Raw genomic sequence first — 72,089 nt, forward strand, 5'->3', positions numbered from 1 at the left:
AGGTCATGTTTTCAGGATTTCCTTGTATTGCACAGGTGATAATTTAATCACCTGCACAGAGTGATTCCAGCACCTTGTGGAATGCTAAGGAAATCCTGAAAACATGACCTGTTTGCGGCCCTCGAGGAATGGAGTTTGACACCTCTGCCCTATGGGATTTGCGGCACTTGCCATGATCTGGCAAATGCGGTACCATACCTCCCAACTTTTGAAGAAGGGAAGGAGGTATAAAGTTTGCAGCGCGCATAGTGCGCCGCGGCAAATTTTAGGCCACGCCTCTGACCACACCCATTTCACAACTAGTCACACCCATATCCACATCCCAACCACAGCCATTTAGCACTGCTGATCACACTGTTTTATATACAATAATTATAAACAAAAAAAAATATGGCCACACAGTGCTCCATACTGTATAATGGCCACACATGATGGTCAATACTGTATAACGGCCACCACACATGATGCTCCATACTGTATAATGGCCACACATGATGCTCAATACTGTATAATGGCCACACAGGATGCTCCATAGTGTATAATGGCCACACATGATGCTCCATAATGTATAATGGCCACACAGTGCTCCATACTGTATAATGGCCACACAGTGCTCCATACTGTATAATGGCCACACACAGTGCTCCATACTGTATAACGGCCACACACAGTTCTCCATACTGTATAATGATCCCACATGATGCTCAATACTGTATAATGGCCACACATGATGCTCCATACTGTATAACGGCCACACATGATGCTCCACACTGTATAATGGCCATTGGCCACACATGATGCGCCATACTGTATAATGGCCATGCATGATGCTCAATAATGTATAATGGCCACACACAGTTCTCCATACTGTATAGTGATCCCACATGATGCTCAATACTGTATAATGACCCCCCCTCCTGTATGCATGGCTCATCTCCCTCCCATACCATATGTATGGCTCATATCCCCCCTCTCCTGTATGCATGGCTCATATTCCCCCTCCTGTATGCATGGCTCATATTCCCCCTCCCCGTATGCATGGCTCATATTCCCCCACTGTATCCATGGCTCATATTCCCCCCCTGTATGCATGGCTCATATCCCCCCTGTATGCATGGCTCATATTCCCCCCCTGTATGCTTGGCTCATATTCCCCCTGTATGCATGGCTCATATTCCCCCCCTGTATGCTTGGCTCATATTCCCCCCCCCCCCCGTATGCATGGCTCACATTTCCCTCCCCTGTATGCATGGCTCATATCCCCCCTGTATGCATGGCTCATATCCCCCCCGTATGCATGGCTCATATCCCCCCCCCCTGTATGCATGGCTCATATTCCCCCCCACCTGTATGCATGGCTCATATCCCCCCCGTGTGCATGGCTCATATTCCCCCCTGTATGCTTGGCTCATATTCCCCCCTGTATGCATGGCTCATATTCCCCCCCCCTGTATGCTTGGCTCATATTCCCCCCCTGTATGCATGGCTCACATTTCCCTCCCCTGTATGCATGGCTCATATCCCCCCTGTATGCATGGCTCATATCCCCCCCGTATGCATGGCTCATATTCCCACCCTGTATGCATGGCTCATATTCCCCCCCACCTGTATGCATGGCTCATATCCCCCCCTGTGTGCATGGCTCATATTCCCCCCTGTATGCATGGCTCATATTCCGCCCCCCCCCCCGTATGCATGGCTCATATCCCCCCTGTATGCATGGCTCATATTCCCCCCTGTATGCATGGCTCATATTCCCCCCTGTATGCTTGGCTCATATTCCGCCCCCCCCCCGTATGCATGGCTCATATTTCCCCCTCCTGTATGCATGGCTCATATCCCCCCCCTGTATGACTGGCTCATATCCCCTGTTATGACCCCAATGGCAGAGGGTCTCAAAAGTACATACCAAGTCTGCAAACACAAAAAACCAGCTCATAGGGCAGTGGTAACTGGGCTGACCATATATCTAATCCTAGCACCACAAATAGCAGCAGCCGGGGAACGTGCCTACGTTGGTTCTAGACGTCTCGCGCCAGCCGGAGAACTAACTAACCCTAGAAGGGAAAAGATAGACCTTTCTTGCCTCCAGAGAAAAGACCCCAAAAGTTGGATACAAGCTCCCAACAAATAATAACGGTGAGGTAAGGAGAAAAGACAAACGTAAGAATGAACTAGATATTTAGCAAAGAGAGGCCCACTGACTAATAGCAGAATATAGTAAGATGACTTATATGGTCAGCAAAAACCCTATCAAAATTTCCATGCTGGATATTCAAGAAACCCCGAACCGTCTAACGGCCCGGGGGGAGAACACCAGCCCCCTAGAGCTTCCAGCAAAATCAGGAATCACATTTAGTACAAGCTGGACAAAAAATAAGAGCAAAGCAAATAACCAAAAAACAAGGAAGCAGGACTTAGCTTAATTTTGCAAGATCCAAGACCAGCAGACAGGAGCAAACAGAAAGGAACTGATTACAACGATGCCAGGCACAGGACTGAGAAACCAGGAAGTTTATATAGCAACACCCCTGGACTAACGACCCAGGTGGGTGCCAAACTGAGGAAAGACAATCCCAGAGTCATATCACTAGTGACCACAAGAGGGAGCCAAAAAAGTCTAATTCACAACAATCCCCCCTGTATGCATGGCTCATATTCCCCCCCTGTATGCATGGCTCATATTCCCCCTCCTGTATGCATGGCTCATATTTCCCCCCTGTATGCATGGCTCATATCCCCCCCTCCCCTGTATGCATGGCTCATATCCCTCCCTGTATGCATGGCTCATATTCCCCCTGTATGCATGGCTCATATTCCACCCCTGTATGCATGGCTCATATCCCCCCCCCTGTATGCATGGCTTATCTCTCCACCACCCCGCTCACGCTCCTGCTCCCATCTTGCATGTCGCTCCGGCTTATGTCCTCCTTCATCCCCCCGTCCTTCATACTCACCTGACACACACCACGCGGCCACGCCGACATCCCTCTGGCTCTGTCCGGACTCCCGGCGCAGCACCTTCTTCCTGCGTGAGCGGTCCTGTGATACCGCTCATTAAGGTCATGAATATGCGCATATTCATGACCTTAATGAGCGGTACCACGTGACCGCTCATTCAGGATGAGCTCCAGACGCCGAGACCAGGCATCGCTGGAGCAGGGTGAGTATTGTCTTCAGGGAGGGTGGGTGGGCAGCCGGGGGGGGCGGTCGGTCAGGAGGTGACTTAGGACTTATAAAAAAACAAAACAAAAAAACAACAAACCTTGCTCAGGTGCCACCCCCTGCATTGTCCCCGCCCTAGGCACGTGCCCTCAAGTGCCTAGTGGCAAATACGGCCCTGCTCTCCATCATATAAAAAGACGCCGGCATTATACTGTACAGTAAATAACATGTTGACTTGGGCTCGTTTTTTCTTTGGGACTAGAGGTTTCCGGTTAGGTATTTGTTGTACAATGATATATGTCTTCACACGATGGCTACAGATAACTTCTAGGATCACTGTGACAAAAAAGTTCCCAGACCTGAAAAAAAATAAATTTTATTATTTTTTACACGTTTACAAGTCCAGAACGAAAAATCATAATCATAATCATGATCTACGTTTTCCACCGAGTCGGCCATTGAAATACTAGTGGATTAGCTCCAACAGAGTTTATCACCAATACATCTTTTGCCCCATTGGCAGGAAATTACTGTTATTTAAAAAAAAATAAAAAATACAAAAATAAATATTTCATCTAAATAAAATTGCTCCTGGCAGCCCCCACCCCACCAGGTGCTTTATTAAATGTCCAAAAGATAAGAATCTCATTTTACATCAGTGAGGCCCCCCAAAAATAATTGAGTTACATATCTGTAGCTATGAGGTGGGTCCAAAGGGCAGAGAATCGACAGGAAAGAATGATCATAAATATTTATAAGTCCTTTGTAGGATCAGAAGGTAAATGATATGTGATCCATTTGTTGCCGGGAGAGAAGGAAAGCTCTGTAAATTTAAGAAATAATAAATTAATGGATAAACCACAAGATTCTTAAGCATGATCATAGTCTACTACCTTCATTGGGAATGCCGATAGCAATGAAAGCCAAAAAAGCCTGGGGATCCACATTCATGTAATTTGCTATGCTTTACAGGCCATCAATCAACCCAAGTTAACTTAAGATAACAGAGATATATTATAAAATATGTTACTTAGAAATATAATGTAATGTCCTTGTTGGTACTAGTGGCCATAACAGTGAATGGCGGCATTACATAATTCTTCATCCTCTTGGCTGGGCACGTTAAGTAGTTTCATCTAGAAAGAACAATGCGACTCGTTACCTTAGTTTATTTATTTCTAGTTATTCTATATTTTCACTTTAGAGATTTAGACTTTCATATCCTCAAAGAGCAATTTTTTCATTATTCCAGCAATGTATCACTTACTGAGTTGTGTTTTGTTGTTTCAATAAAATCAGTGTTTTATCAGCAGGAGATTATCACTAAAGGGACTAGGTGTTTGGTGCCTCCTAGTCTAACCCCACCCCTATCACTGATTTGTAGCTTTATGTACAGGGTACACAGAAAGCTACCAATCAGAGGTGTGGGTAGGGTGGGGTTATACAGAGCTTAGCCTTCACAGAACTGGTAGATCTGCCGCAGAGAAAACTGTGATTTTATCAAAATGACAGCATGCAAACCAATAAATGACAAATCGCTGGCATTAGGGTCTCTGCCCCTACATCATGCTACTCTTATATTACATAGCAAAAGCCTGGTAAAAGATTCCGTTTAAGAAATTCACATTTCATAGAGAAATGTCATTCCCACATTGCTCTGACCATCAACGTTTTCTTATCGCTTTATGCCCTCTTTCTCTTTGTGACTGCTATCACTGCCCTCCTTGTACCCTTCGCCCCATAGCAAAGCTGTGCTTGCTTACCCATTCATGTCATGGAGACCCCTTATTTGCAAATTTTGCAGCATAGTCATATATTACATTGACAGCCTAGCCCATGCATTTATGGACATCATGGTCATGGATCCTGTTGTGAATTCTGCTTTTGGGTTCCCTCCGGTGGTAGTAGGTGGTAATGCAGTTGTCCCTGGGTTGCAGTCCTGGTCAGGTGTGTCTGCTGATTGCAGTTCTGACTGGGGTATTTAGGTGTGCAGGATTCATTAGTCCTTGCCAGTTGGCAATTGTTGTTGGGAGGTGTTGGACCTCTCCCTGTTCCTCCTGTCTTTCTGCCAAATCAGCAAAGATAAGTGTCTGGTTTTTTTTTCCTGTGGCACACATGCTGTGTGCTTCACAATTCAGTGCTATTCTTTGTGTTTTCTTGTCCAGCTTAGATTGTGTCAGTATTTTTTCAGTCTTGCTGGATTCTCTGGAGTGGCAGATATACATTCCATGTCTTTAGTTAGATTGCGGAACTTTTTGTATTATCTGTTGTGGATATTTTTGGAAGGGTTTTAATACTGACTGCCTAGTAATCTGTCCTATCCTTTCCTATTTAGCTAGAGTGGCCTCTTTTGCTAAATCCTGTTTTCTACCTGCGTGTGTCTATTCTTCTCCTACTCACAGTCATTATTCGTGGGGGGCTGCCTATCCTTTGGGGGTCTGCTCTGAGGCAAGATAGCATTCCTATTTTCATCTATAGGGGTATTTAGTCCTCCGGCTGTGTCGAGGTGTCTAGGGTTTGTTAGGCACACCCCATGGCTACTTCTAGTTGCGGTGTTAGTTCAGGATTTGCGGTTAGTACAGGTTCCACCGACTCCAGAGAAAGTTTTCATGCGGCTCCAAGGTCACCGGATCATAACAGGATCCCCCGTCATGGGTCCCCCACCCTCCCATGGACATGGTGACCCCCACAGATTACAACTGATCACTTTTAGGTCCTGTAAGCAGGATTTTTTGTAATCAGCCTATTTACAGGCAACTTACTAACAAAAATGGATTGCAAAAAGAGCAACCCATATAAGAACCAATGTGCAAAAGTATTCGTCGATATCAGATATCCCCAAAATAATTCATTAAAGCTATAAAATGCTATACTGTTACATATTAATCCCTTAATGAGATTTGTTACTTTTTTTTTTTTAGACCAGTAGGGGGTGTATTCTCCTACATTAATAGGTTTTATCTTTCTCCAGAATCCCCTGAACAGACAATAATTACATAAAAAGGAAAGATGTGTGGAAATTCCCGAAACAAAAGCAGGAGCTGAGATTTATGGTGTTACTGCAATGTGCATTCCATTTTTACATCACAATACATTTTACATTTTTTTCACGAAAGCGCTGCAGTAAATACGCCGCATTACAATTCTGATAAATGATGGAACTTTTCTCATCCATTCAGGTAAGTAACTCAAAGGAAGAGTCTCTGGCTCCCGGGATGAAAGACAGAAGAGGCCAGGAAGACAATCAGATTCTGCAGGGATTAACAAAAAGAATTTAATGACCCCCCTGATTACGATCGCTACATTTGGAAATGCAGAAAGAAGTCTGTGTTTTTTTTCCCTATAATCTTCTGGCATGCAGAACATGGAGGATCTCAGACGCCTCCTCTTCTTCCCTCTGTCCTCCTGGTTAGGTACTTTCAATTATTTCAACTTAATGGTATAATTAGGGCAAGTGAAGAAAAGGAATATGGAATTTCCCATGTGTAACATACACAATGCCTGCACACGCCCATCATAGTCAGTTTACCATACGTAGTAACAAACAAGAGTGGGTACATCGAGTGCAGAACATTGGGGCTTGGTGTATTTTGTTTTATTTTGGAACACCTAATAAAAGGTTTTCTCACGTAGACAAACCCTGCTGGGTGAATAGAGATGTTAAAGGGGTGCATTATTACTAAGACTTCAAGTGGCACTCAGAATGGATACAAGAAGTGTTGTCACAGGCACAGACAGAAACATTACATTTCTGCATTATTTAGTCCTTAAAAGCGATCTGACCAATGTTGGCTGCGTTATTGCAGCTGTGTATGTTTCACTCTGAAAGCTGAAGCCTTACAGAGAAAACATACATCGAAAAGCTGACTATGTACTGTATATTGTCTGACTAGTCCAAGACAGATCCCTGGAAGTCTCTCCCTGCCCTGCTTCCGATGAGTAATGTGATGAGGGGTGGTAGCCATGGCCGAGGTAGTCGTCTTCCATGCCTCGACACACTACATGAAGATGGAGGTCCTGGGTGGGTGTGTGGGCTTAATCTACTGGGGCGCTACGCCTTTGTAGACAACATGATGCCGGTAACCTCGGATGGCCCATACCATATGTTGAACAGTTCAATGAGGGAGACAACCACTTAAAAATAACCTGTCTTTTACTAAACAGCAACTAGGTGACCTGGGAACGCAGCTTCAGTGACCAGAGGTAACCTCGATGACATCACCGCTGCTTACTGAAGCTGCGCTTGCAGCTGCTCATTTACCAGTGGTTCTCAACCTGGACGGTCACATCTTGGCACCATCCAGGTTGAAAACTAGTAATCCGCAGACATGGATTACGGCATGGGGCAGAACATCGGACAGGTGAGGGATATTGTTGTTTGTTAGTTTTGTTTTATTACATGAGACAAGGGATTCAATGATTCAATGGAATGAGCATTAGGTGAGTAAAACTGTTATTTTTAAATAAAAAAGGAAAAGTGTATGTTCTATTTCAAATAAAAGACTTTATTCTTGCTGTGTGTTTATTTACAATACAGTATAACTTTAGGATTAGTAATGCATAGGTGTTATTAGCAGTAGCAGGCGTAGGCTGATGGGAGCAGTAGTCCCATCAGCCCACGACAGTGACCGAGAGAACCGCGGCTGTCTGACCGGTGGTAATGATTTTACCGCAGATCAGAAGCAGTGTTAGCTGCGCTGTCATGCACATGACATTGCCACAAACACCCGGGGTTTGAGAGGCCGAACCCGAACAGAAAAAAGGACTTCCTGGTGAAGTCCGTGTTCTGTGTCCATGCCCGAACAGTAGGTGTTGGGTACGGACGACAAATTTTACTGTTCGGGTTCACACATCTCTAGTCTCCACCAGTTGCTCGTCTTCAGCAGAAAGAAGATTGGGTCTCTTGCATATCTGTCTATCTGTCTGTCTATCATTATATTGTGTTTTTCAACCAGCAAGCTAAATACGTTTCCCCCGCCACATTTAGTAGGTTTGATTTTTCCTATTCATGGGACAGGGATATTGGTTTCACAAACCACATAATATCTGGCCACAGAGGAAAGCACTTTATTTTTTTCTTCACAGGAATAATATATGTATTTTCTGTACTCCAAATAACCCCTGCTGTGAAGAGTATGGAGAAACCAACATAAATCATTTTTCTAGAATGAGTTAACGATGGTTCTGAACTTAGATCTTGGGATCAGTGTCTCCATGCTACAAACGTTTTACTGCACGCGTTTTGGGTTACACCATATCTGAAAGTTGACCTGCCACACTGAATTAGTATTGTGAATTGAGATTATATATCCTGTTATTTATTTGCTCCAGGCATTACTACTATTTTAGTACCATTATTTTTTATATAGTTCATATCAACTTTTCCCTCTCATTTGCTTTATATTTATCTCTAATAGTAGATTTCCTATTTTTAGTAGGGATATGATACCAGTTGAGCAAGGAAGATCGCGGAAAGACATTTTCTGGCACAGGATGAAATGAATGCATTTGAAAAGAAGTTTCTTGGACTGTGCTGTATTTATTGATACCCCTATTATGGTGTTACATTTTGTGTCTAAATGCTGCAATTATACAGTACTTAATAGCAATACCTTAAATACCTAAGATCGAATGCTGTTGTAGCGCCCCCACTGCCGCAGGGCCGAGGGGTACCCGGTACCGGGCCTCTGAGTCTCTGCTCTGGGGTTGTCACGGTGGCTAAGCCCGGTCCGTGACCCTGCCGAGGGGCGTATAGTAAATAAGTATGACTGATGATGGTGGTGAAGCTGTAGTGGTGCGGTGCAGTAAATAACAAGGACACCAGATTGCAGTCTCTTTACCTCTTTACTGAAGATCTCTGGGTCCTCAGTCCAGAATCTGGATAACCAGGCTGCACAAGTCCGGCCGGTCCAATGGCACCTCCAGAGTTCTCTTAGCAGGTGGAAATCTGTGCCTTCCTTCTAGCGCTATGTGTTGCGGTCCTTCCCTGCTGTGCTTACGGAAAGTCCCCACAACTGTTGTGTCTGTTTCTTAAGTTCCCTCACAACTCGATTAGATGATGTTCTGCTAATCCTCCGTCCCTCCCTGATGTTACGGTTGGGACGGCACCCGTTTGACGGGTAGGCTCGGAGCTCTTCCGGGACCCTAGAGTCGCCCCTCTCCACAAGTTGCCCCCCAAGACTGCATAGGTGATATAAGTGAGACAGCCCGCCTTAGACTGACTGTCCTGCCGCTGTTTAGAGTATCGCTTGAAGCTGGATGTTGTAATACTCCCTCGGCGTTCCGGCCACCGGTAGTGCGCCTCAGTAGGGTGTTGCCTCGGTCTTACAGCACGACCCCTACTGGTATTCTCCTTATTGCCTTGATCTCGTTTCTCACTCAGCACAATCTATCTCGCTTCTGGTCCTTCCTTGGGCACCGCCGCTATCCTGAGCAGGCACGGTCCCGTTACGTTCGTTCAAGTTGCCAAGCCTCTGTCAGGATCCCACCCCTGACAGAGACCCTACTGTATCTTCCCCCACAACACCCTCTGCCACAAGGTGTTGCCTGGTTCCAACCCAGTCAGCTTTCTGACTAACTTCCTGCCTGACCCCCAGTTTACCCACTATGGTGGGGAGTGGCCTAGTGAATAGAACCCTTAGCTCCCCCCGGAGGCCCGGCTGTGAAATGTATTGGTGTCTGTGATACCTGATCGGATGAACTCCTTCAGTGCCATCAGACGCACCATAGCTCCCCATAGTGGCGGAGCCACAGTACTGCAACGACCAGGACTCTGGGGCGCTGCACTCCCCCCTGGTTAAACACAGTACTCCGGGACTGAGAAGAAAACAACAATACAAGTTAGCAAAAAGACATACAGTTTTGTTGAGTGCAATAACAATAAGTATATTTAAACAGAGCTTCCCTTTATGGGAGGTGAGGACACTTGAACATTACAAACATGGTTGAATATCATAGCAACATGCTATAAATAACTTTCTTTTACCCAACCGGGTATTCTACTAAGTGCAAAATTGTTGAACAATAATTTAACATTGCCTCTAAGGACGTACACTCTGAATCCGCTAAAGACCTTCTTATAATCACATTATAAGGCAATTTAACTTTTACATTCTCCTTCTTTAAATCTGCAGGACCGCCTGTCCTAACGGCACCAGACCTACTGCCTCTCCTTTCTTACAGGACCGCTCCTTTCAGCCCGAGCCTTCTGTCTTTTCAACTACTATACACAGTATAGAACATAACATTACTTTCAGTTTAAGAGCACTGAGCCATCTCTATATGGCTCCTAGGAGGACTCAGGGTTCACCTTCTATCCTCGTTGTCTATCAACATTATCAAACATTTTCTATATAACATTAAACCTTCTCATTATCTTCTTACTGACATGTATGCTGGACACTACGTCTACCCCTACGGGCCTACTGCATCCTTCTTCTAGCTCTTACTTTCTTTCAGGGAACATTATCAGCATTTCTTTACAATTAACTAGTTGGATACATATAACTTTCTCATGTAAACATTATCATCTCTTTCTTTCGTCAAAACATTATTGCCACCTGTCTTAAAGCAATATCACCATTTAAGTGCAACAAATGAACATCCCCTTTAAGAGGGGACCAAGTCTCTATGAGGTAGCATATCTTCTCAAGCTACCAGTCCATACTCAGCAAAGGTTCCAGTGTGGTATCTTCACAAAGAGTCCTTTTTGAAGTAAAACCAGTAGGGAGCACCTTTAATAAGGTGCAAACTATTTACAAAAAGTTTGTATCATGCACTGTTCATGATTGCGGCAGTTCTGGAAACTTGTGCAAAACTTAGAAAAACAAACAAAACAATAGGGATCCCGGGTCAACAAAGGGATCCCTTTAAGAGTTAACCCTAGACGGGTTTTAGCAGCAAAATCAGGAAACAAACAGTTAGAAAAACTATGTACATTTTCAGAGTTTTAAGATCTTACTCATTTTTCGGTAGAGAAGGTGGTTCCCCACCCCTGGCTGAGGCAGCACCTATGCTGGTAGTTGGTCTCTCAGGCGCCATCAGATCAGCCGGTGTCTGGATTTGAAGGCTAATCCTGCTTGCAAGTTCAGTAGCCGCTACAAGGCGTACGGTGGTGATAGAAACAAGATCTGGCAAATCGGGATCAGTCATGATCGGGGCAACAGGGGGCGCTCTCTCAGGCTCACACCGTCGAACGTTCCGGGCGCACCATCCTTGTGCATTCCGATGACGGGTGTAGGTCACCTGATCCCCCCTTTGTAATGGGTCACCATCTCGACTGCAGCAGGGGGTTTTCACGTTGTAACTAGTAACAAAGACATCAGTTGGTAGTCCCGGTTCCTGTATGGAGCCCCATCCCCTCTTCGGGTGGTAGGCCAGCACAGTTCCCCGCTTTACCACGTCTTTCCTGCCGTGCGCAGACTTTCTACGTTGTGTATCATGTTGTTCGGCCCCGTCTCGATCCTTCCAGTGGTGGATTAGACATTGCTTATATTGCTCCCAAGTGAGCACGGCAAGGGTGAGGCCATCCTCCCGGGTTCCATCCGGCCCGGTCCAGGGGGTGTCCCACCGGAGGATCACCCCGTCTGGGCCCACATCTATGGGTTCTCCCATCTTGGCTGGTAGCGGAGGCACTAACTTCCCCATCGCGTTAGAGGTGAGGATCACCCGCTCCACCAAGAAGGAACGATTATTGCTGGGGTGAGGAGCGGTCACAGGAGCGGGATCGGTCAGGGGAGCCGGATCGATCGGGGGAGCAGGATCGGCCGGGGGAGTAGGGGTGCCGTCCATACCTGCGCCTGATGTGATTCCACCGATGTCGATCTGTCCCGTTGACAAGGACACTGGAATCGGCTGCAGCCCGGACCGCGGCTCTTCCGGAATCGCCTCTTGATGTGGCTCCGCCCTCCATAGCTCCGTGGTTGGGATAGGTAGGCTCGGCTCCTCCACTAGCGGCTCCAAGGAGTTCAGGTCCTTCACCGGCGGTGGACGCTGTTGTGAATTAGACTTTTTGGCTCCCTCTTGTGGTTACTAGTGATATGACTCTGGGATTGTCTTTCCTCAGTTTGGCACCCACCTGGGTCGTTAGTCCAGGGGTGTTGCTATATAAGCTTCCTGGATCCTTAGTCCAGTGCCTGGCATCGTTGTTATCAGATCCTTTCTGTTTGCTCCTGTCTGCTGGTCCTGGTTCGTGAAAAATTAAGCAAAGTCTTGCTTCTTTGTTTTTTGGTTATTTGCTTGCTCTCATTTTTGTCCAGCTTGTACTAAATGTGATTCATGACCTTGCTGGAAGCTCTAGGGGGCTGGTGTTCTCCCCCCGGGCCGTTAGACGGTTCGGGGGTTCTTGAATATCCAGCGTGGATATTTTGATAGGGTTTTGGCTGACCATATAAGTCATCTTTCTATATTCTGCTATTAGCTAGTGGGCCTCTCTTTGCTAAATACCTAGCTCATTCTTACGTTTGTCTTTTCCTCTTACCTCACCGTTATTATTTGTTGGGGGCTTGTATCCAACTTTTGGGGTCTTTTCTCTGGATGCAAGAAAGGTCTTTCTTTTCCCTTCTAGGGTTAGTTAGTTCTCCAGCTGGCGCGAGACGTCTAGAACCAACGTAGGCACGTTCCCCGGCTGCTGCTATTTGTGGTGCTAGGATTAGATATATGGTCAGCTCAGTTACCACTGCCCTATGAGCTGGTTTTTTGTGTTTGCAGACTTAGTAATTATTTCTGAGACCCTCTGCCATTGGGGTCATAACAGTATGCCAGGCCAACATTGAATGTTTAATGTATTGCAGAAGTGGGATAATAAGAAAGGAAATTCTGAGTTTTGTTTTTTTTTCCTCTCTTCCTCCCCTTTACCTCTGAGTGGCTTGTGCTTGCTGCAGACATGAATGTCCAGACCTTGATTACAAGTGTAGACCAGCTTGCTGCTCGTGTGCAGGGCATACAAGATTTTGTTACCAGTAGTCCAATGTCTGAACCTAAAATACCTATTCCTGAACTGTTTTCTGGAGACCGATTTAAGTTTAGGAATTTCAGGAATAATTGTAAATTGTTTCTATCTCTGAGACCCCGTTCATCTGGAGATTCAGCTCAGCAAGTTAAAATTGTTATCTCTTTTTTACGGGGCGACCCTCAGGATTGGGCTTTCTCGCTAGCGCCAGGAGATCCGGCATTGGCAAATATTGATGCATTTTTTCTGGCGCTCGGATTGCTTTACGAGGAACCCAATCTTGAAATTCAGGCAGAAAAAGCCTTGCTGGCTATTTCTCAGGGCCAGGATGAAGCTGAAGTGTATTGCCAAAAATTTCGGAAATGGTCCGTGCTTACTCAGTGGAATGAGTGTGCTCTGGCCGCAAATTTCAGAAATGGCCTTTCTGAAGCCATTAAGAATGTGATGGTGGGTTTCCCCATTCCTACAAGTCTGAACGATTCCATGGCGCTGGCTATTCAAATTGACCGGCGTGTGCGGGAGCGCAAAACCGCTAATCCTCTGGTGGTGTTGTCTGAGCAAACACCTGATTTAATGCAATGTGATAGAATTCAGAGTAGAAATGAGCGGAAAAATCATAGACGTCAGAATGGGTTGTGTTTTTACTGTGGTGATTCTACACATGTTATATCAGCATGCTCTAAACGCCTAACAAGGGTTGTTAGTCCTGTCGCCATTGGTAATTTGCAACCTAAATTTATTTTGTCTGTGACTTTAATTTGCTCATTGTCTTCTTACCCTGTTATGGCGTTTGTGGATTCAGGCGCCGCCCTGAGTCTTATGGATCTGTCATTTGCCAAGCGTTGTGGTTTTGTTCTTGAACCGTTGGTAAATCCTATTCCTCTTAGAGGTATTGATGCTACGCCATTGGCGGAAAATAAACCGCAGTTTTGGACGCAGGTAACCATGTGCATGACTCCCGAACATCGGGAGGTGATTCGTTTTCTTGTTCTGCATAAAATGCATGATTTGGTCGTTTTGGGTCTGCCATGGCTACAGACCCACAATCCAGTCTTGGATTGGAAGGCAATGTCTGTGTCAAGTTGGGGCTGTCAGGGAATTCATGCTGATTCTCCGCCGGTGTCTATTGCTTCCTCTACTCCTTCGGAAGTTCCTGAGTATTTGTCTGATTATCAGGATGTCTTCAGCGAGTCCAGGTCCAGTGCTCTGCCTCCTCATTTGATTCCAGGTAGTAAATTTCCTAAGGGAAGACTATTTAATCTGTCTGTACCTGAGCATGCCGCAATGCGTTCGTATATCAAGGAGTCTCTGGAGAAGGGGCATATCCGTCCATCCTCTTCCCCTCTTGGTGCGGGATTATTTTTTGTGGCCAAGAAGGACGGATCTTTGAGACCTTGTATTGACTATCGGCTTCTGAATAAAATCACTGTTAAATTTCAGTATCCTTTGCCTCTGTTGTCGGACTTGTTTGCCCGGATTAAAGGTGCCAAGTGGTTCACCAAGATAGATCCTCGTGGTGCGTACAACCTTGTGCGCATTAAGCAAGGAGATGAATGGAAGACTGCATTTAATACGCCCGAAGGTCATTTTGAGTACTTGGTGATGCCTTTTGGGCTCTCTAATGCTCCCTCAGTGTTTCAGTCCTTTATGCATGATATTTTCCGGAAGTATCTGGATAAATGTATGATTGTTTATCTGGATGATATTCTGGTTTTCTCTGAAGATTGGGACTCACATGTGGAGCAGGTCAGGATGGTGTTTCAGGTTTTGCGTGAGAATGCTTTGTTTGTTAAGGGCTCAAAGTGTCTCTTTGGAGTACAGAAGGTTCCCTTTTTGGGGTTTATTTTTTCCCCTTCTGCTGTGGAGATGGACCCAGTCAAGGTCCGAGCTATTCATGATTGGACTCAACCCACGTCAGTTAAGAGTCTTCAGAAGTTCTTGGGTTTTGCTAACTTCTACCATCGTTTTATCGCTAATTTTTCTAGCGTTGTTAAACCTTTGACGGATATGACCAAGAAAGGTTCTGATGTTGCTAACTGGGCTCCTGCAGCCGTGGAGGCGTTCCAAGAGTTGAAGCGCCGGTTTACTTCGGCGCCTGTTTTGTGCCAGCCTGATGTCTCACTTCCCTTTCAGGTCGAAGTGGACGCTTCTGAGATTGGGGCAGGGGCCGTTTTGTCGCAGAGAGGCCCTGGTTGCTCAGTAATGAGACCATGTGCTTTCTTCTCTAGGAAGTTTTCGCCTGCTGAGCGGAATTATGATGTTGGCAATCGGGAGTTGCTGGCCATGAAGTGGGCATTTGAGGAGTGGCGTCATTGGCTCGAGGGTGCTAAGCATCGTGTGGTGGTCTTGACTGATCACAAAAATTTGATGTATCTCGAGTCTGCTAAACGCCTGAATCCTAGACAGGCCCGCTGGTCATTGTTTTTCTCCCGTTTTGACTTTGTGGTCTCGTATTTACCAGGTTCAAAGAATGTGAAGGCTGATGCTCTTTCAAGGAGCTTTGTGCCTGACTCTCCTGGAGTCGCAGAACCAGTTGGTATTCTTAAAGAGGGAGTTATCTTGTCAGCCATTTCTCCTGATTTGCGACGTGTGTTGCAGAGATTTCAGGCTGGTAGACCTGACTCTTGTCCACCTGACAGACTGTTTGTTCCTGATAAGTGGACTAGCAGAGTCATTTCCGAGGTTCATTCCTCGGTGTTGGCAGGGCATCCAGGAATTTTTGGCACCAGAGATCTGGTGGCTAGGTCCTTTTGGTGGCCTTCCTTGTCACGGGATGTGCGGTCATTTGTGCAGTCCTGTGGGACTTGTGCTCGAGCTAAGCCTTGCTGTTCTCGTGCCAGCGGGTTGCTCTTGCCCTTGCCTGTCCCGAAGAGGCCTTGGACACACATTTCCATGGATTTCATTTCAGATTTCCCGGTGTCTCAGGGCATGTCTGTCATCTGGGTGGTATGTGATCGCTTTTCTAAAATGGTCCATTTGGTGCCTTTGCCTAAGCTGCCTTCCTCTTCCGATCTGGTTCCTGTGTTCTTTCAGAATGTGGTTCGTTTACACGGCATTCCTGAGAATATTGTGTCTGACAGAGGATCCCAGTTTGTTTCCAGGTTCTGGCGATCCTTTTGTGCTAGGATGGGCATTGATTTGTCATTTTCGTCTGCCTTTCATCCTCAGACTAATGGACAAACAGAGCGAACTAATCAGACTCTGGAGGCTTATTTGAGGTGTTTTGTTTCGGCAGATCAGGATGATTGGGTGACCTTCTTGCCGTTGGCTGAGTTTGCCCTTAATAATCGGGCTAGTTCTGCTACTTTGGTTTCGCCATTTTTCTGCAACTCTGGTTTCCACCCTCGTTTTTCCTCGGGACATGTGGAGCCTTCTGACTGTCCTGGGGTAGATTCTGTGGTGTATAGGTTGCAGCAGATCTGGAATCATGTGGTGGACAACTTAAAGTTGTCACAGGAGAAGGCTCAGCGTTTTGCCAACCGCCGCCGCGGTGTGGGTCCCCGACTTCGTGTTGGGGATTTGGTATGGCTGTCTTCTCGATTTGTTCCGATGAAGGTCTCCTCTCCTAAATTTAAGCCTTGCTTCATCGGTCCTTACAAGATATTGGAAATCCTTAATCCTGTGTCCTTTCGCTTGGATCTTCCGGTGTCGTTTGCCATTCACAACGTGTTCCATAGGTCTTTGTTGCGGCGGTACGTTGTACCTGTGGTTCCTTCTGTTGAGCCGCCTGCTCCGGTGTTGGTTGAGGGCGAGTTGGAGTACGTGGTGGAGAAGATCTTGGATTCTCGTCTCTCCAGACGGAGGCTTCAGTATCTGGTCAAGTGGAAGGGCTATGGTCAGGAGGATAATTCCTGGGTGGTTGCCTCTGATGTGCATGCGGCCGATTTAGTTCGTGCCTTTCACGCTGCTCATCCTGATCGCCCTGGTGGTCTTGGTGAGGGTTCGGTGACCCCTCCTTAAGGGGGGCGTACTGTTGTGAATTAGACTTTTTGGCTCCCTCTTGTGGTTACTAGTGATATGACTCTGGGATTGTCTTTCCTCAGTTTGGCACCCACCTGGGTCGTTAGTCCAGGGGTGTTGCTATATAAGCTTCCTGGATCCTTAGTCCAGTGCCTGGCATCGTTGTAATCAGATCCTTTCTGTTTGCTCCTGTCTGCTGGTCCTGGTTCGTGCAAAATTAAGCAAAGTCTTGCTTCTTTGTTTTTTGGTTATTTGCTCGCTCTCATTTTTGTCCAGCTTGTACTAAATGTGATTCATGACCTTGCTGGAAGCTCTAGGGGGCTGGTGTTCTCCCCCCGGGCCGTTAGACGGTTCGGGGGTTCTTGAATATCCAGCGTGGATATTTTGATAGGGTTTTGGCTGACCATATAAGTCATCTTTCTATATTCTGCTATTAGCTAGTGGGCCTCTCTTTGCTAAATACCTAGCTCATTCTTACGTTTGTCTTTTCCTCTTACCTCACCGTTATTATTTGTTGGGGGCTTGTATCCAACTTTTGGGGTCTTTTCTCTGGATGCAAGAAAGGTCTTTCTTTTCCCTTCTAGGGTTAGTTAGTTCTCCGGCTGGCGCGAGACGTCTAGAACCAACGTAGGCACGTTCCCCGGCTGCTGCTATTTGTGGTGCTAGGATTAGATATATGGTCAGCTCAGTTACCACTGCCCTATGAGCTGGTTTTTTGTGTTTGCAGACTTAGTAATTATTTCTGAGACCCTCTGCCATTGGGGTCATAACAGTATGCCAGGCCAACATTGAATGTTTAATGTATTGCAGAAGTGGGATAATAAGAAAGGAAATTCTGAGTTTTGTTTTTTTTTTCCTCTCTTCCTCCCCTTTACCTCTGAGTGGCTTGTGCTTGCTGCAGACATGAATGTCCAGACCTTGATTACAAGTGTAGACCAGCTTGCTGCTCGTGTGCAGGGCATACAAGATTTTGTTACCAGTAGTCCAATGTCTGAACCTAAAATACCTATTCCTGAACTGTTTTCTGGAGACCGATTTAAGTTTAGGAATTTCAGGAATAATTGTAAATTGTTTCTATCTCTGAGACCCCGTTCATCTGGAGATTCAGCTCAGCAAGTTAAAATTGTTATCTCTTTTTTACGGGGCGACCCTCAGGATTGGGCTTTCTCGCTAGCGCCAGGAGATCCGGCATTGGCAAATATTGATGCATTTTTTCTGGCGCTCGGATTGCTTTACGAGGAACCCAATCTTGAAATTCAGGCAGAAAAAGCCTTGCTGGCTATTTCTCAGGGCCAGGATGAAGCTGAAGTGTATTGCCAAAAATTTCGGAAATGGTCCGTGCTTACTCAGTGGAATGAGTGTGCTCTGGCCGCAAATTTCAGAAATGGCCTTTCTGAAGCCATTAAGAATGTGATGGTGGGTTTCCCCATTCCTACAAGTCTGAACGATTCCATGGCGCTGGCTATTCAAATTGACCGGCGTGTGCGGGAGCGCAAAACCGCTAATCCTCTGGTGGTGTTGTCTGAGCAAACACCTGATTTAATGCAATGTGATAGAATTCAGACTAGAAATGAGCGGAAAAATCATAGACGTCAGAATGGGTTGTGTTTTTACTGTGGTGATTCTACACATGTTATATCAGCATGCTCTAAACGCCTAACAAGGGTTGTTAGTCCTGTCGCCATTGGTAATTTGCAACCTAAATTTATTTTGTCTGTGACTTTAATTTGCTCATTGTCTTCTTACCCTGTTATGGCGTTTGTGGATTCAGGCGCCGCCCTGAGTCTTATGGATCTGTCATTTGCCAAGCGTTGTGGTTTTGTTCTTGAACCGTTGGTAAATCCTATTCCTCTTAGAGGTATTGATGCTACGCCATTGGCGGAAAATAAACCGCAGTTTTGGACGCAGGTAACCATGTGCATGACTCCCGAACATCGGGAGGTGATTCGTTTTCTTGTTCTGCATAAAATGCATGATTTGGTCGTTTTGGGTCTGCCATGGCTACAGACCCACAATCCAGTCTTGGATTGGAAGGCAATGTCTGTGTCAAGTTGGGGCTGTCAGGGAATTCATGCTGATTCTCCGCCGGTGTCTATTGCTTCCTCTACTCCTTTGGAAGTTCCTGAGTATTTGTCTGATTATCAGGATGTCTTCAGCGAGTCCAGGTCCAGTGCTTTGCCTCCTCATTTGATTCCAGGTAGTAAATTTCCTAAGGGAAGACTATTTAATCTGTCTGTACCTGAGCATGCCGCAATGCGTTCGTATATCAAGGAGTCTCTGGAGAAGGGGCATATCCGTCCATCCTCTTCCCCTCTTGGTGCGGGATTATTTTTTGTGGCCAAGAAGGACGGATCTTTGAGACCTTGTATTGACTATCGGCTTCTGAATAAAATCACTGTTAAATTTCAGTATCCTTTGCCTCTGTTGTCGGACTTGTTTGCCCGGATTAAAGGTGCCAAGTGGTTCACCAAGATAGATCTTCGTGGTGCGTACAACCTTGTGCGCATTAAGCAAGGAGATGAATAGAAGACTGCATTTAATACGCCCGAAGGTCATTTTGAGTACTTGGTGATGCCTTTTGGGCTCTCTAATGCTCCCTCAGTGTTTCAGTCCTTTATGCATGATATTTTCCGGAAGTATCTGGATAAATTTATGATTGTTTATCTGGATGATATTCTGGTTTTCTCTGAAGATTGGGACTCACATGTGGAGCAGGTCAGGATGGTGTTTCAGGTTTTGCGTGAGAATTCTTTGTTTGTTAAGGGCTCAAAGTGTCTCTTTGGAGTACAGAAGGTTCCCTTTTTGGGGTTTATTTTTTCTCCTTCTGCTGTGGAGATGGACCCAGTCAAGGTCCGAGCTATTCATGATTGGACTCAACCCACGTCAGTTAAGAGTCTTCAGAAGTTCTTGGGTTTTGCTAACTTCTACCATCGTTTTATCGCTAATTTTTCTAGCGTTGTTAAACCTTTGACGGATATGACCAAGAAAGGTTCTGATGTTGCTAACTGGGCTCCTGCAGCCGTGGAGGCGTTCCAAGAGTTGAAGCGCCGGGTTACTTCGGCGCCTGTTTTGTGCCAGCCTGATGTCTCACTTCCCTTTCAGGTCGAAGTGGACGCTTCTGAGATTGGGGCAGGGGCCGTTTTGTCGCAGAGAGGCCCTGGTTGCTCAGTAATGAGACCATGTGCTTTCTTCTCTAGGAAGTTTTCGCCTGCTGAGCGGAATTATGATGTTGGCAATCGGGAGTTGCTGGCCATGAAGTGGGCATTTGAGGAGTGGCGTCATTGGCTCGAGGGTGCTAAGCATCGTGTGGTGGTCTTGACTGATCACAAAAATTTGATGTATCTCGAGTCTGCTAAATGCCTGAATCCTAGACAGGCCCGCTGGTCATTGTTTTTCTCCCGTTTTGACTTTGTGGTCTCGTATTTACCAGGTTCAAAGAATGTGAAGGCTGATGCTCTTTCAAGGAGCTTTGTGCCTGACTCTCCTGGAGTCGCAGAACCAGTTGGTATTCTTAAAGAGGGAGTTATCTTGTCAGCCATTTCTCCTGATTTGCGACGTGTGTTGCAGAGATTTCAGGCTGGTAGACCTGACTCTTGTCCACCTGACAGACTGTTTGTTCCTGATAAGTGGACTAGCAGAGTCATTTCCGAGGTTCATTCCTCGGTGTTGGCAGGGCATCCAGGAATTTTTGGCACCAGAGATCTGGTGGCTAGGTCCTTTTGGTGGCCTTCCTTGTCACGGGATGTGCGGTCATTTGTGCAGTCCTGTGGGACTTGTGCTCGAGCTAAGCCTTGCTGTTCTCGTGCCAGCGGGTTGCTCTTGCCCTTGCCTGTCCCGAAGAGGCCTTGGACACACATTTCCATGGATTTCATTTCAGATTTCCCGGTGTCTCAGGGCATGTCTGTCATCTGGGTGGTATGTGATCGCTTTTCTAAAATGGTCCATTTGGTGCCTTTGCCTAAGCTGCCTTCCTCTTCCGATCTGGTTCCTGTGTTCTTTCAGAATGTGGTTCGTTTACACGGCATTCCTGAGAATATTGTGTCTGACAGAGGATCCCAGTTTGTTTCCAGGTTCTGGCGATCCTTTTGTGCTAGGATGGGCATTGATTTGTCGTTTTCGTCTGCCTTTCATCCTCAGACTAATGGACAAACAGAGCGAACTAATCAGACTCTGGAGGCTTATTTGAGGTGTTTTGTTTCGGCAGATCAGGATGATTGGGTGACCTTCTTGCCGTTGGCTGAGTTTGCCCTTAATAATCGGGCTAGTTCTGCTACTTTGGTTTCGCCATTTTTCTGCAACTCTGGTTTCCACCCTCGTTTTTCCTCGGGACATGTGGAGCCTTCTGACTGTCCTGGGGTAGATTCTGTGGTGTATAGGTTGCAGCAGATCTGGAATCATGTGGTGGACAACTTAAAGTTGTCACAGGAGAAGGCTCAGCGTTTTGCCAACCGCCGCCGCGGTGTGGGTCCCCGACTTCGTGTTGGGGATTTGGTATGGCTGTCTTCTCGATTTGTTCCGATGAAGGTCTCCTCTCCTAAATTTAAGCCTCGCTTCATCGGTCCTTACAAGATATTGGAAATCCTTAATCCTGTGTCCTTTCGCTTGGATCTTCCGGTGTCGTTTGCCATTCACAACGTGTTCCATAGGTCTTTGTTGCGGCGGTACGTTGTACCTGTGGTTCCTTCTGTTGAGCCTCCTGCTCCGGTGTTGGTTGAGGGCGAGTTGGAGTACGTGGTGGAGAAGATCTTGGATTCTCGTCTCTCCAGACGGAGGCTTCAGTATCTGGTCAAGTGGAAGGGCTATGGTCAGGAGGATAATTCCTGGGTGGTTGCCTCTGATGTGCATGCGGCCGATTTAGTTCGTGCCTTTCACGCTGCTCATCCTGATCGCCCTGGTGGTCTTGGTGAGGGTTCGGTGACCCCTCCTTAAGGGGGGCGTACTGTTGTGAATTAGACTTTTTGGCTCCCTCTTGTGGTTACTAGTGATATGACTCTGGGATTGTCTTTCCTCAGTTTGGCACCCACCTGGGTCGTTAGTCCAGGGGTGTTGCTATATAAGCTTCCTGGATCCTTAGTCCAGTGCCTGGCATCGTTGTAATCAGATCCTTTCTGTTTGCTCCTGTCTGCTGGTCCTGGTTCGTGCAAAATTAAGCAAAGTCTTGCTTCTTTGTTTTTTGGTTATTTGCTCGCTCTCATTTTTGTCCAGCTTGTACTAAATGTGATTCATGACCTTGCTGGAAGCTCTAGGGGGCTGGTGTTCTCCCCCCGGGCCGTTAGACGGTTCGGGGGTTCTTGAATATCCAGCGTGGATATTTTGATAGGGTTTTGGCTGACCATATAAGTCATCTTTCTATATTCTGCTATTAGCTAGTGGGCCTCTCTTTGCTAAATACCTAGCTCATTCTTACGTTTGTCTTTTCCTCTTACCTCACCGTTATTATTTGTTGGGGGCTTGTATCCAACTTTTGGGGTCTTTTCTCCGGATGCAAGAAAGGTCTTTCTTTTCCCTTCTAGGGTTAGTTAGTTCTCCGGCTGGTGCGAGACGTCTAGAACCAACGTAGGCACGTTCCCCGGCTGCTGCTATTTGTGGTGCTAGGATTAGATATATGGTCAGCTCAGTTACCACTGCCCTATGAGCTGGTTTTTTGTGTTTGCAGACTTAGTAATTATTTCTGAGACCCTCTGCCATTGGGGTCATAACAGGACGCGAGTCCACCTCTGATGGGTGAGGGCAAGCCGAGATCACCTCGCCGTTGCTCGGGCACTTGCTGCTCATCGTCGCTGTCTGGCATTCGGCGGCAATGCATGCACCTGGCTCCGCCATTTCTCCGAGGTCGAGCTCCTCCTTCACCTCATTCCCGCCGTTGCAAGTCAGGGGGCGGTTCTCCTCTGCTGCTGGGTAGGTCGTCCTCTCACAGCAGGAGTCGGAGGGGGCGGTCGCTACTTCTGGCGCCGCTTTGGTAGTCTCCTCCCATGGCACGCCCTTCTTCTTCCTCTGCGCTCCCTGTGACGCTGCAATGGCGGCGACTTTTGGCGGGAACTTTTGGCGGTAAATGGCGCAGCACAGTCTTTGTAACAAAGTACAGTCCAAGTATAATAAATCACAGTTCCAAGGCACACATGACCTGATTCTTCAGGCTTAAGTAGATCCTGTTCGTGACGCCAAGTTGTAGCGCCCCCACTGCCGCAGGGCCGAGGGGTACCCGGTACCGGGCCTCTGAGTCTCTGCTCTGGGGTTGTCACGGTGGCTAGGCCCGGTCCGTGACCCTGCCGAGGGGCGTATAGTAAATAAGTATGACTGATGATGGTGGTGAAGCTGTAGTGGTGCGGTGCAGTAAATAACAAGGACACCAGATTGCAGTCTCTTTACCTCTTTACTGAAGATCTCTGGGTCCTCAGTCCAGAATCTGGATAACCAGGCTGCGCAAGTCCGGCCGGTCCAATGGCACCTCCAGAGTTCTCTTAGCAGGTGGAAATCTGTGCCTTCCTTCTAGCGCTATGTGTTGCGGTCCTTCCCTGCTGTGCTTACGGAAAGTCCCCACAACTGTTGTGTCTGTTTCTTAAGTTCCCTCACAACTCGATTAGATGATGTTCTGCTAATCCTCCGTCCCTCCCTGATGTTATGGTTGGGACGGCACCCGTTTGACGGGTAGGCTCGGAGCTCTTCCGGGACCCTAGAGTCGCCCCTCTCCACAAGTTGCCCCCCAAGACTGCATAGGTGATATAAGTGAGACAGCCCGCCTTAGACTGACTGTCCTGCCGCTGTTTAGAGTATCGCTTGAAGCTGGATGTTGTAATACTCCCTCGGCGTTCCGGCCACCGGTAGTGCGCCTCAGTAGGGTGTTGCCTCGGTCTTACAGCACGACCCCTACTGGTATTCTCCTTATTGCCTTGATCTCGTTTCTCACTCAGCACAATCTATCTCGCTTCTGGTCCTTCCTTGGGCACCGCCGCTATCCTGAGCAGGCACGGTCCCGTTACATTCGTTCAAGTTGCCAAGCCTCTGTCAGGATCCCACCCCTGACAGAGACCCTACTGTATCTTCCCCCACAACACCCTCTGCCACAAGGTGTTGCCTGGTTCCAACCCAGTCAGCTTTCTGACTAACTTCCTGCCTGACCCCCAGTTTACCCACTATGGTGGGGAGTGGCCTAGTGAATAGAACCCTTAGCTCCCCCCGGAGGCCCGGCTGTGAAATGTATTGGTGTCTGTGATACCTGATCGGATGAACTCCTTCAGTGCCATCAGACGCACCATAGCTCCCCATAGTGGCGGAGCCACAGTACTGCAACGACCAGGACTCTGGGGCGCTGCACTGGGACCCCACCATAATGAGATTGGTGGTCTAGAGTGCCCCATTTGAAAGGAGCATCAATCGAGCTCGTGCAGTACTGTTCTATTCCAAATCTATAGGGTTGACTGAGATAGACAATGACAGCACTCCACCATCTCCAGCAGTGCCACGGTACCATAGAGGCTGAAGAAGTGCCAGTGTGCATGATCGTTATTCTATTCAAATGGGGAACGTGTTAACCCCATCCTCATAATCCTTAACCAAGCGGTTTTACCCTAGCTGATTAACCACATGCAATCGTGGGGGAATGAATTCGGAGTCTAGGCTATCAAGGAAAGTGTTGCCATAATAATAATAATAATCTTTATTTATATAGCGCCAACATATTCTTCAGTAGTGACAAACCATGTGCCTGGACACATGACTAGTACAAATTGTATCTGAGACAATATTAGAGGCTAAACATGTTATACTGATTAAGTGCGCATGAACAACTGGATACAAGGTTAGACCAGGGGTGCACAATTTGCATTCCGGGGACCCCATACGGGTCTTCTGTGACAGCGTCAACCATCTGCTCTTGGACATGATAGTATATGGTCCCAAGGGTACCTATAAGAAGTTCATATAGGGTGTGGTGATACGCTACCTGAGTGTGTTGGGGGACACTCGCTTGGCATAGGATTCAAGCACTCAGGCACGGTACCTCACACAAATCTGGTCAAATCTAGTTTATTAAACTTCATAAACCTCATGACATACAGTCTATTTCATTATGTCCATGAACTTATCACGACCACCAGTCTGTTCATGCAGCAGATAAACTTCTCTGCCATATATTACAATCCCCTTGTCCGGGGTTACCTTTCAGGAGTTCCACTCCTCGTGCTGACTTCACGTCAATCCCAGGTCCTCAACACAGACCGTCCAGGTCTACGGTCTCTAGGTGCTTCCAGGATGACTCCACTCCCAGGAGCCTCCAACACTACCATCCAGGACCTACAACACACAGGCCACTCCGTGCCAAAGCCCAACCATGTGCTATTCAGGAATTCCCAAGATATCCAACACAGGCTTCCAGAGCCTTGCCCTTGGACCATTCAGATCCAAACACAGGAACCTCACAGGAACATGTGACCCACACCCTGGTCACATTACATACCTGTAACCACTCCCATGGGTGGGAGTGTGGGTGTGTGTGGCTAGTTTGACCCTCCCATCTCTCATAACTAGCCCTGCCAATCTCCCATTAGAACTACACAATTACTTGCGGGACTACAGGTCCCAGAACACAACATAACTTTAGACTGACAGCGCAGAGTGACCTCCTCTGCGACACACATACCGGCCATTTACAATCCTGACGGACTTTCTCTCATTACCATTATACCTCCAAGTGCATCTTGAAGTGCACACACAGCACCCCCTGGCTGTAACATTGGTCACTGCACCACAAGGGTTAAAGGGTTACCTTTATCTTTGCTTATCTTTTACTATGGGGTTAAGAACTTACAGGCAAATATTTGCTACCTACATGCCTGTTCTGCCCAGTGCCAATCTCTACCGGCACAGAGCGGCAATTCTGCTTCTTCATTTGACCTCATGTCAACAGAGCAGCTCTTTCTATCCGCTCTGCTGTCAAAGGGGTATCACTGCTAACGTCATGCTGATTGACGTCGGCAGTGACAAGGAGTTGGCTGTCTATCAGCATGACATCAGCAGTGACGTCCCTTTGATAGAGCAGAGCGGAAGAGAAGAAGCTGCACTGTCAACTTGACATCACTGGAAGCCACATGAGCGGTCCGTGACTGCTCTGAGCTGGCAGAGATCGGTGCTGGGCAGAAAAGGAAGGTAGTTGGCAATTTCCTGCCTATGAATTCTTAGTCTCACAGGCAAAGATAGGCAACGTCCTGAATATCTACTTTACTAGATGGGACAAGTATAACAGAGACCAATCACCGTCCTCAGGAAACAACTGGGTGTGAGTCCTGTTTCAGCCATGAATGGCTAAGATCAATATAGCCTTTTAAACTAGTAGATGCTCCGAGCTTTCACTAGTCAGCTCTTGGAACTAAACTGAGGGGATTGTTTAGCATTCAGCTGAAAAGGCTATTCGGAGAATCAGCCAATCAGCATTGCTGGGAACCCTTCTAGGAATGTTGATTGGCTCAGTTGATCTACAGGGCCCTCCTGACAAGACTCCTCCCAAATGTAATTTTCAGTTGGATGCCACTGAATACTAGACACGCTAGTTTAAAGCAATTCTTTTAAACATTGATGGTATATGACTATGGTACAGTGTGCTGTGATTATGTGACTGGTGGGGGCAAAATCCCCACTGATCACACAAATATTAGGACTTTAATTCAACAGTGTTTCTTGCAGCCTCTACAAGGGTGGTGTCTCTTAGTGATAACTTGCAGTGAAATGTTTTTATTCCTTCCAGTAGCGATGAGGATAAATAAACTACTTCTATTTGCCCATAAATCAGTGATAGAAAATATTGGTTTAAATGATTTATCTGACATTACTTCTGTTATGAAACAGCAGGTATTGTATTGTCAGCCAAAGAAGATACAAAGAAAACACAGAAAGCGGTAGAACAAGTATAAAAAAAATATTGTGCCACTTCCATTGAACATTGTGTTTACACACTTAAGGCAACGTGTAGTAGGCGTATTGTTCCTTAAGGTTACATTTGTAGGAGTTTGTGCTACTGTACGTTCTGCAATACCCACATAACAAGCATCCTTACTGCCAACTACGACGCGAGGGAGGGGAGCGCGGGCTGAAGGGATAATGAGCCAGTGTCATCTTCCATAATAAACAGAAGTCTTCAGGTTTGTTTTCCAAGTACCTTCACATTGCGCTAATCTTGACAGATAGAAATGAACGGTGGAAATGTATCCATGTAAATCCAATTGTCAGTTATGGAGCTTAGAGCTTATGTTTGCTCTTTTTTTTCTTTCACCTATAAATAATATCCTACAGTTCGTAAGATAAAAATAATTACATTTTTCAGCTAACATTTTTTTTACAACCCCTAAAGAGTTATTGCCTATGGGCCTCCCCTTCTGGTTTGACAGCTGAAATCCCAGAAGATCATCAGTTGAACACTCCTCCTACAGCGGCCACTGCTGGAAAAATGAGGTATTACATGGCATTCCTGTAAGAGACGATGCTGGCAACGAGTCTTCCCGAGATCCATATGCTGTAATGTTACAAATGGACACTTATAACTGTATTGTATAATAATATTTTCACCCAAAATGAAAAAAAAAAACTACACGTACGTTCCTGAGTTTGCAACAAAATATTATTCAACTGTTACTTTTGTTATGTTTTTTTCAGAAGTGTAAAGGTATGTGCACACGTCAGGATTTCTTGCAGAAATTTCCTGAAGAAAACCGGAAATTTTCTGCAAGAAATCCGCATTTTTTTTTGCGTTTTTTTCCCGTTTTTTTTCGCGGTTTTCTTTAGCATTTTGCAAGCGAAATTAGCTTGCAGAATGCTAAAGTTTTCCAAGCGATCTGTAGCATCGCTTGGAAAACTGACTGACAGGTTGGTCACACTTGTCAAACATAGTGTTTGACAAGTGTGACCAACATATTACTATAGATGCTGCCTATGCAGCATCAATAGTAAAAGATAGAATGTTTAAAAATAATAATAAAAAAAAAAAAATTGGTTATACTCACCTGCAGACAGCCGATCTCCTCAACAGCGTCTGTTCCTATAGATGGTGTGTGTGTGCAGGACCTTCGATGACGTCGCGGTCAAGTGAGCGGTCACATGAGCGGTCACGCGACCAATCACAAGACCGCGACGTCATCGCAGGTCCTTCACACACACCATCTATAGGAACGGAAGCGGCAGCATGCACCGCTGAGAGGTGGGAAGACTCCGGGGCCATCGAAGGTGAGTATATCACTATTTTTTATTTTAATTCTTTTTTTTTTACCAATTATATGGTGCCCAGTCCGTGGAGGAGAGTCTCCTCTCCTCCACCCTGGGTACCAACCGCACATAATCTGCTTACTTCCCGCATGGTGGGCATAGCCACATGCGGAAAGTAAGTAGATCAATGCATTCCTAGGTGTGCGGAATCCCCGCAATTCCGCAAATTTAATGAACATGTTGCTTTTTTTTCCGCAATGCGATTTTTTCGCGGAAAAAAATGCAACATTTGCACAAGAAATGCGGAATACACTGTAAATAATCGGAGGTATATGTTTTTTTCGTGTTTTTATCACGTTTTTAAAGCGAAAAAACACGAAAAAAACGCGAAAAATACTGAACGTGTGCACATGGCCTAACTCAAACTTTCTGGGCCCCACTGCAAAAGGTACAGGTCTGCCAACAGACTGTGCACCATTTATCATAACAGTGCATTTAGTAATCTTAGGTATCATGGTCTGTAAGGTGGATCCTCCAAGCCCCAGGTCCTGGAGGGCACTTGTACGCTGGGCATTGATGCAGCAAGCTTGAAGCCACTTGGGCAGAGAGGACTTTGCATACTCAGGAATCTTAGGCTAGGTTCACACCGCGTTAAGGCATTCCATTTAACGGATCCGTTACTAAGCGGCACTAACTCTATGTGACGGATCCGTTAACGCACCCATTGCCATACATTATCGTAACGCATCCTAACGCATGTCGAAATCGGCATGCGCTAGCAATGATGCGTTAGTTCGTGGCGCACCCTCGAACGTGGTCTACCGCGTTTTAAAGGTACGCGAATGGATGCGTGCGCTGTGCATAGACCTCTATTGCTAATACATGCCAACGCAATGGTACCATGCCTTAACGCGATTGTAGAAAAAAAGATTTTGGGCATCAGCGTTAGCGCATCCATTTAACGGATGGCACTAATGCGATGTGAACCTAGCCTTAGGAGCTGTAGGAAGGATGAAGTTGAATCCAGCAGGGATGAAGCAAGTAGCACGCAGTATGCACAGAAGGTGGAGCACACCAGACATAAAGGTCGAGAGACTCAATCCAAAGACACAGGGGTGTTTCTTTACAGAGCCTTAAATAGGTCTAGGGAAATGATGTAATTGATCCACTCCAGGCAATTTGCAAAACAACGATGTGGAGCAAAGGGCAGTGGATTCAGGGGAAGAAAGCGGAGCTCGGAATACCTGAGACAGGAGTGTAACAAGGTTTGGCCTCTACTGCCAACTCACGTATAACTACTCCCTCCAACGTTCCTAGGATTAGCCAACTTTCTTAGGATATTGAATAATATTACTCAATATGCCAAGATTATATCCTTGTTCTGAACAGCTGACTAATTTGGAATACTTGAAGTTTTGTTTAAAAAAAGCCGTGTATCACGCCCAGTTGGAAACAAAATTGGTGGCCATGTTGATTAACTTCAAACATTCAACATTTTCTTGGTTGTTGCTTTACAAATTGCTGCAGAGAATGCATGTAGCAAATAAATATTCAGGCATACTTACGGTATTTGTCCTGCAATGTACATGGTCAAGGTTCCGTTAAAACATTTACGCAACATATTATTAAATATTCCCTTAATGGATAAATGTAATATCCATCTGTTCACAGAAGAAAATCCCTATATATACGTTATATATAGTACTGTGCAAAAGTTTTAGATGGGGTGGAAAAATGCTGCAAATTAAGAATGTTTTTTAAAAAATAGAAATGTTAATAGTATATTTTTATAGATTAACAAAACGCAAAATGAATGAACAAAAGGTAAATCTAAATCAGATATGGTGGCTATCCTTTGCCATCAGACAGCACAAATTCTAGGTATGTTTGAACACAGTTTTTGAAGAACTTGGCAGAGAGGTTGCTCCTAACATCTTGGACAACTAACCACAGATTTTGTGTGGATGTCGGTTGTGCAAATCCTTCTGTCTTCTCGTGTTATCCCAGATAGACTGAATAACATTGAGTTCGGGTCTCTATTGTCTGTGGAGCTGTATAATCGCTTTCAGGACTCCTTGTTCTTTACGTAGAAGATAGATCTTAGGCTAGGTTCACATTGCGTTAATGGGTTAACTCTAACGGACTGCGTTGCATGGCGAAATTGTCGCAATTAACGCCATGCAACAGGTCCGTTAGCGCACCCATTGACGGCAATGTGAAACTGATCTCTAGCGCATCGCTAGCGCATGCCATTTTCGGCACGCGCTAGCGATATGCCGATATTTTCTGATGGACCTCGGACGCTGCTTGCAGCGTCCGAGGTGCGCCCGAGGTCCGTTCCTCACTAGCGCAGATCGGGAATCTGCGCTAGCGGGATCGGCAAACGCGATCCCTATAGATACATTGCATTAGCGCAATCTGCTAGCGCTATGCGCTTAACGGATTGCCCTAACACAATGTGAACCTAGCCTTAATGATATCGGCTTTATGTTTGGGGTCATTGTCCTGTTGCAGAATAAATTTGGAGCCAACTAGACGCCTCCCTGATGGTATTACAAGATGGATAAATATCTAGGCCAAATTTCCAACTCAATTTGCTAAAATTCAGCCTCAAACATACAATGACCCTCCACCATGCTTTACTGCTGCCTGCACATACTTATTATTGTGCTGCTCTCCAGTCTTTCAGACTGCCTTCTGATAGAGTTAAATATTTCACATTTTGACTCCTCAGTCCACAGCACTTACACTCTACTCCTTCTGTGCTCCAGTTCCTATATTTTCTTGCATAGTGGAGTCACTTGGCCTGACCATAATTCGACTATGAATATCATTTTTTGACAAACTTCTTTGAACAAGAGATGGGTGTAGCTGGGTACCACTGGTTGCTGCCGGTTCTAAGGTGATGTCTGCTGGACATCTCCTGTTTTTGAAGGGAAGCATGTCTCCTCTTTCAGCTACTGCACTAAGTTTCCTTGGCCGAGCACTGCATTTACAGTCCTCAACGTTGCTCATTTTTTACGTGTCCACAATGCTGAGAAATACAGACAGATCCATCATGCATCAAGGAGACACCTGATTGGCTCCAAAAATATTCTGCAGAAAGACAATGACACCAAACATCATTGAGTCTTTCTGTAATTACATGAAGACAGAAGAATTTGAGTAAGCCTACAACCTTCTGAGGTTAGTTCTCCAAAATGTTTGGAACAACCTCCTTGCCAAGTTCCTTCAAAAACTGTGGGCAAGTACAAGTAGCTTGGGGAATTGATGATGTTATTGTGCTCACACCAAACATTGATTTAGATTTCTTTTTTTTTCGTTCACTTTATTTTATCAAGGCAGAAGCATTGGAGGAAGGTTTTCCTACAAGCCTTGAGGATTCCAAGACTTGAGGATTCCAAGACTTGTGGAGCAGCCCCTTGCCCGCCTGCCCCCACAGCCACCAGAGTCACCCAGTGCCCAGTCTGCAAGATGTAACGCCCATGGCCATGTTTGCTCGTCCAGGTGTCAGTGGTGAAATTCACCCTGTCAGACATAGATTTTTTCAAGGAATGGGTGATGCTGTCTGCGTCATGCTGGTGAATCACAGCCATAGCTTTCTTAGAGAAGTAATGGCAAGTGGTACTGGGGGACTGCGACTGCAATCAGCTTTCAGAAACCATCTGTATTTACCTGGCAGAAAGGCAGCATTTCCGTGGCCAACAGATTGGAGATGGTGGAGTTGAAGCTTGTAGCTTTGGCATGTATAGGAGGAAACATTCTTTTATGTGACCAAGGGCTGGCTTCTGTACTTTGAGAGGGTGGAGCAGGGTGAACACGACTAACTGCTGGATTGTGAGGGGCAGGCAAAGATGTTATGGTGGATTGAGAAAGATCCGGTGTGCTCGGTGAAATAAAAACAGCAGGCATATCTCCACTTCCGTAACAGCTTATGGACTCTCACTCACCTCGACTGTAAAGTTTAAACAAGTGGAGGTTCTGGGGCCAGAGACCTGTGTGAGAACACTTGCCTCAGCAATGGAGGAAGAAAAAGCAGCATATGTGTTGTGGATTCTGTTTGTGGGCTCCCTCTGGTGGTTACTGCTGGTACTGGGTGACTTTGGTGGGTTGCGGCCTTTGGTTTCCACCTGTCCATCAGAGGCTGGGTGTTTCCTATTTTACCTGGCCTTTCTGTCATTCCCTTGCCGGCTATCAATGTATTCAGATGTGCTCTGTTTGGTTCCTGCCTACCTGCTCCCAGATCTTTCAGGATAAGCTAAGTGCTGATTTTCAGTTGTTTGGTTTTTTTTGTCCAGCTTGCTTATTATGTCTCTATGCTAGCTGGTAGCTCTAGTGGACTGAGGTTCTCCCCATGTGCCATGAGTTGGCACATGGGTTCTTGTAATCTCAGGATGGTTTTTTTGATTAGGGTTTTTTGCTGACCGCTCAGTCCCCTTTTGTATCGTTCTGCTTTCTAGTTTACAGCGGGCCTCAATTTGCTAAAACTATATATATCATCTCTATGTGTGTGCCCCTCTCATTTCACCGTCAATACATGTGAGGGGGCAACTTTATCTTTTGGGGTTCATTCCTCTGGAGGCAAGTGAGGTCTTTATTTTCTCTGCAGTACTAGTTAGCTCTTAGGCTGGTGCGTGGCGTCTAGAACCAACGTAGGCACGCTCCCTGGCTATCTCTAGTTGCGTTTGTCAGGCGTAGGTCAGCGGTCAGCCCAGGTTCCATCACCCTAGAGCTCGTCCGTTATCTATTTGTACTTTGCTTGTCCTGTGCTATCCCTAGCCATTGGGGATTCATGACAGTATAGCCGGCCCACAAAGTGTTAATTGTTTGGGCTGAAGCAGGAGAAAAAGAAGTGTTTAAGGGAAATTTTTTTTTTTTTTTTTTTCCCTTCAGAGTTTTGCTGCCTAGCCCTTAATTGCTGTCTAGCTGCTTCTTACCTCCTCTTAACCCTTGAATGGCTCTGATCTTAGCTGTTTAACATGGATGTCCAGAGATTGGCTTCCAGCCTGAGTAATCTCGCGGCAAAAGTTCAAAACATACAGGATTTTGTTGTTTACACTCCCATGTCTGAACCTAGAATTCCTATTCCAGAGTTCTTTTCTGGAGATAGATCTACCTTCCTGAATTTCAGGAACAATTGTAAATTGTTTCTTTCTTTAAAATCTCGCTCCTCTGGAGACCCTGCTCAACAGGTCAAGATTGTAATATCTTTCCTGCGGGGCGACCCTCAGAATTGGGCATTTGCATTGGCACCAGGGGATCCTGCATTGCTCAGTGTGGATGCGTTTTTTCTGGCATTGGGATTGCTCTATGAGGAACCTAACCTAGAGATTCAGGCTGAAAAGGCTTTATTAGCCCTCTCTCAGGGGCATGATGAAGCGGAAATATATTGTCAAAAATTTCGGAAATGGTCGGTGCTTACTCAGTGGAATGAGTGCGCCCTGGCTGCAAACTTCAGAAATGGTCTTTCTGAGGCCATTAAGGATATTATGGTGGGGTTCCCTACGCCTACAGGTCTGAATGAGTCTATGGCTATGGCCATTCAGATTGATCGGCGTTTACGGGAGCGCAAACCCGTGCACCAGTTGGCGGTGTCTTCTGAACAGGCACCTGAGACTATGCAATGTGATAGAATTCAGTCCAGAAGTGAACGGCAAAAAAAGATGGTTCCCTGAGGCCTTGTATAGATTATCGCCTTCTGAATAAGATTACAGTCAAATACCAGTATCCATTGCCATTATTAACTGATTTGTTTGCTCGCATTAAGGGGGCTAGGTGGTTCACTAAGATAGATCTTCGCGGTGCGTATAATCTGGTGCGGATAAAACAGGGTGATGAGTGGAAAACCGCATTTAATACGCCTGAGGGCCATTTTGAGTATTTGGTAATGCCTTTTGGACTCTCCAATGCTCCGTCAGTCTTTCAGTCCTTTATGCACAATATTTTCCGTGAATATCTGGATAAGTTTATGATTGTGTATTTGGATGATATTTTGGTGTTTTCTGATGACTGGGAGTCTCATGTTCTACAGGTCAGGAAGGTGTTTCAGGTTCTGCGGGCCAATTCTCTGTTTGTGAAGGGTTCAAAGTGTCTCTTCGGAGTCCAGAAGATTTTTTTTTTGGGGTACATTTTTTCTCCTTCTACTATTGAGATGGATCCCGTCAAGGTTCAGGCTATTTGTGACTGGACACAACCTACATCTGTTAAGAGCCTTCAGAAGTTCTTGGGGTTTGCTAATTTTTATCGTCGGTTCATTGCTAATTTTTCCAGTATTGTCAAACCTTTGACTGATTTGACTAAAAAGGGTGCTGATGTTGCTGATTGGTCTCCTGCGGCCGTGGAGGCTTTTCAGGAACTTAAGCGCCGGTTTTCTTCTGCTCCTGTGTTGTGTCAACCAGATGTTTCACTTCCTTTTCAGGTTGAGGTTGATGCTTCCGAGATTGGAACGGGGGCGGTTTTGTCACAGAGAAGTTCTAATGGCTCGGTGATGAAGCCATGTGCATTCTTCTCTAGAAAATTCTCGCCCGCCGAGCGCAATTATGATGTGGGTAATCGGGAGCTTTTGGCCATGAAGTGGGCATTTGAGGAGTGGCGTCATTGGCTTGAGGGTGCTAAACATCGTGTGGTGGTCTTGACTGATCACAAGAATCTCATTTACCTTGAGTCTGCCAGGCGTTTGAATCCTAGACAGGCTCGTTGGTCGTTGTTTTTTTCTCGTTTCAATTTCGTGGTTTCATACCTGCCAGGTTCAAAGAATGTGAAGGCAGATGCTCTTTCCAGGAGTTTTGTGCCTGACTCTCCTGGAGACTCTGGGCCTACTGGTATCCTTAGGGATGGGGTAATATTGTCCGCCGTATCCCCAGACTTGCGACGTGCATTGCAGGAGTTTCAGGTGGATAAACCGGATCGTTGTCCACCAGAAAGACTGTTTGTTCCGGATGATTGGACCAGTAGAGTCATCTCCGAGGTCCATTCTTCTGTGTTGGCTGGTCATCCTGGAATATTTGGTACTAGAGACTTGGTGGCCAGGTCTTTTTGGTGGCCTTCCTTGTCTAGGGATGTGCGTACCTTTGTGCAGTCTTGTGAAGTGTGTGCTCGAGCTAAGCCTTGCTGTTCTCGGGCCAGTGGGTTGTTGTTATCCTTGCCCATCCCGAAGAGGCCTTGGACGCACATTTCCATGGATTTTATTTCTGATCTTCCGGTTTCACAGAAAATGTCCGTTATCTGGGTTGTGTGTGACCGCTTTTCTAAGATGGTTCATTTGGTGCCCTTGCCTAAGTTGCCCTCCTCCTCTGAGTTGGTCCCTTTATTTTTTCAGAACGTGGTCCGTTTGCATGGGATTCCGGAGAATATCGTTTCTGACAGGGGATCCCAGTTTGTGTCTAGATTTTGGCGGACGTTTTGTGCCAAGATGGGCATTGATTTGTCTTTCTCGTCTGCATTCCATCCTCAGACGAATGGCCAGACGGAGCGAACTAATCAGACCTTGGAAACTTATTTGAGGTGTTTTGTTTCTGCTGATCAAGATGACTGGGTTGCTTTTTTGCCACTGGCCGAATTTGCTCTTAATAATCGGGCTAGTTCTGCCACGTTGGTCTCTCCTTTTTTTTGTAATTCGGGGTTTCATCCTCGTTTTTCCTCTGGTCAGGTGGAGTCTTCGGATTGTCCTGGAGTGGACGTGGTGGTGGACAGGCTACATCAGATTTGGAATCAGGTGGTGGACAATTTGAAGTTATCTCAGGAGAAGACTCAGCAGTTTGCTAATCGCCGTCGCCGCGTGGGTCCCCGACTTTTTGTTGGGGATTTGGTGTGGTTGTCTTCTCGTTTTGTCCCTATGAAGGTCTCTTCTCCTAAGTTCAAGCCTCGGTTCATCGGTCCTTATAGGATCTCGGAGATTCTTAACCCTGTATCTTTTCGTTTGGATCTCCCAGCATCGTTTGCATAATGTGTTCCATCGGTCATTGTTGCGGAGGTATGAGGTGCCCGTTGTTCCTTCGGTTGAGCCTCCTGCTCCGGTGCTGGTGGAGGGAGAATTGGAGTATGTTGTTGAGAAGATCTTGGATTCTCGTGTTTCCAGACACAAACTCCAGTATTTGGTTAAGTGGAAGGGTTATGGTCAGGAGGATAATTCCTGGGTGGTCGCCTCCGATGTTCATGCGACTGATTTGGTCCGCGCCTTCCATAGAGCTCACCCTGATCGCCCTGGGGGTTCTCGTGAGGGTTCGGTGACCCCTCCTCAAGGGGGGGGTACTGTTGTGGATTCTGTTTGTGGGCTCCCTCTGGTGGTTACTGCTGGTACTGGGTGACTTTGGTGGGTTGCGGCCTTTGGTTTCCACCTGTCCATCAGAGGCTGGGTGTTTCCTATTATACCTGGCCTTTCTGTCATTCCCTTGCCGGCTATCAATGTATTCAGATGTGCTCTGTTTGGTTCCTGCCTACCTGCTCCCAGATCTTTCAGGATAAGCTAAGTGCTGATTTTCAGTTGTTTGGGTTTTTTTGTCCAGCTTGCTTATTATGTCTCTATGCTAGCTGGTAGCTCTAGTGGACTGAGGTTCTCCCCATGTGCCATGAGTTGGCACATGGGTTCTTGTAATCTCAGGATGGTTTTTTTGATTAGGGTTTTTTGCTGACCGCTCAGTCCCCTTTTGTATCGTTCTGCTTTCTAGTTTACAGCGGGCCTCAATTTGCTAAAACTATATATATCATCTCTATGTGTGTGCCTTCCTCTCATTTCACCATCAATACATGTGAGGGGGCAACTTTATCTTTTGGGGTTCATTCCTCTGGAGGCAAGTGAGGTCTTTATTTTCTCTGCAGTACTAGTTAGCTCTTAGGCTGGTGCGTGGCGTCTAGAACCAACGTAGGCACGCTCCCTGGCTATCTCTAGTTGCGTTTGTCAGGCGTAGGGCAGCGGTCAGCCCAGGTTCCATCACCCTAGAGCTCGTCCGTTATCTATTTGTACTTTGCTTGTCCTGTGCTATCCCTAGCCATTGGGGATTCATGACACATATGCAATTGATGGGATGACCAGTGGTTGGCGATGCGCACTAGTCCACATTTTAGCACAGTAAGATTTCCAGAATAACACATGTTGATCGCGCATGTACCGGTTCATGCATGTAGTAGTCAAATTATTGCAATTTTTTGCCACTACTGAGTCATTTTTTGCAAAGTTGGCAGATAGCAGGAGTTGGGTCATCCTTTGTGGTCTCAAAAAAGGCCCAGGCTGGGCATCCCTTGCTGCTCCTGTGAACTGCTGACCCGCAACTGCTGCTGGTGACAGCCAGAGTTGTTGCTGAGGATGCAGTGCTTGTCACGGTTGCATTACTCCGTGTCTGTTCAGCAGCCGCAATGTAACCTCCTCCTCCACCTCCTCTGCTAAGCTACTCAGCAGCGTGCCTCTGCATTCGCACCAAGTGGGATATACAACCTCATCATCATCCTCTCCATTCTCCCACTCCTTTCCCTGAGAATCACCCTCCTCCTCTTCCTGCCCTGACAGCACAGTCCAGTCCACATGCGCCTCAGGTATCTGAGTCTCATCAGGATCACCTACACCCCCTGGGGGCATAAAATTTGGGGCATATGCTTTCCTCCTCTTTATTCTGTGAAACTTTGGAACAGACCTCTTATGCCCATGAAATAGAATGTGTGACCAGCTCTGCAGACTCGCCTATCTGTGGTTCCCCACAGTCAGTTGCGTGGTTAGAGAGTCGGGACATGGGCAATTGGGGGCCACCTTTGAGGATTGTACTGTGTGTGATGTTAAGGTGGAGGAAGAGGAAGAGCGGCCACTTGATGCAACGCTTGCCATCCACTGGAGCACATGCTCTTTCTGGCCCTCATCTACAAGGCATGTGGCTGACAAAGAAAGGGAGTTGAGTGGCCTGTCCAGTAACAGATGTTGTCAGTAGTCTTTAGATAGGATGAGACGGTGTTTGTTCAGTAGAGCTTTCAGTAATATTACCACCTAACCCATGTACACTTCGAACACCAAGCCTATTCCCCCTTCCACCACAACCTCGATTTTTCCCACTCATGTTGGATGTACCCTTCCCCTCTTTTAACTAGCTTTTTCACAACCCCAGGCCCAGACTTGTCAGTCACATGTCACTAAATTAACAATCAGTATTTATTTGCTGAGATATTGTGTCTGGACCACACTATTAGCAGAAAGGATTCAGAAATGTGGGCTGGTGTCTGGAGCACACTATTAGCAGAAAGGATTTTGTTGTGAATTCTGCTCTTGGGTTCCCTCCGGTGGTTGTTGATAGTAATGCAGTTGTCCCTGGGTTGCAATCCTGGGCAGGTGTCCCTGCTGATTGCAGCTCTGACTGGGATATTTAGGTGTGCAGGATTCATTAGCCATTGCCAGTTGTCCATTGTTCTTGGAGGTTTTGCATCTCTGTCTGGTTCCTCCTGCCCTGCTGCCAAATCAGCTAAGATAAGTGTCTGGTTTTGTTTCTGCAGCACACATGCTGTGTGCTTTACAATTCAGTACTATTCAATGTTTTTTCTTGTCCAGCTTAGACTGTGTTTGGATATTTCAGTCAAGTTGTATTCTCAGGAGATGCAGATATACATTCCATGTCTTTAGTTAGATGGTGGAATTTTTAGGGTTTTGATACTGACCGCTTAGTATTCTGTCCTATCCTTTCCTATTTAGCTAGCGTGCCTCTTTTGCTAAATCCTGATTTCTGCCTGCGTGTGTCTTTCCTCTAATACTCACAGTCAATATTTGTGGGGGGCTGCCTATCCTTTGGGGTTCTGCTCTGAGGCAAGATGGAATTCCCATTTCCATCTATAGGGGTATTTAGTTCTCCGGCTGTGTCGAGGTGTCTAGGATGTGTTAGGTACACCCCACGGCTACTTCTAGTTGCGGTGACAGTTTAGGGTTTGCGGTCAGTACAGGTTCCACCTACTCCTGAGAAAGTCTCATGCGGCTCCAAGGTCACCGGATCATAACAGTACAACTGGCCAACAATGAGTTAAATGCATCTCAGAAGAAGGGAAGAAAGAGACATTTTTTTTTCTGTAGCCTGCTCTGTCTTTTCTTTCCTCTTTTTCTCTGGGCGGCTGAGGAGCCTTGTGTTGGCATGGATGTTCAGGGATTAGCTTCTCGTGTAGACCAGCTTGCTGCTAGGGTACAGGGTATTTCTGATTATATTGTTCAGACTCCAGTTTTAGAGCCTAAGATTCCTACTCCTGATTTGTTTTTTGGGGACAGGTCCAAATTTTTGAGTTTTAAAAACAACTGTAAACTGTTTTTTGCTCTGAGACCTCGATCCTCTGGTGATTCCATTCAGCAGGTTAAAATTGTCATCTCCCTGCTGCGTGGCGATCCTCAGGATTGGGCATTTTCCCTGGAATCTGGGAATCCGGCCTTGCTTAATGTAGACGCCTTTTTTCAGGCCTTAGGATTATTATATGATAAACCAAATTCTGTGGATCAAGCGGAGAAGACCTTGTTGGTCCTGTCTCAGGGTCAAGAAGCGGCAGAATTGTATTGTCAGAAATTTAGAAAATGGTCTGTGTTGACTAAATGGAATGATGATGCTTTGGCGGCAATTTTCAGAAAGGGTCTTTCTGAATCCGTTAAAGATGTTATGGCGGGGTTTCCCACGCCTTTCGGTCTCAGTGATTCTATGTCTCTGGACATTCAGATTGATCGGCGTTTGCGGGAGCGCAGAACTGTGCGCGCTGTGGCGTTGTCCTCAGAGCACATGCCTAAGTCAATGCAGTGTGATAGGATTCTGTCTAGAACGGAACAACAGGGATTCAGACGTCAGAATAGGTTGTGTTTTTATTGTGGCGATGCTTCTCATGTCATTTCAGTCTGCCCTAAGCGTACAAAGAGGATCGCTAGTTCATTTTCCATCAGTACTGTACAACCTAAATTTTTATTATCTGTGTCCTTGATCTGCTCATTGTCATCATTTTCTGTCATGGCGTTTGTGGATTCAGGCGCCGCCTTGAACTTAATGGACTTTGAGTTTGCCAGGCGTTGTGGTTTTCCCTTGCAGTCTTTGCAGAACCCTATTCCTTTAAGGGGGATTGATGCTACCCCTTTGGCTAAAAATAAGCCCCAGTTCTGGACACAGGTGACCATGTGCATGACGCCAGCCCATCAGGAAGATTGTCGATTTCTGGTGTTGCATAATTTACATGATGCTATCGTGCTGGGTTTTCCGTGGTTGCAGGCACATAATTCTGTGTTGGATTGGAAGTCTATGTCTGTGACTAGTTGGGGATGTCAGGGGGTTCATAATGACGTTCCTTTGATGTCAATCTCCTCTTTTTCCACTTCTGAAATTCCAGAGTTTTTGTCTGATTTTCAGGATGTATTCGATGAGCCCAAGTCCAGTTCCCTTCCACCGCATAGGGACTGTGATTGTGCGATTGACTTGATTCCAGGCTGTAAGTTTCCTAAGGGCCGACTTTTCAACCTGTCTGTGCCTGAACATACCGCCATGCAGAGATATGTTAAGGAGTCTTTGGAGAAAGGACATATTCGACCATCTTCTTCACCGTTGGGAGCGGGATTTTTTTGTGTTGCTAAGAAGGATGGCTCCTTGAGACCCTGTATTGATTATCGCCTCTTGAATAAGATCACGGTCAAGTTTCAATACCCTTTACCTCTGCTTTCCGATTTGTTTGCTAGGATTAAGGGGGCTAGTTGGTTTACGAAGATTGACCTTCGGGGGACATATAATCTTGTTCGTATTAAGCAGGGTGATGAATGGAAAACTGCGTTTAATACGCCCGAAGGCCATTTTGAATACCTTGTGATGCCATTCGGGCTCTCTAATGCTCCATCTGTTTTTCAGTCCTTCATGCACGATATCTTCCGGACTTATCTTGATAAATTCATGATTGTATATTTGGATGACATTTTAATTTTTTCCGATGATTGGGAGTCTCATGTGAAACAGGTCAGGATGGTATTTCAGATCCTTCATGATAATGCTTTGTTTGTGAATGGGTCTAAGTGTCTCTTTGGAGTGCAGAAGGTTTCTTTTTTGGGCTTCATTTTTTCTCCCTCATCTATAGAGATGGATCCGGTTAAGGTTCAGGCCATTCATGATTGGATTCAACCCACATCTGTGAAGAGCCTTCAGAAATTTTTGGGCTTTGCTAATTTTTATCGCCGTTTCATTGCTAACTTCTCCAGTGTGGTTAAACCCTTGACCGATTTGACGAAGAAAGGTGCTGATGTGACGAATTGGTCCTCTGCGGCTGTCTCTGCCTTTCAGGAGCTTAAACGCCGATTTACTTCTGCCCCGGTGTTGCGTCAACCGGATGTTTCACTTCCGTTTCAGGTTGAGGTTGACGCTTCTGAGATTGGGGCAGGGGCCGTTTTGTCTCAGAGGGATCCTTTTGGTTCCTTGATGAAACCGTGTGCCTTCTTTTCCCGTAAGTTTTCGCCCGCTGAACGCAATTATGATGTCGGCAATCGGGAGTTGTTGGCTATGAAGTGGGCATTTGAGGAGTGGCGACATTGGCTCGAGGGACCTAAGCACCGTATTGTGGTCTTGACCGATCATAAAAATCTGATTTACCTCGAGTCTGCCAGGCGGCTGAATCCTAGACAGGCTCGATGGTCCTTGTTTTTTTCCCGTTTTGATTTCGTGGTCTCGTATCTTCCGGGTTCTAAGAATATTAAGGCTGATGCCCTCTCTAGGAGTTTTTTGCCTGATTCTCCTGAGGTCCTTGAACCGGTCGGCATTCTGAAAGAAGGGGTGGTCCTTTCTGCCATTTCCCCTGATTTACGACGGGTTCTTCAGGAATTTCAGGCTGACAAACCTGACCGCTGTCCAGTGGGGAAACTGTTTGTTCCTGATAGATGGACTAGTAGAGTGATTTCTGAAGTTCATTGTTCTGTGTTGGCTGGCCATCCTGGTATTTTGGTACCAGAGAATTGGTTGGTAGGTCCTTTTGGTGGCCTTCTTTGTCACGTGATGTGCGTTCTTTTGTGCAGTCCTGTGGGACTTGTGCGCGGGCCAAGCCTTGTTGTTCCCATGCTAGTTGCTTTTGCCTTTGCCGGTCCCTGAGAGGCCCTGGACGCATATTTCTATGGATTTTATTTCTGATCTTCCGGTTTCCCAGAAGATGTCTGTCATCTGGGTTGTTTGTGACCGGTTCTCTAAGATGGTTCATTTGGTGCCTTTGCCTAAATTGCCTTCCTCTTCTGATTTGGTTCCGTTGTTTTTTCAGCATGCGGTTCGTTTGCATGTTATTCCGGAGAATATTGTGTCCGACAGAGGTTCCCAGTTTGTTTCTCGGTTTTGGCAGGCCTTTTGTGCTAAGCTGGGCATTGATTTGTCTTTTTCTTCCGCATTCCATCCTCAGACAAACGGCCAGACCGAGCGAACTAACCAGACTTTAGAAACTTATCTGAGATGCTTTGTGTCTGCTGATCAGGATGATTGGGTGGCTTTCTTGCCATTGGCCGAGTTTGCCCTTAATAATCGAGCTAGTTCGGCTACCTTGGTTTCGCCCTTCTTTTGTAATTTTGGTTTTCATCCTCGTTTTTCTTCGGGGCAGGTTGAGCCTTCTGATTGTCCTGGTGTGGATTCTGTGGTTGACAGGTTGCAGCAGATTTGGGCTCATGTGGTGGACAATTTGGTATTGTCTCAGGAGGAGGCTCAACGTTTTGCTAACCGTCGTCGGTGTGTTGGTTCCCGGCTTCATGTTGGGGATCTGGTCTGGTTGTCTTCCCATCATGTTCCTATGAAGGTTTCTTCCCCTAAGTTTAAGCCTCGCTTTATTGGTCCTTATAGGATCTCTGAGATTATTAATCCTGTGTCTTTTCGATTGGCCCTTCCGGCTTCTTTTGCTATCCATAATGTCTTCCATAGATCTTTATTGCGGAAATATGTGGTGCCCGTTGTTCCCTCTGTTGATCCTCCGGCCCCTGTGTTGGTTGATGGGGAGTTGGAGTATGTGGTTGAGAAGATTTTGGATTCTCGCTTTTCGAGGCGGAGGCTTCAGTACCTTGTCAAATGGAAGGGTTATGGCCAGGAGGATAATTCTTGGGTTTTTGCCTCTGATGTCCATGCGGCTGATTTGGTCCATGCCTTTCATCTGGCTCGTCCTGATCGGCCTGGGGGCTCTGGTGAGGGTTCGGTGACCCCTCTTCAAGGGGGGGGGTACTGTTGTGAATTCTGCTCTTGGGTTCCCTCCGGTGGTTGTTGATAGTAATGCAGTTGTCCCTGGGTTGCAATCCTGGGCAGGTGTCCCTGCTGATTGCAGCTCTGACTGGGATATTTAGGTGTGCAGGATTCATTAGCCATTGCCAGTTGTCCATTGTTCTTGGAGGTTTTGCATCTCTGTCTGGTTCCTCCTGCCCTGCTGCCAAATCAGCTAAGATAAGTGTCTGGTTTTGTTTCTGCAGCACACATGCTGTGTGCTTTACAATTCAGTACTATTCAATGTTTTTTCTTGTCCAGCTTAGACTGTGTTTGGATATTTCAGTCAAGTTGGATTCTCAGGAGATGCAGATATGCATTCCATGTCTTTAGTTAGATGGTGGAATTTTTGTATTATCTGCTGTGGATATTTTTAGGGTTTTAATACTGACCGCTTAGTATTCTGTCCTATCCTTTCCTATTTAGCTAGCGTGCCTCTTTTGCTAAATCCTGATTTCTGCCTGCGTGTGTCTTTCCTCTAATACTCACAGTCAATATTTGTGGGGGGCTGCCTATCCTTTGGGGTTCTGCTCTGAGGCAAGATAGAATTCCCATTTCCATCTATAGGGGTATTTAGTCCTCCGGCTGTGTCGAGGTGTCTAGGATGTGTTAGGTACACCCCACGGCTACTTCTAGTTGCGGTGACAGTTTAGGGTTTGCGGTCAGTACAGGTTCCACCTACTCCTGAGAAAGTCTCATGCGGCTCCAAGGTCACCGGATCATAACAGGATTTAGATTATGAAATGTGGCCTGTTGCCTGCACCACAGTATTAGAACAAATAATTAATATTATGAAATTTGGCTGGTGCCTGCACCACATTGTTAGCAGAAACGATTTAGATTAGGAAATGTAGCCTGGTGTCTGCACCACAATATTAGCACAAACAATTTAGATTATGAAATGTGCCTGGTGCACAGTCCCTCTGTGCTGTTACACTAACAAAATGTTGCCAAAACATGTCCACTTTTTATATGGCGAGGGACATGTGGCTTTGGCAGCCAATGACAGAAGCCCTTGTGTCTCGATGTTATGGATGGTTTCTACACCCTCATTGGCTGCCGCAATCTCGACTCATTGAATTAAAAAAAAATAATAATGAAAAAAAACTAGAGTGCGCTGCTACTCCCCCTTGTCCCACCTCTCCCCTCATCAAACACATCCCCACCTTCATCATACAGCACCACTACCTTTGCCAAAGTCCTAAGAAAAGCATTAGATGATTAGTGAAAACGCAATCATTTACCTAACTGTGCTGAATTTTGGCGACTTTGGCGACTTTGAGGAAAAATGCTCAGGAATGTGAACAGGAATCCGAATGTGCTATGTTCGTGCCGAATTTGAGATTGGCAAACATTTTCCGAACAAGTTCGCTCATCACTAGTTATTATATAAAAGAGCTGTTCAGCACCACTAAGCAGCCTGATTTGACATTGATATTTGATTGACAGAAGTGTTTAAGGCAATTGTACTGTGCCCTACAAGTATCTTGCATGTGTCCTTTTAATTAGCATAGGACATGTCCATGATATTTGCCCATGCAACTGTCCCTTCCAGTGTTTTCCTGCATGAAACATTATTAGAACTACAATTCTAGATCACTACAAAGTCCCTAGCAGCCCAGCTCCACCTTGTCTTCTACTCCTGACCCAGCTGCTCCAATACTCTCCCCTGCCAGGGACTTTGCAGTGATGTAGAATTGTAGTTCTGATGATGACTCATGGAGGGAAAAGAGACTTTCTGTTTTCTATATAGAGCTTAAGGGCTTGTTCACACGATCCTTTTTTCGCTGCGGATTTTTCAGGTCCTGATTTGTGAAAACCGCAGTGCAAAACCTGCGGTGGTTTTCACTGCGGTTTTCAGTCCTTTTTCTACTGCGGATTCCACTGCGGGTTTCCAGCTGCTTTTTCCTATTGGTGCAGGTGGAAACCTGCTGCGGAATCCGCAGAAAGAATTGACATGGTACTTCTTTTTTTCCGCTGAAAATCCGCGCTGATTTTCAAGCCGAAAAAAGGATAGTGGGCACAGCGGATTTCGTTTTCCATAGGGTAACATTGTACTGTACCCTGCATGGAAAACGTCTGCGGATCCGCAGCGAAAACCGCATCATGTGAACATTGCCTCAAAGGATTCAGTTAGTCTGTTTTAATCACGTGATGACATAAATCTAATGGAAAAGATAAGAATTAACAGGGTAGAAAGGCAAAATGGGTAATTTTAAGTATAATAATATAATGACTACAATATATTAGGAGGATAAAAACTTTTATAAGAGTGCTGCTTTAATTGGAGCACTGAATCAGAAAACATTCAGAAAGGAAGGATCCAACCCCTATATAAAAGCTATAGATAGAAATCATCACGGAACTTGGAACTTAATTTTGTAGAAAATACAAAATTGTATTAACTCACTTTAAGGTTTACTTGCTACATTAAGTCCATATTGCTTAAAGATCTCTTTTTATTTCATTAGTCATTAATTATCTTAATTGTTCCAATGTCTACAAGGCAATTGTTACAGACCGACTTGAAAACAACAATCAAAATTCTTTTTCTCTATGGAAAATTAAACTGCAATGAACAGGAAATGAAAACCAGGTCCAGTTAATTCTTGTTCAATTTTTTTTTCTTTTTCTTTTAAAATAAGGAAGAGATTTTAAACATTCATTGCTCATTGACAGTCTGACAAATCTACAGTCTACGACACAACTGGCAAACTAAGGCAATAGACTTCTAGCTATTTAATGAACCCATAAATTTGTTTTTTCAACTTACTCCAGACCTTGTAATTTTACTGTAATGAATATGCTTATATTTTATATCTGCATAAATTTCATGGTTATGTATTTACATCTCGGCCTTAACTCTTTAGTGCTTGCAGTATGGTCTGAAGAATAAACAAAACCCGGCTCACATGTTAGTGAACCCCCTAAAAAGGCTCATTAATCAGATGTCAACGGTGCCAAACATAACACAAAAAGACCTGAGCTCTAAACACAGACTGTGTGTCACAATCAAGAGCATTCCTTCTCCGAGAAGGGTCATTTGGTGTCATTGAACTGTATTTTTCATCATCACAAGGCAGTATGAGAAATCAACAATAGGTGACGCTGCAACTTCTCCGACCCGGCAGATCTGGATAGTCAAAGCAGACATTTATGAAAATAGGATGTATTCTACATATTACATTTCGATGCCGTAAGTCTGTACCCTTGGTTATAGCAGCTATCACATCCCTCTAAAATGTGTTGGACAGAAGTTCTGATGGGGACTATCAAAAAGGCTTCTTTTCTATTCTAAATGATGCCTCCATTGCTTGTTCTACTTCTGATTGGGCGTCCAATTTCTGTAACTTCTTGTGATCCCAGAAATGGGTCTCTGGAACCCCTAGAACGGTCTCAAATTGCTTTTTCTCCTTCTCGATGGGGTTCCGATTACTGTAACTCGCTGTGATCCCGGAAATGGATCTCTGGAACAGTCTCAAATAGAGAGGAAGAGCGCATGTTCGGTCGTTCATTACGTTTGCAACTTCCGGAGAAGACCGCGCTCAACTATGTCTGGCAGTCCCAATGGAGCAGAGGCTACTCAGCTCCATTGGGACTGCTGGATGGATGGATGGATGCACATACGTACCCAATATTGCCAATGAGGAAATTGACAATCTCTGTCAAGTAATAGGAAAACAAGGTTGCCAATGTAATTTTTTTTCTGGACAACATATACAAAAAACACATTTTTTCCAGGACCCTGGGGAAAAATGCCTTATTTTTATGAACTGTCCAGGAATGTATAGACAGTTGGCTCCACTTCATTGGCTTTATCAGTCCCTTGAGTTACAGTATTTTAATGCAAGGGTCAAAAGTACCTAAGTGGTTACATATGCTCTTTCTGCTTAATTGGTATAAACAGTAGTGCCCCTACATACTCAAATGGATTTCATACACTGCATTAGAGTATTAGCCAACAGTGATATTAGTGGACACTGCTACCACAGTATACATTTTATCATGGTATAATTTAGGGCCTGTTCACACCTGCGTTTTGTTTTTGTTTATTATCATTTGTATGTACTGTCTTTAAGAACAAAAATATAGAATTAATGTAAAAAATTGATCCGTACAACTGATGAAAATCGAATCATTATTATAATAATACAATAATTATTACAATAATTTTGGGTTCCATTATGTGTTAGTCTTTAGACCAGAAGAAAAAGTTCTTTGTGCGACACTTTTTCTTCCATTCCAAAAATGGACATATAACGGAACCCAGCCAGACCTCTTGTATTCATATAAGAACCATGGTAGACCTTGTTTGGTCAGGGTGTGGAGGACAGAGTGTAGGAATTCACCAGGCTGGTATCCTGGTCAGAAACGGAAGAAGGGTCCATGAGGATTGGACTCCAGCACCAATGAGAAGATATTAAAATATATATTTTTCTGTGAAACTAAAAACATGGTGGGAAAAAGCCAAAAAGATAAAAAAGATCAAGAATCAGTAAACAAAAGCATTTCAATTTAGACTTCACCTTTTTCTTTTACTTAAAATGTAATTTAAATTCTAGTATTATTGGCACCACGTAGTTCTCCATACAGTATTATGGGCACCACATAATCCTCCATACAGTATTATGGCACCACAAAGACTTCAATACAATATTATGGGCACAACAGTCTTCCATACAGTATTATGGGTACTACATAATCCTCCATACAGTATTATGGGCACCACATAGTCCTCCATACAGTATTGTGGCACCACATAGTCCTCCATACAGTATTATGGGCACCACATAGTCCTCCATACAGTATTATGGGCACCACATAGTCCTCCATACAGTATTATGGGCACCACATAGTCCTCCATACAGTATTATGGGCACCACATAGTCCTCCATACAGTATTATGGCACCACATAGACTTCAATACAATATTATGGGCACAACAGTCTTCCATACAGTATTATGGGTACCACATAATCCTCCATATAGTATTATGGGAATCACATAGTCCTCCATACAGTACTATGGGCCCCAGATATTGCTCCATACACTATTATGGGCCCCATATATTGCTCCATACAGTATTGTGAGTCCCATATAATGCTCCATACAGTATAATGGGCCCCATATATTGCTCCATAGAGTAAAATGAGCCCCATATAATGCTCCATACAGCATGATGGTCCCCTTATAATGCTCCATGCAGTATAATTAGCCTCATATAATACTCCATGCAGTATAATGGGCCCCATATAATGCTCCATAGATTATAATTGGCCCCATATAATGCTCCATATAATATATAATGGCCCCATATATTGCTTCATACAGTATATAATGGCCCATATAATGCTCTATACAGTATAATGGCTTTATACACTCACCGGCCACTTTATTAGGTACACCTGTCCAACTTCTTGTTAACACTTAATTTCTAATCAGCCAATCACATGGCGGCAACTCAGTGCATTTAGGCATGTAGACATGGTCAAGACAATCTCCTGCAGTTCAAACCGAGCATCAGTATGGGGAAGAAAGGTGATTTGAGTGCCTTTGAACGTGGCATGGTTGTTGGTGCCAGAAGGGCTGGTCTGAGTATTTCAGAAACTGCTGATCTACTGGGATTTTCACGCACAACCATCTCTAGGGTTTACAGAGAATGGTCCGAAAAAGAAAAAAAATCCAGTGAGTGGCAGTTCTGTGGGCGGAAATGCCTTGTTGATGCCAGAGGTCAGAGGAGAATGGGCAGACTGGTTCGAGCTGATAGAAAGGCAACAGTGACTCAAATCGCCACCCGTTACAACCAAGGTAGGCCTAAGAGCATCTCTGAACGCACAGTGCGTCGAACTTTGAGGCAGATGGGCTACAGCAGCAAAAGACCACACCGGGTACCACTCCTTTCAGCTAAGAACAGGAAACTGAGGCTACAATTTGTACAAGCTCATCGAAATTGGACAGTAGAAGATTGGAAAAACGTTGCTTGGTCTGATGAGTCTCGATTTCTGCTGCGACATTCGGATGGTAGGGTCAGAATTTGGCGTAAACAACATGAAAGCATGGATCCATCCTGTCTTGTATGGAGCATCTTTGGGATGTGCAGCCGACAAATCTGCGGCAACTGTGTGATGCCATCATGTCAATATGGACCAAAATCTCTGAGGAATGCTTCCAGCACCTTGTTGAATCTATGCCACGAAGAATTGAGGCAGTTCTGAAGGCAAAAGGGGGTCCAACCCGTTACTAGCATGCTGTACCTAATAAAGTGGCCGGTGAGTGTATATTGCTTCATACAGAATACTGGCCCCGTATAGTCCTTCATACAGTATAATCCTGCTGAAAGGTTCACTTTAATTTTTTTTACCCATTTTGTTTTAGTCCTTTATATGGTAAGTGGAAAGGTGTAACTCGAATCTACAACTCGTCCTGGGAAAAAAACAAGCCCTCGCAAGGTTATGTCGACGCAGAAAACGAAAATATACCTCTTGGAAGAAGAGGAGTCCAAACAAAAATTGCAAAAATAGAAATTGTACTCATCTTTATAATAATAATAATAATAATAATCTTTATTTTTATATAGCGCTAACATATTCCGCAGCGCTTTACAGTTTGCACACATTATCTTTAAGTTGATATTAAAATAAAAGTTTGCTTTTGTATTTAATTTCCAGTCATTCACAATGGCACACACATTTTCCCCTCCGATAGTGAAGTGCCCATGTTCTACTCTACTCTCTGTCATCACAAGATGGCCATAGATTATTATTTTTTCTGCAGAGAACAGACTTGGAGATTTTAGGATGGGGCCAGCGACTGAGGAGAAGGGAAGGGAGGAGGAGGGCCGGGTGGGGTGTTAACAGCTACTGTCTCTTCTCTCTGTGCAGGTTAAATGCATGAATGCTCCAGTAGCGTGGTCTTGGAGCCTAGACAACCAGAATGATTCCTTAATAGGTTACAGATAAGACCTTTTGATTATTACCTGGATTGACAGCCAAAGAATGGGAGGGGAACATTTGGCTCCAGTCTAGTCAGTCGAGCAGAAAAGACCCCTGGCTCTCGGGATAACCTGGGTCAAATGATTTGGCGCCTTGAGTGTATGAAAGCCATTTTACAGACATTGAGAGAGGGAGAAGGAGGAGGGAGAAAGCTGGAGAATGAGAAACCTTTTCCCACTGTATTCCTGCCTTTTATTTCATGTTTCGCCCCTGTCCTGTGTGATATTTTCAGAACCGTTTATCATTATCAACGACTGAAGAAATACGGGAACATAAATAAATACGAAGGATGTAACTGACGCTAGAAAAGTGGAGCATACTGTACCTTTGGTCCTAAAATCATGGATAAATCAAGAAAACATCATACTGGGGCGTACATTACGTAAAATAATAAAGCAACAGATAGGACAGGATCAGAAGTAGCTATCATGCAGGATGACATCGTAATGCAGAAAAAAACACAAGGAAACAGTAAAAATGATGACGCTAAAGAGTATATGTGTAAGGCCAGGGTCACACTTGCATGTGCAATGTGAGAAACTCTCACAAGTCTCTCGCATCAATACCCGGCACTCGAGTGTGTGGCTGCATGTATTTCTATGCAGCCGCACACTCCGGTTCCGAGTGCCGGCGGCTGTGACGGCTATTGATGAGAGAGATTCGTGCGAGTTTCTCGCATTGCACACGCAAGTGTGAGCCCCGCCTAAAGCAGGTAAACGGATGCAGTAATGCAGAGCCGCAGAGCAAGGGTTAACAACAGTGCGGTTTAATTAACAATAATGGACTCCTCGCAGAGAAATAACAGGAAGGGGGAAACAAGGTTAAACAATGTAATTGTGGTTCCAAGCAACAGTCTCTCTATGAAATTTAACTTATAGTGACTCTGCTATCCTTTAGTCGCTTACAGTCCGATGGATGAACGAATGCAGGCGGAGGCCAAAACTGCATCTTCAAGCTTCTCTGCCCAACACATGGTCCTGCTTCTGGCGGCAGTGGGCGGTCACCGATTTTGCCCGCTGAGCCCCTAGTTCATTAAACTGCAGAGCTGAAGAGTGAAGCTCTGCACACGTTTCTACTCGGCGTGTGCTTTCCTGTGCACCCGCCAATACCTTGATGCCCACATCGCAATGCTGTGTGACGCCCCAGGGCCCTGGCTGCCACAGTGGCATTGCTTTTCTCATGGGGGGAGTGATGTCACGCTTGGAAGTGATGGAAGATTCCTCTTAACAGGTAATTAGCACATACAACATCGTTCTGAATCCAGGCCAGAAGGGGAGCTTTACATCCGACTTCGGGGGAGCTGCTCTCTCTCTGTTTGGGAGGAGGAGTTAGTTACTAGGCAGTTGCTAGGCAGTTAGGAAGATTTAGACAGTTGGTGCCGGACAGCAGACTGGAGCAGTCTGAGGCAGAAGTGTTGTGAATTCCGCTCTTGGGCTCCCTCCGGTGGTTGTAAGTAGCACTTCTGTGAATTCTGCTCTTGGGCTCCCTCCTGTGGTTTTGAGTGGTATAGCTGCTTCTTGGATTTAGTATCAGCAGCTGCTTCCACTGATCTTCTTTCTGCTCGGCTATTTTAGTCTGGCTTTATCCCTCAATCAATGCCAGTTGCCAATTGTTCTTGCCTGGAGGCACGGCTCTTGGATTTCCCTGACTCTCTGACCTGTTCAGCAAAGTTAAGTCCTTGCTTGTCCTTTTGCAGTCCACTTGTTGTGGACTTATTGTTCAGCACATTTATGTTTTGTTAATTTGTCCAGCTTATCAGTATGTATCTATTTAGCTAAGCTGGAAGCTCTGGGCTGCAGATTTTGCCCTCCACACCTTTAGTCAGGTGTGGAGATTTTTGCATATCTCTGCGGTGGACTTTTTCTAGTTTTTATTACTGACCGCACAGTGTTTCCTTCCTTACTGTCTATCTAGCTAGAATTGGCCTCCTTTGCTAAATCTTGTTTCATACTACGTATGTCATTTCCTTCTCTTCTCACAGCCAATATTTGTGGGTGACTGTCCTATCCTTTGGGGATTTTCTCTGAGGCAAGATAGCTTTCCTAGTTCTTCCTTTAGGGGTAGCTAGTTCTCCGGCTGTGACGAGATGTCCAGGGAGTGACAGGAACATTCCACGGCTACTGCTAGTGTTGTGTTAAGATCAGGGACTGCGGTCTGTATAGTTACCACCTGCCCAGAGCTAGTCGCATGTCGCTCCTAAATTACCAGTCCATAACACAGAAGGACGGGTGATGTTGTGAATTCTGTTCTCGAACTCCCTCCGGTGGTTATGAATGGTACTTCGGCGAGTTCTGTCCATGGACTCCCTCTGGTGGCTGTGAGTGGAGCTGCTGGTTCTGAGGTTCTGTCCTCAGCTGACCTCGTTTAGTCCTAGGCTGGCTGCTCTATTTAACTCCACTTAGATCGTTACTTGATGCCAGCTGTCAATGTCCTAGTACTGGTTCAGTTTGCTCTTGGATCTTTCAGATGACCTGTCTACTCCAGCAAAAGCTAAGTCCCTGCTAGCTTATTTGTTTACCACTGTTTTTTTGTCCAGCTTGCTATCATGATTCTGCCTGGCTAGCTGGAAGCTCTGGGATGCAGAGTGGCACCTCCGCGCCGTGAGTCGGTGTGGGGTCTCTTTTGCACACTCTGCGTGGTTTTTTGGTAGTTTTTTATGCTGACCGCAAATATACCTTTTCTATCCTCAAGTCTGTTTAGTTAAGTCTGGCCTCCTTTGCTGAAACCTATTTCATTCCTGTGTTTGTGACTTCCATCTTAACTCACAGTCAATACGTGTGGGGGGCTGCCTATTTCTTTGGGGAATTTCTCTGAGGCAAGTTAGGCCTTATTTTCTATCTTTAGGGGTAGTTAGCTCTTAGGCTGTGAAGAGGCGTCTAGGAAGAGTCAGGTACGCTCCACGGCTATTTCTAGTTGTTGTGATAGGTTTAGGGGTTGCGGTCAGCAGAGCTCCCACTTCCCAGAGCTTGTCCTGTATTACTAGTTTGCTCATCAGGTCATTCCTAGTGCTCCTAACCACCAAATCATCATAACAGGGTGAGGGGCCGTACAGCCTGAGATGCTGTAGCTCCTAAATAGCGAGATACAGAAGGAAGAACAACCTTTAGCTAACGTGCCGGAGAGTGAAGCACAGGAGAGTGACAACAAGGGAGAATAGCTGCGACTGGGCTACCTCCCTGGCAGAGTGCAGATACCGGTAACCAGAAGACTGAGGTTGTGAGGGACTCTAAGACTTACAGCAGAAACCGGTAGGACAGCTGGATTACACATCACCTGTCTGCCCTATTACCTAGGAGGCTCAGTGGCACATAGAGCCCGGGTCATGATAGAGACCCTGTAAAAAGGCTTGAACCACCTGTCATACGGGTTTGTGTCCCGCCTTCATGGAGGACAGAGAGAATTGTGAGGACCTTATCCAAAGCCATAGGCAGTAAGGGACTACAACACCACAGAGCTAAGAGGAAGGCTTTTAACTCCACCTGGTAAGGCTGGACTCTGAACTCGCTTCCAAGCCGGCCGGACCCTGCCTGTAACTGTGATCTGGTGCCCTGGACTGGCCTGCTACCATCAGTAAATCAGGTAAAAATACCGCACAACTGAGTCCTTCATTCTTTACTGCACCACTCACCATCTTCCATCTATTTACCTGGAGCCCTGGGGACCTACTTCACCTGTGGGAAGTTATACCATCTGGCTGCCATAACATCACCCCAGAGGACCCCTTTAAGCATCCTTGGTCATCCCTGACTGAATACCACAGGTGGCGTCACGAACATTTATTATTTTACAAATCCCTTTAAAGACTATCCCTTTAACATGGGCGCCCAGGGCCACAGACCGGGTCGCCGCCACCGTGACACATCCCTTTAAGTACCAGACCCGGTACCGAGTACCCCACGGCCCTGACGGGCGACTCACTTTTCTGTGCACCCGCCAATACCTGGATGCCCGCACTGCAATGCTTCACTTGGCGCCCGACTCTCAGTACACCCGCTGGTACCTGGATAGCTGCACCGCAACACTTCCCTTGGTGCCCGTCTCTTCGCATACTCACTGGTTCCCGGGAGTCCCCACTGTGCCTGTCCTGGGTCTCTGCTCTGCAGTCTGTGGAGCGCAGCAGGTCCCTGCTCTCTCTTCCCTTCGGTGGGAATCCTCTGCCTTTTCCTGCCCTCGACTCTCCCTCTTCCCCTCGCTTACCATGCCCCTTCTCTCTAGGTCACGGGTCCTGTTGTGAATTCTGCCTTTGGGTTCCCTCCGGTGGTGGTAGGTGGTAATGCAGTTGTCCCTGAGTTGCAGTCCTGGTCAGGTGTTTCTGCTGATTGCAGTTCTGACTGGGGTATTTAGGTGTGCAGGATTCGTTAGTCCTTTCCAGTTGTCAATTGTTGTTGGGAGGTGTTGGACCTCTGCCTGGTTCCTCCTGCCTTTCTGCCAAATCAGCAAAGATAAGTGTCTGGGTTTTTTTCTGTGGCACACATGCTGTGTGCTTCATGATTCAGTGCTATTCTTTTGTGTTTTCTTGTCCAGCTTAGATTGTGTCAGTATTTTCTCAGTCTTGTTGGATTCTCTGGGGTTGCAGATATTCATTCCACGTCTTTAGTTAGATTGTGGAATTTTTTGTATTATCTGCTGTGGATATTTTTTGAAGGGTTTTAATACTGACCGCCTAGTATTCTGTCCTATCCTTTCCTATTTAGCTAGAGTGGCCTCTTTTGCTAAATCTTGTTTTCTGCCTGCGTGTGTCTTTTCTTCTCCTACTCACAGTCAATATTCGTGGGGGCTGCCTATCCTTTGGGGTTCTGCTCTGAGGCAAGGTAGTATTCCTATTTCCATCTATAGGGGTATTTAGTCCTCCGGCTGTGTCGAGGTGTCTAGGGTTTGTTAGGCACACCCCACGGCTACTTCTAGTTGCGGTGTTAGTTCAGGATCTGCGGTCAGTATAGTTTCCACCTACTCCAGAGAAAGTTTCATGCGGCTCCAAGGTCACCGGATCACAACAGTACAACTGGCCCCACAATAATGAGCTAAATGCATCTCAGAAGAAGGGAAGAAAGGTGTTGAGCCATTTTTTTTTTCTGTAGTCTGTTTTGTCTTTTCTTCCCTCTTTATCTATGGGTGGCTGAGGAGTCTTGTGCTAGCATGGATGTTCAGGAATTAGCTTCTCGTGTAGACCAGCTTGCTGCTAGGGTACAGGGTATTTCTGATTATATTGTTCAGACTCCTGTTTTAGAACCGAAGATTCCAACTCCTGATTTGTTTTTTGGTGACAGGTCCAAATTTTTGAGTTTTAAAAACAATTGTAAACTGTTTTTTGCTTTGAGACCTCGATCCTCCGGTGATTCCATTCGGCAGGTTAAAATCGTCATCTCCCTGCTGCGTGGTGATCCACAGGATTGGGCATTTTCCCTGGAATCTGGGAATCCTGCTTTGCTTAATGTAGACTCCTTTTTTCAGGCTTTAGGATTATTATATGATGAACCGAATTCTGTGGATCAAGCGGAGAAGACCTTGTTGGCCCTGTCTCAGGGTCAAGAGGCAGCAGAATTGTATTGTCAGAAATTTAGAAAATGGTCTGTGTTGACTAAATGGAATGATGATGCTTTGGGGGCAATTTTCAGAAAGGGTATTTCTGAATCCGTTAAAGATGTTATGGTGGGGTTTCCCACACCTTCCGGTCTGAGTGATTCTATGTCTCTGGCCATTCAGATTGATCGGCGCTTGCGGGAGCGTAGAACTGTGCGTGCTGTGGCGTTGTCCTCAGAGCAGAGTCCTGAGCCAATGCAGTGTGATAGGATTTTGTCTAGAACGGAATGACAAGGATTCAGACGTCAGAATAGGTTGTGTTATTATTGTGGCGACGCTTCTCATGTCATTTCAGTCTGCCTTAAGCGGACAAAAAGGATCGCTAGTTCATTTACCATTAGTACTGTACAACCTAAATTTCTGTTATCGGTGTCCTTGATCTGCTCATTGTCATCATTTTCTGTCATGGCATTTGTGGATTCAGGCGCCGCCTTGAACTTAATGGATTTTGAGTTTGCCAGGCGTTGTGGTTTTCCCTTGCAGCCTTTGCAGAACCCTATTCCTTTAAGGGGGATTGATGCTACACATTTGGCTAAAAATAAGCCTCAGTTTTGGACACAGGTGACCATGCACATGGCGCCAGCCCATCAGGAAGATTGTTGATTTCTGGTGTTGCATAATTTGCATGATGTTATCGTGCTGGGTTTTCCGTGGTTGCAGGTACATAATCCTGTGTTGGATTGGAAGTCTATGTCTGTGACTAGTTGGGGTTGTCAGGGGGTTCATAATGATGTTTCTTTGATGTCAATCTCCTCTTCTTCCTCTTCTGAAATTCCAGAGTTTTTGTCTGATTTTCAGGAAGTATTCGATGAGCCCAAGTCCAGTTCCCTTCCACCGCACAGGGACTGTGATTGTGCGATTGACTTGATTCCAGGCAGTAAGTTTCCTAAGGGCCGACTTTTCAACCTGTCTGTGCCTGAACATACCGCCATGCGGAGTTATGTTAAGGAGTCTTTGGAGAAAGGGCATATTCGGCCATCTTCTTCACCATCGGGAGCTGTTTTTTTTTTGTTGCTAAGAAGGATGGCTCCTTGAGACCTTGTATTGATTATCGCCTCTTGAATAAGATCACGGTCAAGTTTCAATACCCTTTACCTTTGCTTTCTGATTTGTTTGCTAGGATTAAGGGGGCTAGTTGGTTTACTAAGATTGACCTTCGGGGGGCATATAATCTTGTTCGTATTAAACAGGGTGATGAATGGAAAACTGCGTTTAATACGCCCGAAGGCCATTTTGAATACCTTGTGATGCCATTCGGGCTCACTAATGCTCCATCGGTTTTTCAATCCTTCATGCATGATATCTTCCGGACTTATATTGATAAATTCTTGATTGTATATTTGGACGATATTTTGATTTTTTCCGATGATTGGGAGTCTCATGTGGAACAGGTCAGGATGGTATTTCAGATCCTTCGTGACAATGCTTTGTTTGTAAAGGGGTCTAAGTGCCTCTTTGGGGTGCAGAAGGTTTCTTTCTTGGGCTTCATTTTTTCTCCCTCATCTATGGAGATGGATCCGGTTAAGGTTCAGGCCATTTATGATTGGATTCAACCCACATCCGTGAAGAGCCTTCAGAAATTTTTGGGTTTTGCAAATTTTTATCGCCGTTCCATTGCTAATTTCTCCAGCGTGGTTAAACCCTTGACCGATTTGACGAAGAAAGGCGCTGATGTGGCGAATTGGTCCTCTGCGGCTGTCTCTGCCTTTCAGGAGCTTAAACGCCGATTTACTTCTGCTCCGGTGTTGCGCCAACCGGATGTTTCCCTTCCGTTTCAGGTTGAGATTGACGCCTCTGAGATTGGGGCAGGGGCCGTTTTGTCTCAGGTGGATTCTGTGGTTGACAGGTTGCAGCAGATTTGGGCTCATGTGGTGGACAATTTGGTGTTGTCTCAGGAGGAGGCTCAACGTTTTGCTAACCGTCGTCGGTGTGTTGGTTCCCGGCTTCGGGTTGGGGATCTGGTTTGGTTGTCTTCCCGTCATGTTCCTATGAAGGTTTCTTCCCCTAAGTTTAAGCCTCGGTTTATTGGTCCTTATAGGATTTCTGGGATTATTAATGCGGTGTCTTTTCGATTGGCGCTTCCGGCCTCTTTTGCTATCCATAATGTCTTCCATAGATCTTTATTGCGGAAATATGTGGTGCCCGTTGTTCCCTCTGTTGATCCTCCGGCCCCTGTGTTGGTTGATGGGGAGTTGGAGTATGTGGTTGAGAAGATTTTGGATTCTCGTTTTTCGAGGCGGAGGCTTCAGTACCTTGTCAAATGGAAGGGTTATGGCCAGGAGGATAATTCTTGGGTTTTTGCTTCTGATGTCCATGCTGCTGATTTGGTCCCTGCCTTTCATCTGGCTCGTCCTGATCGGCCTGGGGGCGCTGGTGAGGGTTCGGTGACCCCTCCTCAAGGGGGGGTACTGTTGTGAATTCTGCTTTTGGGTTCCCTCCGGTGGTGGTAGGTGGTAATGCAGTTGTCCCTGAGTTGCAGTCCTGGTCAGGTGTTTCTGCTGATTGCAGTTCTGACTGGGGTATTTAGGTGTGCAGGATTCATTAGTCCTTGCCAGTTGTCAAATGTTGTTGGGAGGTGTTGGACCTCTGCCTGGTTCCTCCTTCCTTTCTGCCAAATCAGCAAAGATAAGTGTCTGGTTTTTTTGTCTGTGGCACACATGCTGTGTGCTTCATGATTCAGTGCTATTCTTTTGTGTTTTCTTGTCCAGCTTAGATTGTGTCAGTATTTTCTCAGTCTTGTTGGATTCTCTGGGGTTGCAGATATTCATTCCACGTCTTTAGTTAGATTGTGGAATTTTTTGTATTATCTGCTGTGGATATTTTTTGAAGGGTTTTAATACTGACCGCCTAGTATTCTGTCCTATCCTTTCCTATTTAGCTAGAGTGGCCTCTTTTGCTAAATCTTGTTTTCTGCCTGCGTGTGTCTTTTCTTCTCCTACTCACAGTCAATATTCGTGGGGGCTGCCTATCCTTTGGGGTTCTGCTCTGAGGCAAGGTAGTATTCCTATTTCCATCTATAGGGGTATTTAGTCCTCCGGCTGTGTCGAGGTGTCTAGGGTTTGTTAGGCACACCCCACGGCTACTTCTAGTTGCGGTGTTAGTTCAGGATCTGCGGTCAGTATAGTTTCCACCTACTCCAGAGAAAGTTTCATGCGGCTCCAAGGTCACCGGATCACAACAGGGTCCTGTCCGGCTCCCATTTTCTTCCCCCCTGTAACACTGAATGCAGCCTCGGCAGTTCCGGACCTGGTGTCTCATAGGTACCCACAGCCTGGTCTCCTTCCTTACATGTGCATAGCACACAATTTCTTTTTTAGGTTGTTTCCTTCTGGAACCCACCTGAAAAAGCGCTAAAAATGCTAAAAAGAACAAACATATGTATTGCAGAAAAAAGCATGCTTTGCTTAGTTTTTCTTGTTGCATTTTTGGTGTGTTTTTGACATGCTAGATTTGTCTCTTGTGCATGCTGATACAGTTTAGTGCAAAAATAAAACTCCTATTCTACCAAATAAGGTTTTGGCACAAAAAAACACAGCAAAACATAATACCTGTGTTTTTGCTGCAGATTTTAAATGCTTTTTCACCAACCATTCATGTCAATGGTTAAAAAATGCTGAAAAACCATGAAAGAAGTGACATGCTCTATTGTGCAAAAAAGCATGCAAAGCACAAAATATTGATGACATAAAACCAAGGTGTGTGCATGAGATTTCGGAAATCTCATAGGCTTTGCTGGTACTGTAAAACGCAGCTGAAAATTTGCATGAAAAACCACCTAGTGTGAACATACCCTTATAATGTTTATGCTGTTACAGTCATGGTGTTACCAACTACATGTTATATTAGAAATAACCTGTTAGGTCTCCCTATGCTTTTAAACTGCTCCCGTAACCTTTTAGCCATTTATTCAGGTATTCAAGTAATGTTTTTATGGTTTTATACAACTGCATGTATTTGAGTAAAATTAACTTTTGTTCATCACCTGGCTGTATTATTATGGGCCAGGACTAGTCCAGTGAGACAACTACTCACAAGTAGAGATGAGCAAATTTGTTTGGGTTTCTTCTTATTCGGCAAGCTATAGCACTTACTGAGCTGCAGAAAGAAGCCGGATACATGGAGTGCCCGATAATCAGCTGTTTGGCGCCGCAGCTGCAGTGACACAGCCGCAACCAGTGGCGTATCCAGGGGGGGGCAGCCGGGGCATGTGCCCCGGGCGTAGCCAAAAGGGGGGCGCCAGCGGGCCGCCTGATGATGCGGTGGTCCAAGGAGGCTCCTCTTCGAGTCATACCCAGGGCCAGGGGTTGGCAGGGCCAGGGAGCGGGGGCTGTCTAATTATACTCACCTACTCCTGGCACAGTCCCTGCAGGTCCCTGGCTGCCCGGCACCCCAGCTTCTTCCTGTACTGAGCGGTCACATGGTACCGCTCATTACAGTAATGAATATGCGACTCCACCTCCCATAGGGGTGGAGCCGCATATTCATTACTGTAATGAGCGGTAACGGTGACCGCTCAGTACAGGAAAAAGCAGCAGCACCAGGAAGCAGGGACTGCACAGCGCCAGGAGCAGGTGAGTATAACGGGGAGGGGGAGCGCAGCGCGATATTCACCTGCTCCTCGTTCCAGCTGCCGCTCCGTCTTATGCAGTGACGCTGAGGTCAGAGGGTGTGGTGACGTAGTTAGTGCGCGCCCTCTGCCTGAACGTCAGTGCAGAGGAGGCGGAAGATGGAGCGGCGGCTGGAACGAGGAGCAGGTGAATATTGAAAGTGCCGGGGCCTGAGCGACAGAGAGGTGAGTATGTGATTTATTTTTTTTTTATCGCAGCAACAGCAAATGGGGCAAATATCTGTATGGAGTATCTTATGGGGCCATAACGTTTGTGCAGCACTATAACGGGGCAAGTATCTGTATGGAGCATCTATGGAGCTATAACGTTTGTGCAGCACTATAACGGGGCAAGTGTCTGTATGGAGCATCTATGGGGCCATAACGTTTGTGCAGCACTATAATGGGGCAAGTGTCTGTATGGAGCATCTATGGGGCCATAACATTTGTGCAGCATTATATGGGGCAAATGTCTCTATGGAGCACACTCACATGCTCATATAACATCTTATCCCAGCACAATCGCTCATCATTAGTGCAGACCACTGTATATTCTCTCATCAATTATACAAATCCCATTCTGATCAGAGTTTGAACAGTGTGATCCTATTCTCACGGATGAGTAACAGATGGAAAAAAAATTTATCTATCTTCGCCATTCGTCAGTCCTTGGAAATCGAACTGCGCTCAGATGTCATGCATGTGCATTCCGATGTTTTCCACAGACTCATTGACTTGCATTGCCGAGTGCGATCTGACTATCGGATCCCATTTGGTCATTCAGTGATTTGTTCCTTGGACTTCCACTGACAGAGGAAACAATCTGACATGTGCACAACCCCTTAGACGAACATTGGTCTGGGTGTGATCCAATGTTTTGGAGGATCACACTTGGACCAAAAATAAGGCCATGCGCACAAGCCCTAAAGGGGTTGAACCGGGGTTTAAAGTTGTCACTTTGACAGCTGATTGTTTGGGGTGCGACCACTTCCCGGTGGTCACTGATCCTGAGCACAGGACTCTGCAGAGCACAGTCTGAATGCATTGTTGGTCCACCATGTGCATCCCGGCTCCATCCAGTGTCTATGTGACTGCCTAAGTTAGCCACGTAGGCAGCCTAGCGAGTTTGCTAAGAGTTTGCTCAAGAGTTGACAGCTATGCGCCTAGCTAGAGGGGTCTTTCCATCCACTCTACATGGGTCCAGGTCTTTACAGCCTGGGTTAGTGTAGCAAGCTGAATCTTTGCCCTTGATAAAGAAAATCCTAGTTACAACCCTGTTAGGATGATGAACTGGCATCCAGTCCAGTAGTTCTTAATGGTTATGTTTTGCATCCTGTAAGCAATGTAAAATTTGTCATTTTGAGCTTTAGAAGCTTCTGAATTACAATGATTTGTTTTGGAGCCTTTAGCGTCAGCGCTTGTTAAACAGAGCCCTAAAACTGATTTTATCCTAAAACCAGCAGCGCCAAGCAATGTGCTAGAAAATGGTTCCAAATGATGGCGAGCTCCAAGTTTCATTGAAATATATAAATTAAATCATAACTAGGAAGTAGATGAAGCCAAGTCCTTCTCCATACAATGAAGTGAATATGAATTCTTAGAATAATCTTGTTCTCGAGACTTGTACGACACAAACACACGGGTCCTAGTTTCTGCCAACTGACATGAGACGTCTTGGATCTTGCCAATAACAAACAAAAAAACAATTGTATTTTTTGGTACTTCTCTCAATCAACGTTTGCTTAATACTACTGAATTTTCAGGCCCCGGAGAGATTAAGATAGGCTCAACAGTACCGGGGCAGGAGGCAGGATGTGAGATAATGCTCCTTTGTGAGAATACTGGATCCAAAAAATGAGACCAGCACAGAGTGCTAGATCAAAGGAGTTGCAGTGCCTAGTAGAGCTTCAATCTAGTGACTGATGTGTGTTTCAGTCCCCGGACAACTACTCTCTTAGATAGAAATGCGTGCACATCATTTAAATGCACAGGCACCAGCACAAAGCGGTCATTGACCGCTCCTGCCGGCGATTCAGCTGCTCCACGTCAACAGAGCTGCTCTTGCTCTTCCAGGCTGCTCTGTCAACGGGCTGAGACTGCTGATGTTATGCTGATTGAAAACCAACTCCCTGCTGCCAATTCATGCCCAATCACCCTGTCACGCCCCGTCATCAGGGCAGAGCAAAAGAGAAGTCACTGCTCTGTCAATATGACATCACCGGAAGGCACTGAATTGTCAGCAGGAGCGGTCATGCTCTGTCCCTGCAGAGATATGCGCCGAGTACAACAGGCAGGTAGTTAGCATCTTGTTGCCTGTTAGTTCTCAGGATCATAGTAAAAAATAAATAGTGCATAAACCCTTTTAATTCACCAATCTGCTTTATGTTTAAAGGCTACATAAAGTTAATAACTTAGAGGTGTTGTCCGGTCACAACATATTGATGACCTACACAGGTTACTGCCTGGCACTGCAGAACTGCACCTATTCTGTAGTACGTGGCAACTGTCATTCAATATGTAGTAGCAGCTGTCAGATATAGCAGAACAGGTCCTTTTCTCTTGTTCTGCAGTACCCAGGAGCAGCAACTACACATTCAATTGAGCTGTACAGCGCAATTCCATTCCGATTGTGGACAACAAATCACATTTTAATTTTTGTATGCTGTAACTAATAACAAAACATTTTCAGGAAGATTCTGGTGCCTTGAATACCTATGTTTGGAGCTATATACCTGCAGATTAACCGAATATATGTTGGTAAATATCTCTTTCTGAGATGACAGCTTCCCTTAAAAGTGAATGTGTCATCAGAAAATGACCTATTGTTTAAATCAGTTTTTTTATGTTACATGTATTTTATTTTTTTTTAATTAGCAATTTTCTTCTTCATATCACAATCTTTATTAAAAAGACTAAATTGAGTCTTGCAATTTTCACACTGGTCAATGGGGCTATTATAGACTGGTACTTCCTGTCCTTTCAGGAAGAGTGTAAAGCAGTTTCCTTATCATCAGGATTACATTGACAGGTAACACCTCTCTATACTGAGGATCACTCAGTCACAGCTGACCCTGCTCCCACTCCCTTCAAAATGGCTTTTGCACATGCTCATTAGATGCTTCAATACAAAAGACTGGATCTGACTCTGTTCATTGCTGCTAATGTATGTGTGCATCTCCTAAAACAACAGGAAGTTAGAGTCTTAAAAAGCCCCAGTGGCCAGTGTGAAAATTGCAAGAATACTATTTTTTTTATTAAAGAGGTTTTTTTTATGGAAAAAACATTCCCAACAAAAAATATACTTATTTAACATGAAAACCTAATTAAAGCATTAGGTCATTTTTCTCATCATGACACATTCCCTTTAGGCCTCATTCACATATCTATTTTTCTCACGATTATTTTGAGTAGACTTTGATCAGAGTCTAACCTGAGTGTCAGCAGTTCTTCTCGTACATGGAGAAAAAAAAGTTTCTCCATCCTTCTCGCAGGTGCGATTTTTTTTCACGGGCCCATGGACTTGCATTGGCAAGTTTGATCCAACGCTTGGATTAAAATCGAACAAGTCTCTGTGATTTTTCGAGGACTTCTCAGTCCATGACGTGTGAACTACCCCATAGAAAAGCACGAATAGAACTCGTACGCAAACATCGACATCTGAATGAGGCCTATAGCTAAGATTTTGGATATCTCGTTTGTAGAATAAAAGAATGTTAGAGTTGGAAGGGACCTCCAGGGTCATCGTGTCCAACCCCCTGCTCAATGCAGGAGTCACTAACCCATCTCAGACAGATGTCTGTTCAGCCTCTGTTTGAAGACTTCCATTGAAGGAGAACTCACCACCTCTTGTGGCAGCCTGTTCCACTCATTGATCACCCTCACTGTCAAAAAGTTTTTTCTAATATCTAATCTGTATCTTCTCCCTTTCGGTTTCATTCCATTACTTCTCATGTTTCCATGTGCAAATGAGAATAAGGATGATCCCTCTACACTGTGACAGCCCTTCAGATATTTGTAGACCGCTATAAAGTCTCCTCTTAGCCTTCTTTTTTTGCAAGCTAAACATTCCCAGATCCTTTAATCGTTCCTCGTAGGACATACTTTGCAGTCTGCTCACCATCCTGGTAGCTCTTCTCCAAACTTGCTCCAGTTTTTCTATATCTTTTGGTGACCAGAACTGGACACAATATTTCACAGTATTTTCTTTTATTTTTTTTGCGCGAGCCTTATAAGATCATCAAAATAGAGAAAAATACTGGATAAAGAGGGGAAATTGTAAGTGAAGGAGGGGAATATTTAAAAGTCCCAGTGGGATGATAGGTCAAGTCATTTTACAGCTTGCGGGCCCCTGGAATATTGCATGGTAATCATATGACTAATTACTGGGGCCGTACTACCTACAAGAATGTTCCCCTTGACTTAGCTGTTAAAGGTATCACATTTAATCCCTTTTGTTATTTTTCCAACACAGAATTGTTTTACCTTCCAACCTACACGACTATAACTGGGTAATATTATCACCAGCTCATTACTGCGAGATCTGTGCACTATTTTATTATAAGCAGAAAAAACATATGCGTGTGTGGCAAGAGTTCTTGTTAAAATGCAGTCAGTGTCTTGCGAAGTGGGAATAATTAGACCCCCCTCAGATTGTTATAGCAGCCACCGAGCCTGTAATGTCTCTGTTTTGGTACTATCCTAATTTCAGTTTTGTCATTCACTGCCCTGAGAAGTTTCCACTTTCCTGGCGGAAGGCCAAAGCTGTCATTCAGCCACAGACAGTCTCCCTGTCAGCGGACTCTCCCAAGAGCCGTCACAACACTGTCAGACCTGGCGCCTGGAGAGCACTGAGAGGATGCAGCAGACAAGGCTTTAGTCAGTCTGGCTCTGCAAGGGTGCACAGACTTACACAGGGGATATTAAAGGGACTAGCAGCCTTGGACTGGACTCCTTCCCTGCCCTTTGGATGTGTTTGTCAAAGTTAAAATCTTACTTAGAAAAAAAAAAAAGTAACCCTTTGAGTTGTGCAGTTTTGCATTTTGCAGGGAAGACGCAAATGTGCAGAGACGATAAAGCAGCATCAAAGTATATCACATTCTATTCATAAATATTTTTTAAAACATAACTAATAAAATTTGATTTATTGTGACACTATTTTATTATCCCTGCGCATTTCTTGAATGTTCGGTGTTTTGGGGACAGCATTACTTTCACTGTGATATCCGATTTATCAGTGATTGTTTTGCGGAGAAAAGTGAAATAAAATTAAACATGAAATTTACATTTTTTCCAAATTTTTAAGTAAGTTGCATTTTACTTATAAATAGGGATAAGCGGACCACTGGAAGTTCAGGTTCTGGTACCCGACCCAAACTTTATTCCATAGTTGGGGAACCAGAACCCGAACCCCAATGAAATCAATAGAGCCCCGAACTTTTGAGCTGGAGAATATTCTCTCTCTCTCACGTACTTCACCCCGGAACTCCAAACATTGCAAGGGACTTCTGGGAGAATTCTGTGTTCGTCGTTTATCACCGGTCACTAATAGTGTTGAGCATTCCGATACCGCAAGTATCGGGTATCGGCCGATACTAGCGGTATCGGAATTCCGATACCGGGATTCCGATACTTGCCGCGTATCGGATACCGGAATCGGAAGTTCCCAGATTCAAAATGCAGAAATTCAGCCAATGAGAATGATTTCAAGTGTGGGCACATCCTGTTCAGCATGGAGGGCATGAAACTACTGGCATGGCTGTGATTGGCTGCTGAAATGATGTCATGATGCAGTTTAAAAGTCGCTGGCGCCATTTTGCGATCACTCTGCTGTGAATTCAGTTAGTGACAGGACGCTGTTTGCTGACTGAGGGACAGTTTAGAGATAGCGATTTGCTTCTTTGTGCTTTCCAAAGGCTAATTTAGCAACCGCTGTGTTCACCTACTATTCACCTTCCTTTTGCCTTGTAGCGCTGTTTTCACAGCGATCTGCAAGGTCTCTCTGTGTGTGTGTGTGTGAGTGCAGCCCACTCTCTAGTCTGAGTGCAGCCACATAGGCCATCCATAGCTGGTTGTATTCAGTTCAGGGAGGGTGGTTCATTGCCTCATACTGTTCTTTTTTTTTTTTTTTTTTTGAAGTAGTGCAGGCTGCTGCACATTTTTTCCAAAAATTCCTATTAGTGTCTTTCCACCCGTCTCCAGCTAATTTGTGGAAAAACACTACATAGGATAAAGTAGAGGAGGGTTTTTGGGCCTTGCAGCGCCGTTTACGGCTGTCTGCACGGTCTCCGTGTGACTGCAGCTCGCCCTGTAATCTGTGAGCAGCTATAGCCTGGTTGTCTCCAGCTCAGGGTTTTTCACTGCGTCATACCGCCAAATCAATTTTCTTTTTTTTCAAAGTAGTGTAGTCTGCTGCTAATTTATTTTAAAAAATCCTATTAGTGTCTTTCCACCCGTCTCCAGCTAATTTGTGGAAAAACACTACATAGGATAAAGTAGAGGAGGGTTTTTGGGCCTTGCAGCGCCGTTTACGGCTGTCTGCACGGTCTCCGTGTGACTGCAGCTCGCCCTGTAGTCTGTGAGCAGCCGTAGCCTGGTTGTCTGCAGCTCAGGGTTTTTCACTGCGTCATACCGCCAAATCAATTTTCTTTTTTTTCAAAGTAGTGTAGTCTGCTGCTAATTTATTTTAAAAAATCATATTAGTGTCTTTCCACCCGTCTCCAGCTAATTTGTGGAAAAACACTACATAGGATAAAGTAGAGGAGGGTTTTTGGGCCTTGCAGCGCCGTTTACGGCTGTCTGCACGGTCTCCGTGTGATTGCAGCTCTATCCGTTGTCAGTTCAGCCCCCAAAAAAAAAATAAATAATAAAGTTCACCAAACACACCAGTTACACACCACTTTACATTTGTGTAGGCCACATTAGCTCATATTCAAGTCTAGTCCACACTTTAGAAAATTAGTGTGTCTTATACCTGTTAGGAGGAGTTGCTCAGGAATAAGCACACAAAGCCGTTAGTACTTTTCTGCTTATCTTTATCAGTCAACCAAGATGAAGAAGGCAGTGAGTAAGGCACGTGGGCGTGGGCGTGGGCGCGGAGCAGGGAGGGGACGTGGGGATTCTGTGCCTGCTGCGGGCACCGGTGAGTCATCAGCACCCACTTTCACAAGGGAACAGTCGTTCATGCGCAGCTTTGTCGCCGAGCGCCGTACACCGCTGCTGCGTGAAGACCAAATTGAAGCCGTTGTGGGATGGATGGCAGCTAATGCATCAACTTCCATTAGTGCCACATCCTCTCAGACACAGAGCACTGGAGAGCAGCCATCTGTCTCTTCACCACCTGCAAAATTGCCCAGGCAGACAGAGATCCCAGGACAGGAGCAGTCTCTACTTCTGTTCTCTGAATCATCTCTTGGCTTGGAAACAGGGGGCCAGCCAAGCAGCATTGGAGAAATGGAAGAAGAGGCAGGGTGCAGTGATGCCCAACCGCTTTTTCTGTCTTCCTCTGAAGAGGCGGGTGGGCCAGTGGCTCCGGTCACCACCTCGCAGGCCGCATCAGCTGATGATGACACTCAGGTGCCACTTACTGGTGCGTGCTCTGCTGCTGAGACTACCCAGGAGGAGCAGTTGGGGGCAGAGGGTAGTGTAGATGATGAGGTCCTTGACCCATCTTGGCGTCAGGGACAGGAAGGTGGTGGGAGCAGCTCTGAGGAAGAGATTCCCCGTACGGCCCAAAGAGGGAGAGGGAGGGGGAAGACTGCGGATCCTGCAGCCTCCGCTTTGGCACCCGTAAGGAGCATGTCTCTTCCAAAAGTCAAAAGGGGGGCTCCCAAGACTTGCAGTGCCTGGTCCTTTTTTGACCCAGTTGCAGATGACATTTGCTATGTCAGATGCAAGGTGTGTCATCAAAAAATCAAAAGAGGTCAAAAAGTCGCCAACCTCAATACCTCCAACATGTGGAAACATGTGCGCAACAGGCACCCGGCGGAGTTAGACAAACACACTGAAGAGCTAGGCCAACCAACAGCGGCAGCTACCACCTCTTCAGCTCGTGTTGCCTCTTCCTCTAGCTCACACGCAGCTGGTTCGGCTTCCTCCCAGGATCGCCGTGGAAGAACCTCTGGCCCTGTTGTCCAGAGACCCGCTGTCATTCCACCCGCAGCACCACTTTCCCAGTCATCCACACACTCCCAGCCCAGTCTACAGCCATCGGTAGTACAGGCATGGGAGAAAAGGCGGCCTTTCTCGTCAAACCACCCACGAGCACAGGCTCTGACTGCAGGCATTGCCAAACTTCTGTCACTGGAAATGCTGTCATTCAGGCTGGTGGAGACTGACAGCTTCCGTGACTTGATGTCATTGGCAGTCCCACAGTACAATGTGCCCAGCCGCTTTTACTTCAGCAGGCAAGCCGTCCCTGCCCTGCACAAGCATGTGGAGGGACACATAAAACACGCGCTACTGAACGCCGTCAGTAGCAAGGTCCACCTCACCACCGATGCGTGGACCAGTCAACATGGACAGGGGCGATACCTTTCCCTCACTGCCCATTGGGTTAATGTAGTTGAGCCGGGTACAGACCGTGCGAGTGGCGCAGGACGTGTCCTGCCCACTCCAAGGATTGCAGGAATCCATTCTGTACGCATTGACTCCTCCTCTTACACCAGTTCCTCAGAATCATCGCTGCAGGAGCCGTCACAGTCCACCTCCACATGGACCCGTGATGAACGTGTACCTGTTACGACCGACATGAGCACAGCCGTGGCCAAACGTCAACAGGCCGTCTTGAAATTAATTTTTTTGGGGAATCGTAGCCACACAGCGCAGGAGCTCTGGAATGCCATCAAGCAGGAGAGCGATGTGTGGTTTGAGCCAGCGAATCTCCAGCCAGGCATGGTAGTGTGTGATAATGGCCGAAATCTGGTGGCAGCCCTGGGCCTCGGCAACCTCACTCACATCCCATGTCTGGCACATGTGCTCAATTTGGTCGTGCAGAGTTTTTTGAGGGACTATCCGGATCTTGATGCACTGCTGCACAAGGTCCGCCTAGAGTGTGCTCACTTGCGGCGTTCCAGCACGGCAAAAGCGCGCATTGCGGCTCTGCAGCGCCGACACCGCCTGCCGGAACATCGCATCATATGTGACCTACCTACCAGGTGGAATTCCACGTTACATATGTTGGAGCGGTTGTGTGAGCAGCAGCAAGCTGTAATGGAGTACCAGCTGTATCAGGCGCAAAAAAGTCGCAGTCAGCGCCGTACAGACTTCACAACCACAGAGTGGGCCACTATGAAGGATGTCTGCCAGGTTTTGCGTCCCTTTGATTATTCCACGCGGATGGCGAGTGCAGATGATGCACTAGTCAGCATGACTGTCCCCCTTATCTGCCTGCTTGAAAAATCACTGCAAGCGCTAAGGGATGATGTTGTGGAAGAGGTGGAGGATGAGGATTCACCACTTCCATCATCTTCTGGACAGTCAGCGCCACGTGGTTCCTCACAAACGCGTAGGCAGGGGACAGTTTGTGAGGAGGATGAGGAGGAGTCAATGGAGGAGGAAGACATCCGTCCAGAGGAGGGAGTTACACAATTGTCCAGTACTCAGTGTGTACAGCGAGGGTGGGGTGATGACGAGCGGGCAGAGATCACGCCTCCAGCTGGGGACAGCGTTTCTTGGGCAGTTGGCAGTCTGCAGCACATGGTGGATTACATGCTGCAGTGCCTGAGAAACGACCGCCGCATCGACCACATTCTCAACATGTCTGATTATTGGGTGTTCACCCTCCTCGATCCTCGCTACCGGGACAACGTAGAAAGCCTCATCACACCGTTGAACCGGGAGCGAAAAATGCGGGAGTACCAAGACACACTGGTCAGTTCCATCATCTTCTCCATTCCAACTGAGAGAAGTGCTGCTACTGCATTCCAAAGCAGCTCAGTGCGTCCAGGCAGTGGTGGAGGCTCTGCACAAAGAGGGAGCAGAAGCAGTGCCTCTGCCCAAGGCAAGACCAGTATGGCCCAACTGTGGCACAGTTTTGTGTGCCCCCCACAAAAGTCTACACCATCACAGACGGCTCCAGTCAGCAGGAGGCAACGGTTCCGTCAGATGGTGACAGACTACATGTCTTGCCCTCTTGCTGTACTCCCAGACGGCTCTTCCCCTTTCAAGTTTTGGGTCTCAAAGCTGGATACATGGCCAGAGCTAAGCCAGTATGCATTGGAGGTGCTGTCTTGCCCTGCGGCCAGTGTATTATCGGAACGTGTCTTTAGTGCTGCAGGTGGTGTACTAACTGACCGTCGCATGCGACTATCCTCCGATAACGTTGACCGGCTTACTTTTCTGAAAATGAACAAGGCCTGGATCTCGCAGGAATTTGCCACTCCTCCTCCTGATTAAATAATTAGGTCACTGTATACGTTATCCAGGTCTCCTGTTGTGTTCATCTTTCTACCACCTGAACTTAAATTCCTGGGCTCCAACACCGCCAGTTGAGGCTCAGACGTGCCGTCTGCACAGTCAAAACATACGACCCAGTGTTATTGGGTTTCAGTAACGTCAGCTGATCCCCAGCTGTGTAGCCGGCAATGTGTCATGCGACCGCCACGCTGACACAACAACTGAAATGTAAGGGAATCTGTCCCCCCCCCCCCAAGGCGTTTGTTACTGAAAGAGCCACCTTGTGCAGCAGTAATGCTGCACAAGGAAAAAGGTAGCTATTTTGGTTTTGCTCCTTGCACACGCAAAACTTAACACTTATAAAATGTGTCCACTGATACCGTAAAACCGTCCCGGAGGTGGGACTTTCCTTCGTAATATGACGCAGCACAGCCGTCATTCCTACCCCCCCGGCGCCGCGCCCCGGCTCCTCAGCGTTGTTTGATTCCGTCCCGGAGCCTGCGCTGTTATGTTATCCCGTGGCCAGGCACACTTAGCGCTGCCCGTCTTCTGGCATCATTTGGTGTCAGGCTGGCTGCGCCTGTGCGGCCACGCTGGCCGAGAGCCCGCCTCGCAGTGTCTTCTGATTTAATCCCACTGGGGGCCTGGGATCTATGGACATGCGCAGTGCATATCTGAACCTCCACCTCTCACTCATCTCCCTATGGCTTCTTCAGACTGTTCGGTGTCAGCTGGTCCCTAATAGCATGCCACGGCCGTGACACCGCACAGTCTGGAAAAGAAGCCGTAGGGAGGGGAGTGAGAGGCGAGGATATGCACTGCGCATGGCCATGGATCCCAGGCCCCCAGTGGGATTACATCAGAAGACACTGCGAGGCGGGCTCTCGGCCAGCGCGGCCGCACAGGCGCAGCCAGCCTGACACCAAATGATGTCAGAAGATGGGCAGCGCTAAGTGTGCCTGGCCACGGGATAACATAACAGCGCAGGCTCCGGGACGGAATCAAACAACGCTGAGGAGCCGGGGCACGGCGGCGGGGGGGTAGTAATGATGGCTGTGCTGCGTCAT

The 72,089-nt window shown here is 46.0% G+C and overlaps 1 long non-coding RNA gene across 1 annotated transcript; it reads left to right on the forward strand.

The window, feature by feature from the left end:
• The first annotated feature begins 27,415 nt into the window (after positions 1-27,415).
• Positions 27,416-46,224, forward strand: LOC143768838 (uncharacterized). Its single transcript, XR_013214078.1, has 2 exons — positions 27,416-27,517; positions 45,959-46,224. It is a non-coding gene; the product is annotated as an uncharacterized LOC143768838 (long non-coding RNA).
• Positions 46,225-72,089: the final 25,865 nt, after the last annotated feature.

Source organism: Ranitomeya variabilis, chromosome 4 (genome assembly GCF_051348905.1).
Source record: "Ranitomeya variabilis isolate aRanVar5 chromosome 4, aRanVar5.hap1, whole genome shotgun sequence".
Taxonomy (NCBI): domain Eukaryota; kingdom Metazoa; phylum Chordata; class Amphibia; order Anura; family Dendrobatidae; genus Ranitomeya; species Ranitomeya variabilis.